The sequence below is a fragment of the Nicotiana sylvestris genome, chromosome 1 (assembly GCF_000393655.2).
Source record: "Nicotiana sylvestris chromosome 1, ASM39365v2, whole genome shotgun sequence".
NCBI lineage: Eukaryota > Viridiplantae > Streptophyta > Magnoliopsida > Solanales > Solanaceae > Nicotiana > Nicotiana sylvestris.
Window position 1 is genome coordinate 1,260,065 of NC_091057.1, and position 72,089 is coordinate 1,332,153.

Sequence of the window (72,089 nt, forward strand, 5' to 3'; positions counted from 1 at the left end):
TTTCCTCCGCCAGAAATAAAATATCAGATCTCTGAATCGTGCACTGAGTAGACTTCCTTTCAAATTATTCACCGCCCCAGAACATAGGCAAGTATCCTACCATCAAGTCAATATTGTGCGATAACCAATCATGAGGAATCATAGCGATCTGTGCATAGTCTCAAAGCTCTCAGGAATACTGTTATTGAGCTAAAATGACAAGATATCCTCCTGCAAGGCAATGACAATAGCCCAATCAACAATACCGGGAGAAATATCCCGCGCCACATCTGTAGTGCCATTACAATCGTTCAATTCTCGATTTATAACCAGCGGTCCGCGTCGTGTAATATTGAGTAGGAAGGAAACAAGGGCATAAGCCTCAAGGAAACAAATTGCACGATGAGGAATCAAGAAGGGAAGTACTCCTAACAGCCCTGTAGCCTCCCGAAGATAAGTATAGACGTCTCCGTACCGATCCGCGAGACTCTACTTGACTTGCTCATGACTCATGAGACCTAAGGGAACCTAGTGCTCTGATACCATGTTGTCAAGACCCAAAATCCACTAAGGGTCGTGATGGCGCCGGACACCGCTGTCAGGCAAGCCAACCAAAATACTTAATTAACTTCTCATGTAAATATTTCCGCAAACACTTCTTTTATACGTTTAAAACATTACATAGTAAATTCCTCTGAATAAATAATGAAATATTTAACAACCTTTAAAATTTCTGAATAAACCCAAAGATATCCCCGAACCCGGTGTCACAAGTACATGAGCAATTTCTAAGAAATAATGCAATACAACAACAGTCCGGAATACAATATTGGACAGGAAATAAATACATTGATCTAAAAGAGACTTGCTGGCTGCGTGTCGTCTCGGGAAATGCAGCTCACCTAAGTCTCCATATCAACCATGCTACTACGCTCACTAGGCCACTAGAGATGCATGTGCCTATGCAACAAAAATGCACAGAAGTGTAGTATGATTACGAAAGACAACGTGTACCCAATGAGTATCCCGTCTAATCTCGAAGAAGTAGATATGAGAGGTCGACTTTGACACTTACTAGTGGTCCAATAATGTTATATCAATAATAAATTAGATCGTGAATTTTTATAAACATGATTATAATCCGATAGGTTGAAGCAAGTAAACAATTCTCTCTTTTATAGGAAATTCCAAATTTCTTTTCATCGTTTATACATATATTCTTAAGCCAGGAAGAGGCAACAACAACTTCAATAAGTTTCAAGGCAAGCAATACAAGCATGCGCAAATCATGCTGAGGTCGTACGGTCCGATCGAATAGAAATGTAAAATGTTCACTGCCGAGGGTCGAACGACGCGAACCATAGTTGCATCTATTACCCCGCTCGCGAACCATACATGCGACGCAGTCAAATTTAAATAAACAATCACCCTGCTTGCGAATCATACACACGACATAGGTACACATAGAAATACATGCTCAAACAGCCAATTAAGAATTTGTCGGGGAACATTTATCCAAATAAAAGCCAATTCTCTTTTAACAATTTTAGAAAAATGAAGTTTAATCCCTTTAGAAATTCATTTACCAATTCGATAGGATTTAAGCAATTTAACTATCAATAAGATTACAGATATTCCAAGTATAACATGTTTTTTGGGTCCTAGACTACCCAGAATTACACATATTAGTAGCTACGCACGGATTCTCGTCACCTTGTGTGTACGTAGCCCCCACAAATAGGAGCACATAACCAATTATTTCACCCATGGGGACAATTCCCTCTTACGAGGTTAGAAAGGAGACTCACCTCGCTCTGAAGATCCATAACCGGCATTCCATGCCCTTCCGAAGACTCGAATCGATGCTAAATGCTCCAAAACTAGCCAATAATTATGCAAATCCATTAATATACTCTCAATTACTCATTACGATCATATTTATAATAATTCCTAACTCCGATCAAGAAGTTGACAAAAATGCCCTCGGGCCCACGTGCCCGAATTTCAAATATATGATTTTCTCTTAATTCCATACCCACAATCGTTGTCAAATTTCAAGAATATCAATTTTCTAGGTTTTCCCTCAAACCCCAAGTATTATAAAAATTTCCATCTCCAAATTCATATATAATCATGTATTTAACTAAAAACTAGCATAAATTACTTACCTCATGCTTGGTGGTGAAAATGGCACCTAAAAGCTGCTCCAAAATCGGCTCCAATGGAAGAAATGGGGTTGCAATGAACCCAACCCCCGATTTAAAAGAACCTCACTGCCTCCAGCATTTTCGCACCTGCGGTCCCTTGACCGCTTCTACGGCTCCGGAGGTGCGAGCCACTCTACCGCTTCTGCGGTTTCCTCTAGGTTCCCCTTTTCCGCTTCTGTGCCTCGTCCACCGCAGGTGCGGTCCCGCTTCTGCGGCTCCATGACCGCATATGGGGTCTCTTCACTTCTGGCCAAAACAACATCTGCGGCTCTTTTGGCCGCTTATGCGGCTCCGCATCTGCAGCCCAAATTTCGCAGGTGCGGTTATATCAGCAACCAGCAACTTCAGCCCTTTCAAAAATCTCATTTTCGATCCGTTAACCACCCGGAATCCACCTGAGGCCCTCGGGACCCCAACCAATCATACCAACCAGTCCCAAAACACATTACGGACTTGCTCAAGGCCTCAAATCATAGAAAACAACGCTTAAAACCACGAATCGAACTCCAATCCAAGCTTTATGAACTTTACAACTTCAAACTTCTACTCTCGATGTTTAAACCTATCAAATCACGTCCGATTGACCCCAAATTTTGCACAAAAGTCACATTTGATGTTACAGACCTACTCAAACTTCCGGAATCGGATTCCGGTCCCGATATCAAAAAGTCCACTTCCGGTCAAACTTCTATCTTTAGCCAAATGACTCCAAAATGACACACGGACCTCTAAATTCACTTCTGATCGCGCTCCTAACACCAGAATCACTATATGGAGCTACTCCCCGACTCGGAATCCCAAACGGACATCAATAACACTAAAATGCACTTCAACCCAAACTTATGAAATTTCTTCCAAAATGCTAACTTCCACAATAGGCGCCAAAACGCTCCCGGGTCATCCAAAACCCGATCCAGGCATACGCCCAGGTCCGAAATCATCATACGAACATGTTGGAACCTTCAAATCCCGATTCTGATATCGTTTACTCAAAACCCAACCTTAGCCAATTCTTTGAACTTACAGCTTCCGAAATGAGAACTCCCTTTCCAAATCAACTCCGAATCCCCTGTAATTCAATTTCGACCATGCGTACAAGTCATAATACCTGAGGTGAAGCTGCTCATGGCCCCAAACTGCTGAACGACGCGCTAGAACTCAAAACGACCGATCAGGTCATTACAAAGTAAGAAATAAAAGGAAGCAAATAATATATTAACAAAAAGAAAAGAAAACATAAAGGCCAATTGGCCCAAACCTAAATCCCCAAAACGGCAAAACCTAATAAAAACCCTTTAAACTCATTTTTTGCGTCCTTCCCAGCCGCCTCCCCATGCGTTCCCTTCCCAACCGCCTCCCCTTTTCATCCCTTTTCCCATTTCCTTCTTCAACATCACTTTCTCTCTTCACATGTACGGAGCAAACCAATGGAATCATTGGCTAGATAGCCTGGCGTCTTCTGTCTTTCCAATTATATTGATGTATTTATATTTTAGAATTTCTTAATCCCATACACTTACTTGATTTGAATTTTTGGATTTATATTCTAACAATTTGATATATATTATGCAGTATTGTGATAGGTATTGAGTGGAACCTTTAAGATTATAATGTAATGTTGGGAAGACCCACAGTTCGTCGAAAAGACATTACAAAAAAATCTTTTCAAAAGTTTTTAGAAAAGTATACAGGTTTGTTTTCTTATCTTGTTGCATTGAATTTTTCCCATTTGTTATATGCTAAAATTTTTTGTAAAAGAATTATTTATACATAATTTTTTTCTCTTTGAACTTCTATTTATATTTTTACAAATCAACCTTGCATATTTGTATTAATGGTTCGCTCATTCTTGTGTGCTAATTTTTGTTTCTTTTGAATTTATAGGGTACATTTTAATCTATTGAATGCAAGAAGATCAAGGATTAGTCTTGATGCAAAGAGTGAAATTACTTTATCCGTGACGGCAAAAGATCATTTGGTGGCAACATCTTCAATCCGAGATTAAATACTTAAAACTTAGTTTTGTTTTGATGTGGAACCCTTCAGAATTTTATATATTATAGTTGAGTAACCGAGTTTACTTTAGATAGATAATTGTATATTTTAAAATTAATTTTTCAAATTTTTGGATGTAAATTTGTATAATAAAGTGATATTCAAAGTTTATTATTGTGTTAATGATTTGATCAAAGATGTAAGGATATGGAATATTTGAAAAATTTAAAAATATTTAGTGAGGTAAAAAAGGAAAATAGTGACTATAGGACAGAAATATTTATTATCTCTAATAAATTAATTTTTTATAAAAATAAAATGTAATCAAAATCTAGTCACCAAATAAAACATAATAAAAAATCTAATCATGGATATTTTAACGATTTATAGCTATGAAATTATGGGTTGGTAGCTAAATATAAATACTATAATACAAATCTAATATGTGAGCATAGCTACATATTTAAATTTTGTGGCTAAATAAATAATATTTTTTGCCGCGGAATATCCCTTTGTGGCTAAAGTATAGAAAATAGCTACCAAATTGATTTATCATGGCAAAAGAATAAAATCATTAGCTATAAATATATATTTTTCATTGCAAAATATTTTATTAATATAGCTACATAACAAAAATTCTTGTAGCAATAAGTACTAATCCTTGGCCACGAAATATTAAAGTTTGTAGCTAACTTTTAGTTACACTACTTCTAGCTACGGATGCTACGAAAAAAATTACTGTGGCTAAAGTGTTTAGCCACAAAATTTTTCATGTTTAGCTACAACATAGTTCGTAGCTGTATATGTATAATCTTGTAGTGATAAAAGTGGGTATAAATAGGGTATCGGGGCTAAAATACTCAAAACAACCGGCCGCGTCGCTACAGGTGGTTAGACCAGCAATGTTATATGAGGCGGAGTGTTGGCGAGTCAAGAATTCCCATTTCTAGAAGATAAAAGTTAGCAGATATGAGAATGCTGAGATGGATATGTGGGACACTATGCTTAGGATGGATAAGATTAGGAATGAAGATATTCGGGAGAATGTAGGCGTGGCTCCTATAGATGATAAGATGCGGGGAGCGAGACTTAGATTGTTCGGGCATATGAGGAGAAGCCAAGATGTCCCGGTTAGGATGTGTGAGCGGTTGTCTTTGGCGAGTATGAGAAGAGGTAGATGACGGCCTAAGAAGTATTGGGGTGAGGTGATCAAGTAGATTTCCGAGAACATGGCTCTTGATAGGAAAGTATGGAGGTCGAGCATTAGGGTTAAAAGTTGGAGGGAATCAAGCATTTTTCTCCTTCGTTCCGGGGGTGGGACTAGTCTGCTAGGGTATTGTCTTGGTCTATTAGTGGTGTATGTTGTGTCCACACTATTTTTCCATTTTTTTCATAGTATTGTGTAGTGTTATTACTGATTGTTGTTATTGATTTTCTATCTATTTTCTGTTTCCTACAACGCTTATATTATTTTTCTCATTTTTCTTTCACAAATTCTATTGTCTATTTTCATCTTCTTGAACTAAGGGTCTCTCTATCCCTTGGGATAGGGGTAAGGTCTGCGTACACTCTACCCTCCCCAGACCCTATTTGTGGGAGTTTAATGGATTGTTGGTGTTGTAACTATTTACACACGACAATAACTATTTTCCTTTGTTAAGCATATGACAATAATTCCTAAATATTTGTACTACCCAGAGATATCCGAAGACTCACTTTTCTTTGCCTTTATTACCATGTTCTTATGTTGCTTGTAAAATCACAATACTGATACAAAAAATGTATAGGACTCGTCTACAAGCCTCTAGGGATAATTGAACCGTGTCATGGTCGAGACAGGGCCTCGACCTACCCATCAAACTTGTATATATAAAATGAACTCCAAGGTGTAGACCTGGTAACTCCGAGAAAATGGAGCTTACGAACCAAGCTAATGTTTGACTTTGTCTACAATGAAGGTCTATCTAGTTGTCTATCAGAACCCGCAGGCATGAAATGCAGCGTCCCCAGCAAAAGGTAGTAGATAGTTGTAAGTTGAAATATACCAACAAGTCCCATAACATAACACGGACCTAATTGAGGCCCTAATTAACGCATAACAACATCTAAACAACAAATCACACCTCAAATCAAATATAAATGAACTTTGAACTTCAACTTCCAAAACTCACACTGAAACATATCAAATCAACTCGGAATGAACTTAACTTTCAACTTTCGCCAATTAGCGCTGATACCTTCTAGAAATATCCAAATGCAAATCCGAGCATACGCCGGAGTCCAAAATCACCATTCGGACCTAACGGAACCATGTTCTTATGTGGCAAGAATGCAGATGCTACGCATCAAAATGCACTCTCAAGGACAACCATATTTAGCCGTTGGTTGAAAGACTAGAACTAGCATCATTTGGTGTTGTGAACTTGTCAACAGGAAAGATGATGAGAAGGCCATAAACAAGGCTGTGACAATCTCATCCTTAGAATTGAATGAACTGTTCCTAAATCGTCATATATATCTTTTATTTCTTGCTTGACGTTAAGTTATTTTTGTCGTCGTGCGTTATTCTTCTCTATTTTTATTTTTGGTATTGATTTAAAACACTTAAGGTTTTGCTCACCTCACTACTTCAAAAATGGCTTCATATTCGAATTGTCAGACATGTACGTGTGTCAAATGCTTCTAGTTTTTCTTATGATTCATTGGTTTAAGCCTATAAAGTGGAGGAACTAGAAGTGCGGCTTATGTTAGATCCCCTTATTATAATGTAAAAGAAAGTGTATTTGATAGTTTCAATCTTAATAATAATTTTCAACATGCATGGATCGAGGTGTTATTTGTCTGCTTAGTTTCTTTCTACTTTGGTTTTCGTTTACTTTGTCTAGATCAAATTAAGTTTCGTCATAGAAGATTAATAATGGATTTTGCATATACTACCATTCAGCACAAGAAAGCATACCAAGAATTTAATTTCTATCAGAAGTAAACAACCAACACCTCAATATTGGCTAGTGAAGGTGGCGTGACAGATTTGCCAGGTATACTATACAGTCAAAATTGCACAATTACAGTTGGGCTGCTATCCAAGAATTTTGAAGAGATGTCCAGGTGGTCAACATTGGCAAAGAAATAGGCGATACCACTTGCAACAAAAGCAAAAGGCAATATATATAATATTTGTAAAATATCACTATAAAGGAAGATGTTGCCTACATATTAAAAAATCATAAATTTCATATACCTTTACTACTCTTGAAATTTTCAAATAATGTATCATCTTCTTTCTCCCATAGAAGCCATTGTAGGACTTGTAACCTTTGCATTTCTACTCTACTTCCTATGGACCAAAAAAACAATCAAAAATCTTAAACCCACTGCCTCCAAAAATCCCAGGTGGATGGCCAGTAATCGGCCATCTCTTTTATTTCAAGAACAATGGCGATGATGACCGCCATTTTTCTCAAAAACTCGGAGACTTAGCTGACAAATATGGTCCCGTCTTCACATTCCGGTTAGGGTTTCGTCGTTTCTTGGCGGTGAGTAGTTATGAAGCTATGAAAGAATGCTTCTCTACCAATGATATCCATTTCGCCGATCGGCCAGCTTTACTTTACGGAGAATACCTTTGCTATAACAATGCCATGCTTGCTGTTGCCAAATATGGCCCTTACTGGAAAAAAAATCGAAAGCTAGTCAATCAAGAACTTCTCTCCGTTAGTCGGCTCGAAAAATTCAAACATGTTAGATTTTCTATAGTTCAGAAAAATATTAAAGAACTATATGATGGTGATTCACCAATGGTGAAGATAAACCTTAGTGATTGGATAGATAAATTGACTTTCGACATCATTTTGAAAATGGTTGTTGGGAAGACCTATAATAATGGACATGGAGAAATACTGAAAGCAGCTTTTCAGAAGTTCATGGTTCAAGCTATGGAGATTGAGCTCTATGATGTTTTTCACATTCCATTTTTCAAGTGGTTGGATCTTACAGGGAATATTAAGGCTATGAAACAAACTTTCAAAGACATTGATAATATTATCCAAGGTTGGTTAGATGAGCACATTAAGAAGAGAGAAACAAAGGATGTTGGAGGTGAAAATGAACAAGATTTTATTGATGTGGTGCTTTCTAAGAGGAGCAACGAACATCTTGGCGATGGTTACTCTCATGACACCACCATCAAAGCAACCGTATTCGTAAGTAAATTAATCTCTGCTTGCATTTTAACATGTTGTAGGAGGCAATTTATCTTATATTTTAGGTTACTATATTCGTATATATATAATATCACTTTAATTTTTATAGACTGATTTTTTAAGTGGCTTAGTGGTGTATAGATTCTTCTACACTTTCAGTATTTCGAAGTCAAACTTTAATTTATGGATTCAGTTGATAAACTCTATCACCGTAGGTAATGAATTTTTATATTTTTGGTATATTTTAACCTATTGTAGCAATGGATTTCAATTAAAGAAAAAAAGAGGCTTTTGTACCTTTATAACATATCTTCAATTTGACTGGAGTATTTTCATTTTTTTCTTAACCAACTCATGCATACTAGGATATGAACAATCATGCATCTTCATCTCTTTAGTTTCTTCTTTGTAAGTCATCTTTTTAACTGTTCTTTGTCCATATGTATAGACTTTGGTCTTGGATGCAACAGACACACTTGCACTTCATATAAAGTGGGTAATGGCGTTAATGATAAACAATAAGAATGTCATGAAGAAAGCACAAGAAGAGATGGACACCATTGTTGGTAGAGATAGATGGGTAGAAGAGAGTGATATCAAGAATTTGGTGTATCTTCAAGCAATTGTTAAAGAAGTATTACGATTACATCCACCTGCACCTTTGTCAGTACAACACCTATCTGTAAAAGATTGTGTTGTCAATGGATACCATATTCCTAAGGGGACTGCACTACTTACAAATATTATGAAACTGCAACGAGATCCTCAAATATGGGCAGATCCTGATAAATTCGATCCAGAGAGATTCTTGACAACTCATGCTGCAATTGACTATCGAGGGCAGCACTATGAGTTGATACCGTTTGGTACGGGGAGACGAGCTTGTCCCGCAATGAATTACTCATTGCAAGTGGAACACCTTTCAATTGCTCATATGATCCAAGGTTTCAATTTTGCAACTACGACAAACGAGCCTTTGGATATGAAACAAGGTGTGGGTCTAACTTTACCTAAGAAGACAGATGTTGAAGTGCTAATTACACCTCGCCTGCCTCCTACGCTCTATCAATATTAATATGTTTTGTTGTCGCGATTCGTTCTGATTTGTCCCTCAATGTTTAAAAAAAAAAAAAAGATGTTTTATTTTTGTTAAGATTGTTTCACAGATTGTTATTCATCTATTTTACTAATAAGTTATTGTAAACCATAAATAATAAGAAGTTTTTGTCTCCGATAAGCACTTCTCGGGCAGAAGCTTAAGAATGAGCTCAGACCTCTATGGCCTAGCCTCTTCATGTTCTTGTTCAAGTTTAATTTCAATTCTTTTCCCTAGAAGTTTAACTTATATGCACAAATTAGGCAATAAGAAACCACTAGAACAAAAGAACGACACAAGACTAACCTAGAGTAAATGGTAAATAACCCGCTATAACAGGTTGAATTACATTGTTGCCGATGTAAAAGTTTCACTACAATGTAATGTCCGTGTATAGAGATAAAATCTAAAAAATATATCCTTTACATCCAAGGATTCTGATGGAAATCAAAACCTAAGTTGCTCGGTCTTGGGTGTGGGTATCTGACAGGGGTGCGTATCCAGAGGTCGGATCCATTGAGATGTAAATTCTAAGATTCGGGAATAAGGATCCTAGTACGGATACGGGTGCGAGGATCCAACTAATTAAAATAAATAAAAATATAAAAATATCACTAAATTAAGAGAAAATTTGTGGAATACTTACGTATAGCTTGTAAAGTGTTAATTTTTTTTATTCTCAAGTTGTACATATGTAAAGGATTGATTTTCTACGTAAAGTATGCTATTTTCGTTATGGTGAGCATAAGTTCATTATGCCATGAGTTTGCTTTACTTGGTAGAATGAGAAACAAAATGGGACTATTGTAAACTAACATTAATCCAATCATTGTTTAATGCGCCAAGTTATTACTAATAGGACTTTTGTAAATACCTGCTACTTTTTGTGTTACTTGTTGGATTTTTTTGACATTTCTCTTTCTAAATATGCTTCTAAGATTAGTGATGCCCGTAAAGTGTTCGGTATACAGGCTATTAGGAAAACCTCTAAATCTGCACTATTCTGATTTTTGTGAGTTTATCAGAGACGGTGAAAGTCTTATCTTAATAGATCGTAATGAAGAAATAGTGTATCCTTCTTTATGTTATCTCTATTATTCTTGGTTCTACCTTGATAGTTCTTTTTCATTTTTCTGAATTCAGAGGGGTCCATCTGAAATATTGATAGCAATAATATAATAAAATTCCGGTTATGTTGTATTATGGTTATGTGTTTTCCCGCGAGTAGTTGGTTTCGGTTTTGTGTGAGTTCCGGAGTGAAATGGGACACTAAATCCCTAAGTTGGAGTTTTAAGTTGAAAGAGTTGATAGTAGTTTTACTTTTATGTAGACGACTCCGGGATGGAGTTTTAATAGTTCCAATATCTCCGTATGATGATTTTGGATCTAGAGAGCTCGGTTTGTCGCAATTGTTCGAGCGTTTTCAAGAAAATCATCGGGGGTAAGAAATTCTAACTCGGTTTTCACTATATTACGAGAATCTATTGTTGTTTTCATCATTTAATTAGTATTTTAGTTGGAAATTTGGGAAAAAATTTTTGAAACTTTTTAGGCTAAATTTTGGAGGTTTAAAAGGCGATTTGAGGTCGGATTTGATAAAAAGTTCTAATTTATACTAAGTTAAAAATATCTGACAAATATTTTCCTAGGGAGGTTGTGCGGTCGCACAATTATGTGTGCGGTCCGCACAATTATGTGTGCAGTCTGCACAATGAGACTTGGCTTGACATGTTCTAGTTCTGCGGCCACACAATTATGGATTTCGGTCATACTCCTTCAACTTCTGCGGACCATACATTTATAAATGTGGTTGCACTCTTGCTTCTACGACCATATAATTATAGTGTGGTCTGGACTCCTTGATCTTGGGCTTTAGCTATGTGAGACTTATGCGGACCGCATAAAAATGAGTGCGGCCACACAAAAATGGTGTGGTTCGTATTTCTTCTTGAACTTAAAATCCCATCTCTCTGATCTTTGCCTTCTGCGGCCGCACCAGAATTGTACGGTCCGCATTTTGCATATCATTTCTTGTATGAGGTCTTCTTCATGATCTGCGGCCGCACTCAATATTGTGCGGTCCGCACTGTGCCCTTTTTGCCTTGTCTTTGTCCTTATCCAAAATTACTCCTTCTTGAGTTGATTTTTATCTCTTTATATCGTATTTTAACACTCCTGTAAGCAAGCACATTTCATTAGTTTTCGGAAATACCTTTAAGCAATTTTGAGCTAAAACGAAAGTAAATGAGTGCAAATAAGTAGTCAAAATTCCTACTTATCATGGATCAAGGTAACTGAAGTACATTTGATTGCCATACACATAGTTGCTGAATATAAAAATTTCAAGTTTGCATTTGTAATATTATCTCCTACTACTGGCCATGCCCTCTTAAAAAAGAGTGCATTGAAACCATCTGCTCCAGGCGCTTTGGCATCGTCAATGTCCTTTAGAGCATTATGGACTTCATCTCTGCTAGCTGGAGCAATTAGTCCTAGTTGTTGATTTCTGTTAAGTTTATGTCCGTATCTCAGCACTCTAGGATCACTACCAGGGTGATTAGAAGCAGCAGTTCCCAAAAGGTTTTGATAAAAGCATGTGATCTCATTTTCTATAGCACTTTCCGAAGATAGCATGGCCCCTGCTATATTGATCAGATTTCTAATTTGATTTTGAGTCTGCCTGTGCTTCATACTTGCATAGAAAAATATAGTTTTTGAATCACCAACATTTAACTAATTAATCCTTGACTTCTGTTTTGCTATGCCCTCTTCTATAAGTATCCACTTTTCTAGTTGCAGCTTCAGTCCCCTTTCCTACTCGAATAACACAGGAATATGATTGGTATTTCTCATTTGTACCTATATATCTTCCAATTTTTCTCTAATAGTGTTGATTCTAACTTCAACCCCATTGAACTCCTTTCTGTTAAGTTTTTTCAGGACCTGCTTCACATTCTTTAGTTTTGCCCTATAACGACCCGATCGGTCGTATTGAGTATTTGCACTTCGCTCGCCAGTTATCGGGCATGACTAGCCCCGTATGATGTATTATGACTTATGTGAATCGTCGTTTTTTGTTTCCAGGTTATCCGGAATTTGATTTGGGAGAAAGATTCTCAGCTTGAAGCTTTAAATTTGAAAGTTTTGACCTTTTAGTATTCAATTTCGGATTTGAATTTTTATGAGTTGGTTAGCTCTATTGGGTGATTTGGACCTGTAAGAATGTTCAAAATGTGATTTGGAGGTCCGTGGTAGGATTAGGCTTGAATTGGCCAAATTGAAAATTTGATGATCCCCGGACGGCAGTGGAAAATTGATATTTGAGTCGGAATGGAATTTAGAGAGTTGGAGTAGGTTCGTAGTGTCATTTGTGACGTGTGTACAAAATTTGATGTCATTCAGATGAGGTTTGATAGGTTTCGGCATCGGTTGTGAAAGTTTGAGGTTTCAAGTCCATTAAGCTTGAATTGGTATGCGATCCATGTTTTTGTTATTTTTTGAGGTGATTCGAGAGCTCGATTGAGTTGGTATGATATTTTATGACTTGATGGTGCATTTGGTTGAGGTTCCGAAGGCCACGGATGTGTTTCAAGTGAGTTTTGAGTGAGTCCGGGCATTACCAGAACTAAGGCATGGTTCTGATGCTTAATTTTCGCTGAGGGCGAAGGAATTTTTGCAGAGGGTGGAATAATTTCGTTGAGGGCGGAATTTGGGTCGCAGTGGCGCTCAGGGAAGATGTGCAAATTCGCTAGTTCGACTTCGGAAGCTTATAGCTTTTGATCTACAAGTAAGTTTGATATGATTCAAAAACGAAAGTTGTAGTCCTTCGTGTTTAGCTTTCAGAAAGGTAAGGAAATTATCATTTGGACATCTATAAAGAAAGTTATGTCCAAAATACTAAGTCTTGTCTGTGCAGCCCCCAGACGCGCAGACCGCTACGTTTTCGTGACCGCGGAGGGGTGAGCACTGGGGCGGTGATTTTTGTCTGTCAGCGGAAATGGGAATCCGAGAGATGCACTATAAATACGAGATTTAGGGTTTTATTTCATATTGTGACCTAGAGAGCTCGGATCTTGTCAATTTTTCGAAAGATTTTCAAGAAATTCATCGGGGTAAGTGATTCTAACTTAGATTTGGTTAACATACATGAATATGTCATTGATTTCATCATTTGATTAGTACTTTGAGGTGAAATTTTTTTGAAAATTTCATAAAATGAATTTTTGAGATTTGATTGTCAATTTGGAGTCAGATTTGAGTGAAACTAGTATGGTTAGTCTAGTAATTGAATGGATTTATATGGCTAGCATGCTGCTCCTTGACCCTATGTTCAATCACAGCTATCATGCCAACCTTAATTTTATTTAAAAGCTCTTTTAACTCCTTTTGATTGTATACTTTATTCATACCTCTCACATTCCAAGTTATGACTTTTATTGTGGAACCAAATGAGGTATAGTACAAAAGCCTTCACCCCCAACTACGTTGACCACTTTCATAGATGTTGTTAGTAGGTTCAGCTCTTCCTTCTTCAAGCAAGCTAAAACCATTGTTCATAGAGAGATTTTAATATTTAAAAGAGTTTAAGTAGACTTTGTGCTTTTACCACGTAGGAATGTGTTATTGAAGAAATAAAGTGGTGAGATCTGAGTAGTGTTAAAAAAATAAAGTGACAAGATGAAATTTATGTTCTCGGAGCATTGTATGATATGCTTTAGAAAGAGGTTACAGTTCTATGCAAAGATTGACATGAGGGAAATCATAGCGTCAAAGGTCTCATTCTCTGTTTCTCTGAACCCCAACACATCTAAGAGTTGAGATATGATCAATGCTGAAAAAATAAAGTTGGAAACGAGGAGCATTATATGGTATAAAACTAACACAGGTTGTAATTCTATAGAAAGCTTGCAATGAGGAAAATCATTACCTCAAAGACAAAGATTATGTTGTTGAGGTCCAAGCTCTGTCTCTCTGAAATGTGACTTTGCACATGCAAATTTCAATCCCACACAACACATCATATCTATCATGCCATCATATGAAAAGTACGATAATTTCATAATCAACTCTGAGTCACAAGTAGAATACATACTCGGTTAATCGGAAACCTTACATTTGAACTCAGCCAGGAGAAAATCCCAATACGAAACACGTTCCTCATGCCAGTAGGAAATACCCATCTCGAACCGTGGTAGAAATCATCGAGAACACTTTGAAATCCATTTGCACATAACAGAAGCTATCAGAAGCGAATCCCTCTAACTCAATCAAGCCACGCAAGTTGCCAAAACCTAAGAGCATTGCAACAAAATACCTGTAAAAACTCACCACATCATAAGTACCCAAAGAACCGATCGTATCTATTATCGTGTTGATCCAACCTACTATCAAGCTGTTATATTTATCCGAGTTCTTCCGAATTAACCTCAAGTTGACACTTATCCTTGCTAGAATACCACGATCCTTACCCAAAGCTCACCACAAGGGATCCTAGCAAAAAACCACACTGCCCTAAGGCCCATAAGCAATTGTATTCCCTCTTAAGCACCCTAAAAGTACCACAACCGAGACACTTACTTTGAAGAGACCTTCTGTGAATCTAAAGTTGTTTCCTTTACCTTCCTGATATTGAAATGTAGAATCCATAATTATATAGAAATACTGCGAATATCAACACTATCCAATGCAAATCTTAGATAACTAATAATACCTATACACAATTACTGACATGATCCTGCACCGAAATTCAACTCAATCCTTCATAAACTCATGTAACACAAACCATCTAATACTTTAAATCATCTGCAAATCTCGCATTCATCCTCGTGACAGTCACGTCAACTATTACAACCGATCCAAACTCAAATTACACAAATATAACCCACTGGTAGAAAAGAAAGACTTCACACAACATCATACGGATCAGACATCCGTAGATTACCCCGCAGGTTATAACCCACCTACTTAGCCTCAAACTAACATCTCTCTATACCCTTTCACCGCCACAACTACTGCATAGTCACTTAATCTTCCTAAGTCGGAACTCATCAACAATTCAAGAGAATCTAATTCGTTCCACATTTAAACAACATGATAGATCCTTCAATACACTAATAACTCAAGACAATACGTCACATTCAAAACAAAGTCAAACACCCAATATTCCTTTTCACAACCCAAGCAAACTCTTCCCGTCACATTCAAACCATCTGAACACATCTTGCAGTCATATCATACTCATCATATGGCCATCCAGCCACTCATAGAGCCACAAATTCCACTTATAGGGACACTACAGGACATATAAGTCCAAAAGACCTTGCTCACATAACTAAAATCCCTGTGCTCAAGCTACAGTCAAAACCCAACCTCATGTCCTCCAGACTGGACCATCATCAGCACACCGAAATCACATCTCACACCTCATATATGGAATCACAAACCATTAATTCACAGCTGATCAGTGTTGGTTTTGCCTACGAGTTCGGGGTGTTTCTCTATTTATTGTGATGTGTCGCTTGTTGGCCTTGGTGCGGTGTTGATGCAAGATGATAGGGTGATTGCCTACGTGTCTAGATAACTGATGGTGCATGAGAAGCAATATCCTGTCCACGACCTTAAAGATTTGGCAGCACTATTTGTATGGTGTTCCTTGTGAGGTTTATACCGACCACCGGAGTGTGCAACATTTGTTCAAATAGAAGGATCTTAACTTTCATCAGTGGAGATGGTTAGAGTTGCTTAAGGACTATGATATCACCATTCTATATCATTTTGGGAAGGCCAATGTGGTAGCCGATGCCTTGAGTCATAAGGCATAAAGCTTGGATAGTTTAGCATATCTACCGCCATCGGAAAAGCCATTAGCATTGGATGTTTAGGCTTTGGTAAACCGGTTTGTTAGATTGGATGTTTTGAGCTGAGTCAAGTTTTGTCTTGTGTGGTTTCTCGCTATTCTCTTTATGATCGTAGTAGAGAGCGTCAGTATGACTTACCCCGTTTGCTTGTCCTCAAGGACACAGTTTAGCACGACGATGTCAAAAAGGTCTCTATTGGTGATGACAGTGTGTTACGGATGCAGGGTCGGCTATGTGTGCCCAATGTAGATGGTTTGCACGAATTGATTCTTCAGGATGCCTACAGTTCATGGTACTCCATTCATTCGGGTGCTGCTACGATGTATCTGGACTTGAGGTAGCACTATTGGCGGAGGCGGATGAAGAGAGACATAGAGGAGTATGTAGCTCGGTGCCTAAATTGTTAGCAGGTGAACTATGAGCATCAGCGGCCATGTGGATTTCTTCAGAGGCTATAGATTTCAAAGTTGAAATGGGAGGGGGTTACTATGGATTTTGTTGTTGGGCTCCTACAGACTCAGAAGAAGTTCGATGTAGTATGGGTGATAATGGATATGTTTACCAAGCCATCATTTTAGTAATGACTACTTATTCTTCAGAGCAGTTGGCTCAGGTCTATATTCGCGAGTTGGGTACTCAGGTTGAGTTGAGCATAGCTTTTCAACCTTAGACGGACGGGCAGTTCGAGCGCACTATTCAGATATTAGAGGACATGTTGCGTGCGTGTGTCATTGATTTTTGATGGTAATGGGATCAGTTTCTACCGCACACAAAGTTTGCTTATAACAACAACTATCAGTCGAGTATTCATATGGCTCCATATGAGGCTTTGTATGGGAGATGGTGTAGATCTACGATCAGTTGGTTTGAGCCCAGTAAGGCTAGGCTATTGGGTACAGACTTGGTTCAGGATGCTTTAGACAAGGTGAAGGTGATTCAGGAGAGGCTTCGTACAGCATGGTCGAGACAAAAGAGTTATGCTGACAGGAAGGTTCGGTATGTGTCTTACATGGTCGGTGAGAAGGTTCTATTGAAGGTTCCACCCATGAAGGGTGTTTTTAGATTTGGGAAGAAGGGTAAATTGAGTCCTCGGTTCATTGGTCCATTTGAGGTACTTCGTAGGATTGGGGAGGTGGCTTTTGAGCTTGATTTACCACCCAACTTATCGAGTGTGCATCCTGTATTTCATGTTTCTATGCTTCGGAAGTATATTGGCGATCTGTCTCATATTTTGGATTTTAGAATGGTTTAGTTGGATGATGATTTGACATACGATGTGGAGCCAGTGGCTTCTTGGACCATCAGGTTCGAAAGTTAAGGTCAAAGGATATAGCTTCAGTGAAAGTGCAGTGGAGCGGTCGGCCCGTGGAGGAGGCTACCTAGGAGACCAAGCGGGAGATACAGAGCACATATCCTCACCTATTTGAGGTCTCAAGTATGTTTCTTGACTCGTTCGAGGATAAACATTTGTTTAAAAGGGGGGGGGGATGTAACGACCCGACCGATCATTTTATGAGTTACCGCCCCGTTTTCCCCATTTATGATTCTTATTGCCTTGTTCAGCTATATTTTGTGTTATTGGGTTGCTTGGTTCGGGTTCGAAGAGGTTTTGGCAAGGTTTGAGACACTTAGTCTCTTTTGAGTAGGCTTAAGTTGGAAAAGTCAACAGGATGTTGACTTATGTGAAAAAGGCCTCGGATGTGAATTTCGATGGTTCAGATAGCTTCAGGAGGTGATTTGGGACTTATGAGCATGATCGGAATGTGTTTTGGAGGTCTAGTGTAGATTTAGGCTTGAATTGGCGAAATTGGAATTTTGGCATTTTTCGGTTGATAGGTGAGATTTTGATATAGGGGTCGGAATGGAATTCCAAAAGTTGGAGTAGGTCTGTTGTGTCATTTGTGACGTGTGTGTAAAATTTCAGGTCATTCGGATGAGGTTTGATAAACTTTTTTATCTAAAGCGGAATTTGGAAGTTTTTGGAATTCTTAGGCTTGAATCCTATGTGATTTTGGTGTTTTGATGTTGTTTTGAGCGTTCTGAAGGTTGGAAAAAGTTTGAATGAGTTTATGGGATATGTTGGCATGTTTGGTTGAGGTCCCGAAGGTGTCGGATGAGTTTCGGGTGGTTAAACGAATAAAAATGCATAGTTGAGAAGTTGCAGATTTTGCTTCAGATCTATTACAGGTATTCTTTCATCGCGATCTCGTAAAGAGACTCGCGATCACGTAGAGGATTTGTACGGGCCCATCCAGGTTGTTATTCGCATTCGCGTAGCTGGAGCTGCAATCGCGTTGGTGTTAGCTGCTATGTATCGCGATCGTGTGGGTATATTAGCGATCGCGTAGGGTAAATTATAGGCCAGCGGATTTTGTGCTTCGCGATCGCAATGGTATTCCCGAGATCGCGATTAAGTAAATTTAATAGCTGGGCATAATGTTTAAAAAGCCATTTTTGCGATTTTTGGCCTAAGTTCACCATTGTTTACTCGGTTTTGGAGTTTCTTGAGGGATATTAAAGAGGGAGTAAAGAGAACTTCTTGGAGGTAAGAATTTTGGACTTAATACTCGATCCTATTGTGATTTCTACCTAATTAAACATGAAATATAGAGGATTTGAAGCCTAAAATTGGGGAGTTAGGCTTGGAATCTTGAAACCTTAATTTAGGGATTTGAGAGGCCATTTGTGGTCGGATTTTAGTATTCTTTGTATGTATGAACTCGTGGGAGGATAAGGACTGTATTGATGTAAATTTTATAGGATTCCGAGATGTGGGACCGGGGCTGGGCTTGGTCAATTTTGGGGCCTTGTGCCGACCTGTTGAAACCCTTAGGTGCATTTTTACTATTTTTCCCCACTCTATTTGTTTGAAAGAATATTGGGTTGTATTTAGAAGCTCTTGACTTGTGACACCGTATTGTTGGGATATGTTGGTATATTTTGTCCTATTTTTCGCACATTTCAGTGATTTATATATTTCTTATGAAAATTCGAGACTTAATCAGTTTTAGAAAAATGGTTTTATAAAAAGAAATCACTGTGGTTACTTGTTGGGTTGGCTTGCCTAGTATTGTGTAGCGCCATCAGGACTGGGGTATTTGGGGTCGTGACAAGTCTCCCCTTGAAAAATAGCTAGCTATATCCTGAATAGAGTTCCTCCAAAATCTATCTTGAAAAACTCCCTTTGAACTATGGACAACCAGAAAACCTAGATTGAATCATTTTTACATTTTGGGATGTCCATCTGAAGTTCATATTTATTCACCCAAAGAAAAAAAATTAATCCTAAAACTACCAATTGTTTCTTTATAGGCTATCTTGATCACTCTTAATCTTTTAGGTTTTCTGTCATGGGCGTGGCACTAGAATCGTTGAGTCTTTTAATGCAAAATTTCTTGAGCATGATGTTTGTGATTGTGATTGTTCATGTGGGATGGAAATTGTGTTGAAAGACAAGGAAGTCATTGTCCCTATACCTGTTGTACATGAAAAGATGGTAACCAACCTATTCATATAGGGGAGAATCAAGGGAACAATGACGCAGATCCTATGGTCCCTGAGCAAAATGAACTCAATGAACCACTCCGTAGGTCACAAAGAGAAAGAAGATCTACCATCTCTGATGATTTATCGTATATGTGACTGAAAATCTTAGTGATACTGGAGAGTTGATTGATCCTTTATCATATGCTCAAGCTATTTTATCTCCATATGTTGATACATAGCGTGATGCAATGAAACATTAAATGCTCTACATGGAACACAATAGAGTGTGGGAGTTAGTTGAATTGCATGTAGGTTTTAGACCTACTGGTTGCAAATGAGTGTTTAAAACTAAAAGAGACTCTAAGGGAAATATAGACCGTTATAAATCAAGGTTGGTTGCTAAGGATTACACTCAGAAAGAAGGTATTGATTATAAAAATACATTTTCTCTTGTTTCATCTAAGGATGAATTTAGAGTTGTGATGGCTCTTGTGGCTCATTTTGATTTAGAGTTGCACTAGATGGATGCTAAAACCGTTTTCCTGAATGGGAGTCTTCTTGAAGAAGTTTAAATGGTTCAAATAAAGATGTTGGTGAAGAAAATCTAATATGCAAGCTTAACAAATTTATATATGGGCTTAAACAAGCCTCCGGGCAGTGGTACTTGAAATTCCACGAAATTATTACGAAATTTGGAATTGTGGAAAATAATCTTGATGAATGTGCTTATCTCAAAATAGTTAATGGCAGTTTTATTATTATGGTTCTCTATGTTGATGACATTCTACTGGCCATAAATGATTTGGGCTTGATAATGAGATCAAACAATTTTTATATAGGTCTTTTGATACAAAAGATCTTGGTGACGCCTCTTTTGTTCTTAGGATAAAAATTAAAAAGATAGGTCTCGTGGTGTTTTGGGTTTATCACAACGTGCCTATAATGAGAGTTTTCTTAAAACAATTAATATGCAAAATTGCAAATCTGGTGTTGCACCTGTGGTAAAAAGGAGACAAACTTAGCAATCATTAATGTTGAAATGAAAACTATGAGAGATGTGCCATATGCAAGTGTTTTTGGCTATTTGATGTACATACAGGTTTGTACAAGGACTGATATATCATTTGTTGTTAATATGTGGGGAAGATTTTCTTCTAATCCTCGGTGGGAACATTGGGTTGCTGCAAACAAAGCGATGAGATATCTACAACGTTCCAAAGAATTCATGCTTGTGTACAAAAAGGTTGATAATCTTGACCTATTTCACGACCCAAACCTCCCTCCGTGAGATGTCGTGATGACACCTAGTCTTTACGACTAGATAAGCCTAACATTTTCGGAAAAACCAAAATTTGAAAGCAAAACTTTAAAAACCAACAACAATAGATATTTAAATAACTGATAGAGATGTCGCTCGACATATACAATAACCAACTCTCGAACTATACATGAAAATTTTTCAAAGACCCGGAACACCGTAAGTCACAAGCTTCTAAGAACTTCTAATTGTTCTATACATCAGTGTCTAAAGAAGTAAGGAAAGAATCAACATAATGGGATATAAGGGGACTCCAAGGTCTGCGGACGCTCACAGATATACCTTGAAGTCTACGAAACAGTAGCAACTGGGCAACTAAAAGCGACACTAGTAGGAGGTACCTGGATCTGCACATAAAAACATTTGCAGAAGAATAGCATAAGTACACAACAACGGTATCCAGTAAGTTCCAAGCCTAATCTCGATCGAGTAGTGATGAGGTCAAGTCAGGGCCCTACTGGTATAAAAATATAAAATAAGGTAGAACAAAATATCGCAGTATAATAAAAGACCGAAGGCCTAGGGATGAATCCGGAAGGTTGTTGGAAAGATTGGACTTGAATTGGAGCAGCTGAAGTTGATGCTTCTACCATATCCGCACATGCGGATTGGGGACCGCAGGTGCGAGAGAAAGGCCGCAGATGCGGAAGGTTTGGAACTCAGGCAAGGTCGTAGATGCTCACTAAATACCACACCTGCGGGACCGTAGATGCGTGTATGGACCGCAGAAGTGGAATTCTCAGGGTAAAGTGAAAACCGCACCTGTGATGGTTTTTCCGCAGGTGCGGCATCGTAGAAGCAACTTGGAGACCGCAGGTAAGGAAATCCCTGGGAAGAAACTATATAAGCATCACTTCGCAAATTTCAGTCATTTATTCACCATTTTTGGACGAGTTGGAGCTTGGGGACCTCAATTTCAATGGAGAATTTAAGTGTTTTTAGTGAGGTACGTTACTTGGACTTTGTATCTTTTGTTTATGGTGATTATTTCATTTTTTAATCATGAAATTAGTGGGAAAATTAGAGAAGAAATTGGGAGATAAGGGCTTGAAATTGGAGAGTTTAAATTGGGGATTTGAGGGGCCATTTGAGATCTGATTTTGATGATCTTGGTATGTATAGACTCGTGGGAGGATAAGGATCCTAGTGATTTGATTTTTATCAAATTCCGAGACATAGGCCCAACCAATTTCGGGATTTTTGAGTTAATTTGATAGTTTACGCATGGGCTTTGTTCCTTTGGCATGTATTGATATTATGATTCCGATTTTGGATAGATTCGGGACGATTTGAGGCCCAGTCGAGAAGCAAGGTCATTGCGGAGTAGATTTTTGTCCGGTTTGAGGTAAGTAACGATTGTAAATCTAGACCTGAGGGTATGAAACCCCAAAATTCCGTACTGTTTTGATAATGAGGTGACTTAGATGCTAGGTGACAGGCGTGTAGGCGTGCACTGGTAAGGATTGTGACTTGGTCCATCCCGTGGAAACTGAAGAGTTGCATATTTTGATAAACTCTATATAAAATTTATGTGTTTAGAAATAATCTTGTTAACTTGGGCTAAATGCCATATTTGGGGCCTTGTGCCCTGATTGGACCCTCATGGGTATTTTACTACTTTCCTCACACTGTTTAGATTCGAAAGCATATCCTCATTCATGATTTTTACCTGTTTATTTTGATTCAGTTTCATTACTCTATTTTAAATATATTAAAGTTGTTTGGGTTGAGTTCCCTGATTTTCACTAAGATGCCGAGTGGCTGCGAGGTTGATGACTGAGAGAGGTCGAGGGCCTAATGGTGAGGGTTTATATTTATGGATCGGGCTGCACGACGTAGCAATATATATATATATATATATCGGGCTGCACGCCGCAACGATATAGTGCTTGGGCTGTAGGAGCCTGCACACCTCTAGTGAGTGCAGTCGACTATATATATTTACGGATCGGGCTGCACGCCGCAACAGTTATTATTATGAGATATTTGTTGAGCGGGAGTGTTGATTGATGAGAATTGAGTCACGAGTGATTGAGAGGCTTGACCGAGGGGCTATATATATATGAGTGATGCTTTGCCCGAGGGGCTTGTCTATGAAAAAATTGTTTTCACTCTTCTTTTATACTGAGCCTCTATTGAAAAAAGTTGAACAAATGTTTTAAATAACCTTCATTGTAACTAGAGTTTTTATGAGATGTTAGAAAATTAAACTACGGATTTGACTATGTTATTTCTATTGAGATTCAGTGTTAGATTATGTATAAGATTTAAATTCTCGTCATTGCACTCAACCTTTATTTACTTTTATTACTTACTGAGTTGGCATACTCACGTTACTCCCTGCACCTTGTGTGCAGATCCAGGTTCCAGAGCACCCGAGTGAGAGCATCCAACAGCTTCTGAGTATTTTTCCAGAGATAGCAAGGTAGTTGCACGGCGTACGCAGGTCTGCCTTGCTCCTTCCTATCCTTAGTATTATATATTTTAGTCTTATCTTGTATTGAGTAGACAATATTGGACTGTATTTTAGTGGCTCATGACTAGTGACACCAGGATCAGGTAGTGTTTGATGTATTTGCGCATTTGTTTTCCCCTTATTTTGACATATTAAAAGGAAAGATTTGTGATCATATTTGATTAGAAAATGAATTTACAAAAGACCTTATATTTTTAGTGTTGAATCAGCTGGTCTAGTACTGTGATAGGTACCATTACGATCGGGGTGGTTGGGGTCGTGACACCCTACTTGTGGGATTTTAATGGATTGTTGGTGTTGTTAGTGTTGTAACTATTTACCCACGACAATAACTATTTTCCTTTATTAAGCATATGACAATAATTCCTAAATATTTGTACTACCCTGAGATATCCGAAGACTCATTTTTCTTTGCCTTTATTACCATGTTCTTATGTTTCTTGTAAAGTCACAATACTAATATAAAAAATATATAGGACTCGTCTACAAACCTCTAGGGATAATTGAACTGTGTCATGGTCAGGACAGGGCCTCGACCTACCCATCAAACTTGTCTATATAAAATGAACTCCAAGGTATAGACCTGGTAACTCCGAGAAAATGGAGCTTACGAACCAAGCTAATGTTTGACTTTGTCTACAATGAAGGTCTATCTAGTTGTCTATCAGAACCCGCAGGCATGAAATACAGCGTCCCCAGCAAAAGGTAGTAGATAGTTGTAAGTTGAAATATACCAACAAGTCCCATAACATAACGCAAACCTAATTGAGGAATAACGCATAACAACATCTAAACAACGAATCACACCTCAAATCAAATATAAATGAACTTTGAACTTCAACTTCCAAAACTCACACTGAAACATATCAAATCAACTCGGAATGAACTCAACCTTCAACTTTTACCAATTAGCGTTGATACCTTCTAGAAATATCCAAATGCAAATCCGGGCATACGCCGGAGTCCAAAATCACCATCCGGACCTAACGGAACCATGTTCTTATGTGGCAAGAATGCAGATGCTACGCATCAAAATGCACTCTCAAGGACAACCATATTTAGCCGTTGGTTGAAAGACTAGAACTAGCATCATTTGGTGTTGTGAACTTGTCAACAGGAAAGATGATGAGAAGGCCATAAACAAGACTTTGACAATCTCATCCTTAGAATTGAATGAACTGTTCCTAAATCGTCATATATATCTTTTATTTCTTGCTTGACGTTAAGTTATTTTTGTCGTCGTGCATTATTCTTCTCTATTTTTATTTTGGTATTGATTTAAAACACTTAAGGTTTTGCTCACCTCACTACTTCAAAATGGCTTCATATTTGAATTGTTAGACATGTACGTGTGTCAAATGCTTCTAGTTTTTCTTATGATTCATTGGTTTAAGCCTATAAAGTGGAAGAACTAGAAGTGCGGCTTATGTTAGATCCCCTTATTATAATGTAAAAGAAAGTGTATTTGATAGTTTCAATCTTAATAATAATTTTTAACATGCATGGATCGAGGTGTTATTTATCTACTTAGTTTCTTTCTACTTTGGTTTTCGTTTACTTTGTCTAGATCAAATTAAGTTCCGTCATAGAAGATTAATAATGGATTTTGCATATACTACCATTCAGCACAAGAAAGCATACCAAGAATTTAATTTCTATCAGAAGTAAACAACCAACACCTCAATATTGGCTAGTGAAGGTGGCGTGACAGATTTGCCAGGTATACTATACAGTCAAAATTGCACAATTACAGTTGGGCTGCTATCCAAGAATTTTGAAGAGATGTCCAGGTGGTCAACATTGGCAAAGAAATAGGCGATACCACTTGCAACAAAAGCAAAAGGCAATATATATAATATTTGTAAAATATCACTATAAAGGAAGATGTTGCCTACATATTAAAAAATCATAAATTTCATATACCTTTACTACTCTTGAAATTTTCAAATAATGTATCATCTTATTTCTCCCATAGAAGCCATTGTAGGACTTGTAACCTTTGCATTTCTACTCTACTTCCTATGGACAAAAAAACAATCAAAAATCCTAAACCCACTGCCTCCAAAAATCCCAGGTGGATGGCCAGTAATCGGCCATCTCTTTTATTTCAAGAACAATGGCGATGATGACCGCCATTTTTCTCAAAAACTCGGAGACTTAGCTGACAAATATGGTCCCGTCTTCACATTCCGGTTAGGGTTTCGTCGTTTCTTGGCGGTGAGTAGTTATGAAGCTATGAAAGAATGCTTCTCTACCAATGATATCCATTTCGCCGATCGGCCAGCTTTACTTTACGGAGAATACCTTTGCTATAACAATGCCATGCTTGCTGTTGCCAAATATGGCCCTTACTGGAAAAAAAATCGAAAGCTAGTCAATCAAGAACTTCTCTCCGTTAGTCGGCTCGAAAAATTCAAACATGTTAGATTTTCTATAGTTCAGAAAAATATTAAAGAACTATATGATGGTGATTCACCAATGGTGAAGATAAACCTTAGTGATTGGATAGATAAATTGACTTTCGACATCATTTTGAAAATGGTTGTTGGGAAGACCTATAATAATGGACATGGAGAAATACTGAAAGCAGCTTTTCAGAAGTTCATGGTTCAAGCTATGGAGATTGAGCTCTATGATGTTTTTCACATTCCATTTTTCAAGTGGTTGGATCTTACAGGGAATATTAAGGCTATGAAACAAACTTTCAAAGACATTGATAATATTATCCAAGGTTGGTTAGATGAGCACATTAAGAAGAGAGAAACAAAGGATGTTGGAGGTGAAAATGAACAAGATTTTATTGATGTGGTGCTTTCTAAGAGGAGCAACGAACATCTTGGCGATGGTTACTCTCATGACACCACCATCAAAGCAACCGTATTCGTAAGTAAATTAATCTCTGCTTGCATTTTAACATGTTGTCGGAGGCAATTTATCTTATATTTTAGGTTACTATATTCGTATATATATAATATCACTTTAATTTTTATAGACTGATTTTTTAAGTGGCTTAGTGGTGTATAGATTCTTCTACACTTTCAGTATTTCGAAGTCAAACTTTAATTTATGGATTCAGTTGATAAACTCTATCACCGTAGGTAATGAATTTTTATATTTTTGGTATATTTTAACCTATTGTAGCAATGGATTTCAATTAAAGAAAAAAAGAGGCTTTTGTACCTTTATAACATATCTTCAATTTGACTGGAGTATTTTCATTTTTTTCTTAACCAACTCATGCATACTAGGATATGAACAATCATGCATCTTCATCTCTTTAGTTTCTTCTTTGTAAGTCATCTTTTTAACTGTTCTTTGTCCATATGTATAGACTTTGGTCTTGGATGCAACAGACACATTTGCACTTCATATAAAGTGGGTAATGGCGTTAATGATAAACAATAAGAATGTCATGAAGAAAGCACAAGAAGAGATGGACACCATTGTTGGTAGAGATAGATGGGTAGAAGAGAGTGATATCAAGAATTTGGTGTATCTTCAAGCAATTGTTAAAGAAGTATTACGATTACATCCACCTGCACCTTTGTCAGTACAACACCTATCTGTAAAAGATTGTGTTGTCAATGGATACCATATTCCTAAGGGGACTGCACTACTTACAAATATTATGAAACTGCAACGAGATCCTCAAATATGGGCAGATCCTGATAAATTCGATCCAGAGAGATTCTTGACAACTCATGCTGCAATTGACTATCGAGGGCAGCACTATGAGTTGATACCGTTTGGTACGGGGAGACGAGCTTGTCCCGCAATGAATTACTCATTGCAAGTGGAACACCTTTCAATTGCTCATATGATCCAAGGTTTCAATTTTGCAACTACGACAAACGAGCCTTTGGATATGAAACAAGGTGTGGGTCTAACTTTACCTAAGAAGACAGATGTTGAAGTGCTAATTACACCTCGCCTGCCTCCTACGCTCTATCAATATTAATATGTTTTGTTGTCGCGATTCGTTCTGATTTGTCCCTCAATGTTTAAAAAAAAAAAAAAGATGTTTTATTTTTGTTAAGATTGTTTCACAGATTGTTATTCATCTATTTTACTAATAAGTTATTGTAAACCATAAATAATAAGAAGTTTTTGTCTCCGATAAGCACTTCTCGGGCAGAAGCTTAAGAATGAGCTCAGACCTCTATGGCCTAGCCTCTTCATGTTCTTGTTCAAGTTTAATTTCAATTCTTTTCCCTAGAAGTTTAACTTATATGCACAAATTAGGCAATAAGAAACCACTAGAACAAAAGAACGACACAAGACTAACCTAGAGTAAATGGTAAATAACCCGCTATAACAGGTTGAATTACATTGTTGCCGATGTAAAAGTTTCACTACAATGTAATGTCCGTGTATAGAGATAAAATCTAAAAAATATATCCTTTACATCCAAGGATTCTGATGGAAATCAAAACCTAAGTTGCTCGGTCTTGGGTGTGGGTATCTGACAGGGGTGCGTATCCAGAGGTCGGATCCATTGAGATGTAAATTCTAAGATTCGGGAATAAGGATCCTAGTACGGATACGGGTGCGAGGATCCAACTAATTAAAATAAATAAAAATATAAAAATATCACTAAATTAAGAGAAAATTTGTGGAATACTTACGTATAGCTTGTAAAGTGTTAATTTTTTTTATTCTCAAGTTGTACATATGTAAAGGATTGATTTTCTACGTAAAGTATGCTATTTTCGTTATGGTGAGCATAAGTTCATTATGCCATGAGTTTGCTTTACTTGGTAGAATGAGAAACAAAATGGGACTATTGTAAACTAACATTAATCCAATCATTGTTTAATGCGCCAAGTTATTACTAATAGGACTTTTGTAAATACCTGCTACTTTTTGTGTTACTTGTTGGATTTTTTTGACATTTCTCTTTCTAAATATGCTTCTAAGATTAGTGATGCCCGTAAAGTGTTCGGTATACAGGCTATTAGGAAAACCTCTAAATCTGCACTATTCTGATTTTTGTGAGTTTATCAGAGACGGTGAAAGTCTTATCTTAATAGATCGTAATGAAGAAATAGTGTATCCTTCTTTATGTTATCTCTATTATTCTTGGTTCTACCTTGATAGTTCTTTTTCATTTTTCTGAATTCAGAGGGGTCCATCTGAAATATTGATAGCAATAATATAATAAAATTCCGGTTATGTTGTATTATGGTTATGTGTTTTCCCGCGAGTAGTTGGTTTCGGTTTTGTGTGAGTTCCGGAGTGAAATGGGACACTAAATCCCTAAGTTGGAGTTTTAAGTTGAAAGAGTTGATAGTAGTTTTACTTTTATGTAGACGACTCCGGGATGGAGTTTTAATAGTTCCAATATCTCCGTATGATGATTTTGGATCTAGAGAGCTCGGTTTGTCGCAATTGTTCGAGCGTTTTCAAGAAAATCATCGGGGGTAAGAAATTCTAACTCGGTTTTCACTATATTACGAGAATCTATTGTTGTTTTCATCATTTAATTAGTATTTTAGTTGGAAATTTGGGAAAAAATTTTGAAACTTTTTAGGCTAAATTTTGGAGGTTTAAAAGGCGATTTGAGGTCGGATTTGATAAAAAGTTCTATTTATACTAAGTTAAAAATATCTGACAAATATTTTCCTAGGGAGGTTGTGCGGTCGCACAATTATGTGTGCGGTCCGCACAATTATGTGTGCAGTCTGCACAATGAGACTTGGCTTGACATGTTCTAGTTCTGCGGCCACACAATTATGGATTTCGGTCATACTCCTTCAACTTCTGCGGACCATACATTTATAAATGTGGTTGCACTCTTGCTTCTACGACCATATAATTATAGTGTGGTCTGGACTCCTTGATCTTGGGCTTTAGCTATGTGAGACTTATGCGGACCGCATAAAAATGAGTGCGGCCACACAAAAATGGTGTGGTTCGTATTTCTTCTTGAACTTAAAATCCCATCTCTCTGATCTTTGCCTTCTGCGGCCGCACCAGAATTGTACGGTCCGCATTTTGCATATCATTTCTTGTATGAGGTCTTCTTCATGATCTGCGGCCGCACTCAATATTGTGCGGTCCGCACTGTGCCCTTTTTGCCTTGTCTTTGTCCTTATCCAAAATTACTCCTTCTTGAGTTGATTTTTATCTCTTTATATCGTATTTTAACACTCCTGTAAGCAAGCACATTTCATTAGTTTTCGGAAATACCTTTAAGCAATTTTGAGCTAAAACGAAAGTAAATGAGTGCAAATAAGTAGTCAAAATTCCTACTTATCATGGATCAAGGTAACTGAAGTACATTTGATTGCCATACACATAGTTGCTGAATATAAAAATTTCAAGTTTGCATTTGTAATATTATCTCCTACTACTGGCCATGCCCTCTTAAAAAAGAGTGCATTGAAACCATCTGCTCCAGGCGCTTTGGCATCGTCAATGTCCTTTAGAGCATTATGGACTTCATCTCTGCTAGCTGGAGCAATTAGTCCTAGTTGTTGATTTCTGTTAAGTTTATGTCCGTATCTCAGCACTCTAGGATCACTACCAGGGTGATTAGAAGCAGCAGTTCCCAAAAGGTTTTGATAAAAGCATGTGATCTCATTTTCTATAGCACTTTCCGAAGATAGCATGGCCCCTGCTATATTGATCAGATTTCTAATTTGATTTTGAGTCTGCCTGTGCTTCATACTTGCATAGAAAAATATAGTTTTTGAATCACCAACATTTAACTAATTAATCCTTGACTTCTGTTTTGCTATGCCCTCTTCTATAAGTATCCACTTTTCTAGTTGCAGCTTCAGTCCCCTTTCCTACTCGAATAACACAGGAATATGATTGGTATTTCTCATTTGTACCTATATATCTTCCAATTTTTCTCTAATAGTGTTGATTCTAACTTCAACCCCATTGAACTCCTTTCTGTTAAGTTTTTTCAGGACCTGCTTCACATTCTTTAGTTTTGCCCTATAACGACCCGATCGGTCGTATTGAGTATTTGCACTTCGCTCGCCAGTTATCGGGCATGACTAGCCCCGTATGATGTATTATGACTTATGTGAATCGTCGTTTTTTGTTTCCAGGTTATCCGGAATTTGATTTGGGAGAAAGATTCTCAGCTTGAAGCTTTAAATTTGAAAGTTTTGACCTTTTAGTATTCAATTTCGGATTTGAATTTTTATGAGTTGGTTAGCTCTATTGGGTGATTTGGACCTGTAAGAATGTTCAAAATGTGATTTGGAGGTCCGTGGTAGGATTAGGCTTGAATTGGCCAAATTGAAAATTTGATGATCCCCGGACGGCAGTGGAAAATTGATATTTGAGTCGGAATGGAATTTAGAGAGTTGGAGTAGGTTCGTAGTGTCATTTGTGACGTGTGTACAAAATTTGATGTCATTCAGATGAGGTTTGATAGGTTTCGGCATCGGTTGTGAAAGTTTGAGGTTTCAAGTCCATTAAGCTTGAATTGGTATGCGATCCATGTTTTTGTTATTTTTTGAGGTGATTCGAGAGCTCGATTGAGTTGGTATGATATTTTATGACTTGATGGTGCATTTGGTTGAGGTTCCGAAGGCCACGGATGTGTTTCAAGTGAGTTTTGAGTGAGTCCGGGCATTACCAGAACTAAGGCATGGTTCTGATGCTTAATTTTCGCTGAGGGCGAAGGAATTTTTGCAGAGGGTGGAATAATTTCGTTGAGGGCGGAATTTGGGTCGCAGTGGCGCTCAGGGAAGATGTGCAAATTCGCTAGTTCGACTTCGGAAGCTTATAGCTTTTGATCTACAAGTAAGTTTGATATGATTCAAAAATGAAAGTTGTAGTCCTTCGTGTTTAGCTTTCAGAAAGGTAAGGAAATTATCATTTGGACATCTATAAAGAAAGTTATGTCCAAAATACTAAGTCTTGTCTGTGCAGCCCCCAGACGCGCAGACCGCTACGTTTTCGTGACCGCGGAGGGGTGAGCACTGGGGCGGTGATTTTTGTCTGTCAGCGGAAATGGGAATCCGAGAGATGCACTATAAATACGAGATTTAGGGTTTTATTTCATATTGTGACCTAGAGAGCTCGGATCTTGTCAATTTTTCGAAAGGTTTTCAAGAAATTCATCGGGGTAAGTGATTCTAACTTAGATTTGGTTAACATACATGAATATGTCATTGATTTCATCATTTGATTAGTAATTTGAGGTGAAATTTTTTTGAAAATTTCATAAAATGAATTTTTGAGATTTGATTGTCGATTTGGAGTCAGATTTGAGTGAAACTAGTATGGTTAGTCTAGTAATTGAATGGATTTATATGGCTAGCATGCTGCTCCTTGACCCTATGTTCAATCACAGCTATCATGCCAACCTTAATTTTATTTAAAAGCTCTTTTAACTCCTTTTGATTGTATACTTTATTCATACCTCTCACATTCCAAGTTATGACTTTTATTGTGGAACCAAATGAGGTATAGTACAAAAGCCTTCACCCCCAACTACGTTGACCACTTTCATAGATGTTGTTAGTAGGTTCAGCTCTTCCTTCTTCAAGCAAGCTAAAACCATTGTTCATAGAGAGATTTTAATATTTAAAAGAGTTTAAGTAGACTTTGTGCTTTTACCACGTAGGAATGTGTTATTGAAGAAATAAAGTGGTGAGATCTGAGTAGTGTTAAAAAAATAAAGTGACAAGATGAAATTTATGTTCTCGGAGCATTGTATGATATGCTTTAGAAAGAGGTTACAGTTCTATGCAAAGATTGACATGAGGGAAATCATAGCGTCAAAGGTCTCATTCTCTGTTTCTCTGAACCCCAACACATCTAAGAGTTGAGATATGATCAATGCTGAAAAAATAAAGTTGGAAACGAGGAGCATTATATGGTATAAAACTAACACAGGTTGTAATTCTATAGAAAGCTTGCAATGAGGAAAATCATTACCTCAAAGACAAAGATTATGTTGTTGAGGTCCAAGCTCTGTCTCTCTGAAATGTGACTTTGCACATGCAAATTTCAATCCCACACAACACATCATATCTATCATGCCATCATATGAAAAGTACGATAATTTCATAATCAACTCTGAGTCACAAGTAGAATACATACTCGGTTAATCGGAAACCTTACATTTGAACTCAGCCAGGAGAAAATCCCAATACGAAACACGTTCCTCATGCCAGTAGGAAATACCCATCTCGAACCGTGGTAGAAATCATCGAGAACACTTTGAAATCCATTTGCACATAACAGAAGCTATCAGAAGCGAATCCCTCTAACTCAATCAAGCCACGCAAGTTGCCAAAACCTAAGAGCATTGCAACAAAATACCTGTAAAAACTCACCACATCATAAGTATCCAAAGAACCGATCGTATCTATTATCGTGTTGATCCAACCTACTATCAAGCTGTTATATTTATCCGAGTTCTTCCGAATTAACCTCAAGTTGACACTTATCCTTGCTAGAATACCACGATCCTTACCCAAAGCTCACCACAAGGGATCCTAGCAAAAAACCACACTGCCCTAAGGCCCATAAGCAATTGTATTCCCTCTTAAGCACCCTAAAAGTACCACAACCGAGACACTTACTTTGAAGAGACCTTCTGTGAATCTAAAGTTGTTTCCTTTACCTTCCTGATATTGAAATGTAGAATCCATAATGATATAGAAATACTGCGAATATCAACACTATCCAATGCAAATCTTAGATAACTAATAATACCTATACACAATTACTGACATGATCCTGCACCGAAATTCAACTCAATCCTTCATAAACTCATGTAACACAAACCATCTAATACTTTAAATCATCTGCAAATCTCGCATTCATCCTCGTGACAGTCACGTCAACTATTACAACCGATCCAAACTCAAATTACACAAATATAACCCACTGGTAGAAAAGAAAGACTTCACACAACATCATACGGATCAGACATCCGTAGATTACCCCGCAGGTTATAACCCACCTACTTAGCCTCAAACTAACATCTCTCTATACCCTTTCACCGCCACAACTACTGCATAGTCACTTAATCTTCCTAAGTCGGAACTCATCAACAATTCAAGAGAATCTAATTCGTTCCACATTTAAACAACATGATAGATCCTTCAATACACTAATAACTCAAGACAATACGTCACATTCAAAACAAAGTCAAACACCCAATATTCCTTTTCACAACCCAAGCAAACTCTTCCCGTCACATTCAAACCATCTGAACACATCTTGCAGTCATATCATACTCATCATATGGCCATCCAGCCACTCATAGAGCCACAAATTCCACTTATAGGGACACTACAGGACATATAAGTCCAAAAGACCTTGCTCACATAACTAAAATCCCTGTGCTCAAGCTACAGTCAAAACCCAACCTCATGTCCTCCAGACTGGACCATCATCAGCACACCGAAATCACATCTCACACCTCATATATGGAATCACAAACCATTAATTCACAGCTGATTAGTGTTGGTTTTGCCTACGAGTTCGGGGTGTTTCTCTATTTATTGTGATGTGTCGCTTGTTGGCCTTGGTGCGGTGTTGATGCAAGATGATAGGGTGATTGCCTACGTGTCTAGATAACTGATGGTGCATGAGAAGCAATATCCTGTCCACGACCTTAAAGATTTGGCAGCACTATTTGTATGGTGTTCCTTGTGAGGTTTATACCGACCACCGGAGTGTGCAACATTTGTTCAAATAGAAGGATCTTAACTTTCATCAGTGGAGATGGTTAGAGTTGCTTAAGGACTATGATATCACCATTCTATATCATTTTGGGAAGGCCAATGTGGTAGCCGATGCCTTGAGTCATAAGGCATAAAGCTTGGATAGTTTAGCATATCTACCGCCATCGGAAAAGCCATTAGCATTGGATGTTTAGGCTTTGGTAAACCGGTTTGTTAGATTGGATGTTTTGAGCTGAGTCAAGTTTTGTCTTGTGTGGTTTCTCGCTATTCTCTTTATGATCGTAGTAGAGAGCGTCAGTATGACTTACCCCGTTTGCTTGTCCTCAAGGACACAGTTTAGCACGACGATGTCAAAAAGGTCTCTATTGGTGATGACAGTGTGTTACGGATGCAGGGTCGGCTATGTGTGCCCAATGTAGATGGTTTGCACGAATTGATTCTTCAGGATGCCTACAGTTCATGGTACTCCATTCATTCGGGTGCTGCTACGATGTATCTGGACTTGAGGTAGCACTATTGGCGGAGGCGGATGAAGAGAGACATAGAGGAGTATGTAGCTCGGTGCCTAAATTGTTAGCAGGTGAACTATGAGCATCAGCGGCCATGTGGATTTCTTCAGAGGCTATAGATTTCAAAGTTGAAATGGGAGCGGGTTACTATGGATTTTGTTGTTGGGCTCCTAGAGACTCAGAAGAAGTTCGATGTAGTATGGGTGATAATGGATATGTTTACCAAGCCATCATTTTAGTAATGACTACTTATTCTTCAGAGCAGTTGGCTCAGGTCTATATTCGCGAGTTGGGTACTCAGGTTGAGTTGAGCATAGCTTTTCAACCTTAGACGGACGGGCAGTTCGAGCGCACTATTCAGATATTAGAGGACATGTTGCGTGCGTGTGTCATTGATTTTTGATGGTAATGGGATCAGTTTCTACCGCACACAAAGTTTGCTTATAACAACAACTATCAGTCGAGTATTCATATGGCTCCATATGAGGCTTTGTATGGGAGATGGTGTAGATCTACGATCAGTTGGTTTGAGCCCAGTAAGGCTAGGCTATTGGGTACAGACTTGGTTCAGGATGCTTTAGACAAGGTGAAGGTGATTCAGGAGAGGCTTCGTACAGCATGGTCGAGACAAAAGAGTTATGCTGACAGGAAGGTTCGGTATGTGTCTTACATGGTCGGTGAGAAGGTTCTATTGAAGGTTCCACCCATGAAGGGTGTTTTTAGATTTGGGAAGAAGGGTAAATTGAGTCCTCGGTTCATTGGTCCATTTGAGGTACTTCGTAGGATTGGGGAGGTGTCTTTTGAGCTTGATTTACCACCCAACTTATCGAGTGTGCATCCTGTATTTCATGTTTCTATGCTTCGGAAGTATATTGGCGATCTGTCTCATATTTTGGATTTTAGAATGGTTTAGTTGGATGATGATTTGACATACGATGTGGAGCCAGTGGCTTCTTGGACCATCAGGTTCGAAAGTTAAGGTCAAAGGATATAGCTTCAGTGAAAGTGCAGTGGAGCGGTCGGCCCGTGGAGGAGGCTACCTAGGAGACCAAGCGGGAGATACAGAGCACATATCCTCACCTATTTGAGGTCTCAAGTATGTTTCTTGACTCGTTCGAGGATAAACATTTGTTTAAAAGGGGGGGGGGATGTAACGACCCGACCGATCATTTTATGAGTTACCGCCCCGTTTTCCCCATTTATGATTCTTATTGCCTTGTTCAGCTATATTTTGTGTTATTGGGTTGCTTGGTTCGGGTTCGAAGAGGTTTTGGCAAGGTTTGAGACACTTAGTCTCTTTTGAGTAGGCTTAAGTTGGAAAAGTCAACAGGATGTTGACTTATGTGAAAAAGGCCTCGGATGTGAATTTCGATGGTTCAGATAGCTTCAGGAGGTGATTTGGGACTTATGAGCATGATCGGAATGTGTTTTGGAGGTCTAGTGTAGATTTAGGCTTGAATTGGCGAAATTGGAATTTTGGCATTTTTCGGTTGATAGGTGAGATTTTGATATAGGGGTCGGAATGGAATTCCAAAAGTTGGAGTAGGTCTGTTGTGTCATTTGTGACGTGTGTGTAAAATTTCAGGTCATTCGGATGAGGTTTGATAAACTTTTTTATCTAAAGCGGAATTTGGAAGTTTTTGGAATTCTTAGGCTTGAATCCTATGTGATTTTGGTGTTTTGATGTTGTTTTGAGCGTTCTGAAGGTTGGAAAAAGTTTGAATGAGTTTATGGGATATGTTGGCATGTTTGGTTGAGGTCCCGAAGGTGTCGGATGAGTTTCGGGTGGTTAAACGAATAAAAATGCATAGTTGAGAAGTTGCAGATTTTGCTTCAGATCTATTACAGGTATTCTTTCATCGCGATCTCGTAAAGAGACTCGCGATCACGTAGAGGATTTGTACGGGCCCATCCAGGTTGTTATTCGCATTCGCATAGCTGGAGCTGCAATCGCGTTGGTGTTAGCTGCTATGTATCGCGATCGTGTGGGTATATTAGCGATCGCGTAGGGTAAATTATAGGCCAGCGGATTTTGTGCTTCGCGATCGCAATGGTATTCCCGAGATCGCGATTAAGTAAATTTAATAGCTGGGCATAATGTTTAAAAAGCCATTTTTGCGATTTTTGGCCTAAGTTCACCATTGTTTACTCGGTTTTGGAGTTTCTTGAGGGATATTAAAGAGGGAGTAAAGAGAACTTCTTGGAGGTAAGAATTTTGGACTTAATACTCGATCCTATTGTGATTTCTACCTAATTAAACATGAAATATAGAGGATTTGAAGCCTAAAATTGGGGAGTTAGGCTTGGAATCTTGAAACCTTAATTTAGGGATTTGAGAGGCCATTTGTGGTCGGATTTTAGTATTCTTTGTATGTATGAACTCGTGGGAGGATAAGGACTGTATTGATGTAAATTTTATAGGATTCCGAGATGTGGGACCGGGGCTGGGCTTGGTCAATTTTGGGGCCTTGTGCCGACCTGTTGAAACCCTTAGGTGCATTTTTACTATTTTTCCCCACTCTATTTGTTTGAAAGAATATTGGGTTGTATTTAGAAGCTCTTGACTTGTGACACCGTATTGTTGGGATATGTTGGTATATTTTGTCCTATTTTTCGCACATTTCAGTGATTTATATATTTCTTATGAAAATTCGAGACTTAATCAGTTTTAGAAAAATGGTTTTATAAAAAGAAATCACTGTGGTTACTTGTTGGGTTGGCTTGCCTAGTATTGTGTAGCGCCATCAGGACTGGGGTATTTGGGGTCGTGACAAGTCTCCCCTTGAAAAATAGCTAGCTATATCCTGAATAGAGTTCCTCCAAAATCTATCTTGAAAAACTCCCTTTGAACTATGGACAACCAGAAAACCTAGATTGAATCATTTTTACATTTTGGGATGTCCATCTGAAGTTCATATTTATTCACCCAAAGAAAAAAAATTAATCCTAAAACTACCAATTGTTTCTTTATAGGCTATCTTGATCACTCTTAATCTTTTAGGTTTTCTGTCATGGGCGTGGCACTAGAATCGTTGAGTCTTTTAATGCAAAATTTCTTGAGCATGATGTTTGTGATTGTGATTGTTCATGTGGGATGGAAATTGTGTTGAAAGACAAGGAAGTCATTGTCCCTATACCTGTTGTACATGAAAAGATGGTAACCAACCTATTCATATAGGGGAGAATCAAGAGAACAATGACGCAGATCCTATGGTCCCTGAGCAAAATGAACTCAATGAACCACTCCGTAGGTCACAAAGAGAAAGAAGATCTACCATCTCTGATGATTTATCGTATATGTGACTGAAAATCTTAGTGATACTGGAGAGTTGATTGATCCTTTATCATATGCTCAAGCTATTTTATCTCCATATGTTGATACATAGCGTGATGCAATGAAACATTAAATGCTCTACATGGAACACAATAGAGTGTGGGAGTTAGTTGAATTGCATGTAGGTTTTAGACCTACTGGTTGCAAATGAGTGTTTAAAACTAAAAGAGACTCTAAGGGAAATATAGACCGTTATAAATCAAGGTTGGTTGCTAAGGATTACACTCAGAAAGAAGGTATTGATTATAAAAATACATTTTCTCTTGTTTCATCTAAGGATGAATTTAGAGTTGTGATGGCTCTTGTGGCTCATTTTGATTTAGAGTTGCACTAGATGGATGCTAAAACCGTTTTCCTGAATGGGAGTCTTCTTGAAGAAGTTTAAATGGTTCAAATAAAGATGTTGGTGAAGAAAATCTAATATGCAAGCTTAACAAATTTATATATGGGCTTAAACAAGCCTCCGGGCAGTGGTACTTGAAATTCCACGAAATTATTACGAAATTTGGAATTGTGGAAAATAATCTTGATGAATGTGCTTATCTCAAAATAGTTAATGGCAGTTTTATTATTATGGTTCTCTATGTTGATGACATTCTACTGGCCATAAATGATTTGGGCTTGATAATGAGATCAAACAATTTTTATATAGGTCTTTTGATACAAAAGATCTTGGTGACGCCTCTTTTGTTCTTAGGATAAAAATTAAAAAGATAGGTCTCGTGGTGTTTTGGGTTTATCACAACGTGCCTATAATGAGAGTTTTCTTAAAACAATTAATATGCAAAATTGCAAATCTGGTGTTGCACCTGTGGTAAAAAGGAGACAAACTTAGCAATCATTAATGTTGAAATGAAAACTATGAGAGATGTGCCATATGCAAGTGTTTTTGGCTATTTGATGTACATACAGGTTTGTACAAGGACTGATATATCATTTGTTGTTAATATGTGGGGAAGATTTTCTTCTAATCCTCGGTGGGAACATTGGGTTGCTGCAAACAAAGCGATGAGATATCTACAACGTTCCAAAGAATTCATGCTTGTGTACAAAAAGGTTGATAATCTTGACCTATTTCACGACCCAAACCTCCCTCCGTGAGATGTCGTGATGACACCTAGTCTTTACGACTAGATAAGCCTAACATTTTCGGAAAAACCAAAATTTGAAAGCAAAACTTTAAAAACCAACAACAATAGATATTTAAATAACTGATAGAGATGTCGCTCGACATATACAATAACCAACTCTCGAACTATACATGAAAATTTTTCAAAGACCCGGAACACCGTAAGTCACAAGCTTCTAAGAACTTCTAATTGTTCTATACATCAGTGTCTAAAGAAGTAAGGAAAGAATCAACATAATGGGATATAAGGGGACTCCAAGGTCTGCGGACGCTCACAGATATACCTTGAAGTCTACGAAACAGTAGCAACTGGGCAACTAAAAGCGACACTAGTAGGAGGTACCTGGATCTGCACATAAAAACATTTGCAGAAGAATAGCATAAGTACACAACAACGGTATCCAGTAAGTGCCAAGCCTAATCTCGATCGAGTAGTGATGAAGTCAAGTCAGGGCCCTACTGGTATAAAAATATAAAATAAGGTAGAACAAAATATCGCAGTATAATAAAAGACCGAAGGCCTAGGGATGAATCCGGAAGGTTGTTGGAAAGATTGGACTTGAATTGGAGCAGCTGAAGTTGATGCTTCTACCATATCCGCACATGCGGATTGGGGACCGCAGGTGCGAGAGAAAGGCCGCAGATGCGGAAGGTTTGGAACTCAGGCAAGGTCGTAGATGCTCACTAAATACCACACCTGCGGGACCGTAGATGCGTGTATGGACCGCAGAAGTGGAATTCTCAGGGTAAAGTGAAAACCGCACCTGTGATGGTTTTTCCGCAGGTGCGGCATCGTAGAAGCAACTTGGAGACCGCAGGTAAGGAAATCCCTGGGAAGAAACTATATAAGCATCACTTCGCAAATTTCAGTCATTTATTCACCATTTTTGGACGAGTTGGAGCTTGGGGACCTCAATTTCAATGGAGAATTTAAGTGTTTTTAGTGAGGTACGTTACTTGGACTTTGTATCTTTTGTTTATGGTGATTATTTCATTTTTTAATCATGAAATTAGTGGGAAAATTAGAGAAGAAATTGGGAGATAAGGGCTTGAAATTGGAGAGTTTAAATTGGGGATTTGAGGGGCCATTTGAGATCTGATTTTGATGATCTTGGTATGTATAGACTCGTGGGAGGATAAGGATCCTAGTGATTTGATTTTTATCAAATTCCGAGACATAGGCCCAACCAATTTCGGGATTTTTGAGTTAATTTGATAGTTTACGCATGGGCTTTGTTCCTTTGGCATGTATTGATATTATGATTCCGATTTTGGATAGATTCGGGACGATTTGAGGCCCAGTCGAGAAGCAAGGTCATTGCGGAGTAGATTTTTGTCCGGTTTGAGGTAAGTAACGATTGTAAATCTAGACCTGAGGGTATGAAACCCCAAAATTCCGTACTGTTTTGATAATGAGGTGACTTAGATGCTAGGTGACAGGCGTGTAGGCGTGCACTGGTAAGGATTGTGACTTGGTCCATCCCGTGGAAACTGAAGAGTTGCATATTTTGATAAACTCTATATAAAATTTATGTGTTTAGAAATAATCTTGTTAACTTGGGCTAAATGCCATATTTGGGGCCTTGTGCCCTGATTGGACCCTCATGGGTATTTTACTACTTTCCTCACACTGTTTAGATTCGAAAGCATATCCTCATTCATGATTTTTACCTGTTTATTTTGATTCAGTTTCATTACTCTATTTTAAATATATTAAAGTTGTTTGGGTTGAGTTCCCTGATTTTCACTAAGATGCCGAGTGGCTGCGAGGTTGATGACTGAGAGAGGTCGAGGGCCTAATGGTGAGGGTTTATATTTATGGATCGGGCTGCACGACGTAGCAATATATATATATATATATCGGGCTGCACGCCGCAACGATATAGTGCTTGGGCTGTAGGAGCCTGCACACCTCTAGTGAGTGCAGTCGACTATATATATTTACGGATCGGGCTGCACGCCGCAACAGTTATTATTATGAGATATTTGTTGAGCGGGAGTGTTGATTGATGAGAATTGAGTCACGAGTGATTGAGAGGCTTGACCGAGGGGCTATATATATATGAGTGATGCTTTGCCCGAGGGGCTTGTCTATGAAAAAATTGTTTTCACTCTTCTTTTATACTGAGCCTCTATTGAAAAAAGTTGAACAAATGTTTTAAATAACCTTCATTGTAACTAGAGTTTTTATGAGATGTTATAAAATTAAACTACGGATTTGACTATGTTATTTCTATTGAGATTCAGTGTTAGATTATGTATAAGATTTAAATTCTCGTCATTGCACTCAACCTTTATTTACTTTTATTACTTACTGAGTTGGCATACTCACGTTACTCCCTGCACCTTGTGTGCAGATCCAGGTTCCAGAGCACCCGAGTGAGAGCATCCAACAGCTTCTGAGTATTTTTCCAGAGATAGCAAGGTAGTTGCACGGCGTACGCAGGTCTGCCTTGCTCCTTCCTATCCTTAGTATTATATATTTTAGTCTTATCTTGTATTGAGTAGACAATATTGGACTGTATTTTAGTGGCTCATGACTAGTGACACCAGGATCAGGTAGTGTTTGATGTATTTGCGCATTTGTTTTCCCCTTATTTTGACATATTAAAAGGAAAGATTTGTGATCATATTTGATTAGAAAATGAATTTACAAAAGACCTTATATTTTTAGTGTTGAATCAGCTGGTCTAGTACTGTGATAGGTACCATTACGATCGGGGTGGTTGGGGTCGTGACACCCTACTTGTGGGATTTTAATGGATTGTTGGTGTTGTTAGTGTTGTAACTATTTACCCACGACAATAACTATTTTCCTTTATTAAGCATATGACAATAATTCCTAAATATTTGTACTACCCTGAGATATCCGAAGACTCATTTTTCTTTGCCTTTATTACCATGTTCTTATGTTTCTTGTAAAGTCACAATACTAATATAAAAAATATATAGGACTCGTCTACAAACCTCTAGGGATAATTGAACTGTGTCATGGTCAGGACAGGGCCTCGACCTACCCATCAAACTTGTCTATATAAAATGAACTCCAAGGTATAGACCTGGTAACTCCGAGAAAATGGAGCTTACGAACCAAGCTAATGTTTGACTTTGTCTACAATGAAGGTCTATCTAGTTGTCTATCAGAACCCGCAGGCATGAAATACAGCGTCCCCAGCAAAAGGTAGTAGATAGTTGTAAGTTGAAATATACCAACAAGTCCCATAACATAACGCAAACCTAATTGAGGAATAACGCATAACAACATCTAAACAACGAATCACACCTCAAATCAAATATAAATGAACTTTGAACTTCAACTTCCAAAACTCACACTGAAACATATCAAATCAACTCGGAATGAACTCAACCTTCAACTTTTACCAATTAGCGTTGATACCTTCTAGAAATATCCAAATGCAAATCCGGGCATACGCCGGAGTCCAAAATCACCATCCGGACCTAACGGAACCATGTTCTTATGTGGCAAGAATGCAGATGCTACGCATCAAAATGCACTCTCAAGGACAACCATATTTAGCCGTTGGTTGAAAGACTAGAACTAGCATCATTTGGTGTTGTGAACTTGTCAACAGGAAAGATGATGAGAAGGCCATAAACAAGACTTTGACAATCTCATCCTTAGAATTGAATGAACTGTTCCTAAATCGTCATATATATCTTTTATTTCTTGCTTGACGTTAAGTTATTTTTGTCGTCGTGCATTATTCTTCTCTATTTTTATTTTGGTATTGATTTAAAACACTTAAGGTTTTGCTCACCTCACTACTTCAAAATGGCTTCATATTTGAATTGTTAGACATGTACGTGTGTCAAATGCTTCTAGTTTTTCTTATGATTCATTGGTTTAAGCCTATAAAGTGGAAGAACTAGAAGTGCGGCTTATGTTAGATCCCCTTATTATAATGTAAAAGAAAGTGTATTTGATAGTTTCAATCTTAATAATAATTTTTAACATGCATGGATCGAGGTGTTATTTATCTACTTAGTTTCTTTCTACTTTGGTTTTCGTTTACTTTGTCTAGATCAAATTAAGTTCCGTCATAGAAGATTAATAATGGATTTTGCATATACTACCATTCAGCACAAGAAAGCATACCAAGAATTTAATTTCTATCAGAAGTAAACAACCAACACCTCAATATTGGCTAGTGAAGGTGGCGTGACAGATTTGCCAGGTATACTATACAGTCAAAATTGCACAATTACAGTTGGGCTGCTATCCAAGAATTTTGAAGAGATGTCCAGGTGGTCAACATTGGCAAAGAAATAGGCGATACCACTTGCAACAAAAGCAAAAGGCAATATATATAATATTTGTAAAATATCACTATAAAGGAAGATGTTGCCTACATATTAAAAAATCATAAATTTCATATACCTTTACTACTCTTGAAATTTTCAAATAATGTATCATCTTATTTCTCCCATAGAAGCCATTGTAGGACTTGTAACCTTTGCATTTCTACTCTACTTCCTATGGACAAAAAAACAATCAAAAATCCTAAACCCACTGCCTCCAAAAATCCCAGGTGGATGGCCAGTAATCGGCCATCTCTTTTATTTCAAGAACAATGGCGATGATGACCGCCATTTTTCTCAAAAACTCGGAGACTTAGCTGACAAATATGGTCCCGTCTTCACATTCCGGTTAGGGTTTCGTCGTTTCTTGGCGGTGAGTAGTTATGAAGCTATGAAAGAATGCTTCTCTACCAATGATATCCATTTCGCCGATCGGCCAGCTTTACTTTACGGAGAATACCTTTGCTATAACAATGCCATGCTTGCTGTTGCCAAATATGGCCCTTACTGGAAAAAAAATCGAAAGCTAGTCAATCAAGAACTTCTCTCCGTTAGTCGGCTCGAAAAATTCAAACATGTTAGATTTTCTATAGTTCAGAAAAATATTAAAGAACTATATGATGGTGATTCACCAATGGTGAAGATAAACCTTAGTGATTGGATAGATAAATTGACTTTCGACATCATTTTGAAAATGATTGTTGGGAAGACCTATAATAATGGACATGGAGAAATACTGAAAGCAGCTTTTCAGAAGTTCATGGTTCAAGCTATGGAGATTGAGCTCTATGATGTTTTTCACATTCCATTTTTCAAGTGGTTGGATCTTACAGGGAATATTAAGGCTATGAAACAAACTTTCAAAGACATTGATAATATTATCCAAGGTTGGTTAGATGAGCACATTAAGAAGAGAGAAACAAAGGATGTTGGAGGTGAAAATGAACAAGATTTTATTGATGTGGTGCTTTCTAAGAGGAGCAACGAACATCTTGGCGATGGTTACTCTCATGACACCACCATCAAAGCAACCGTATTCGTAAGTAAATTAATCTCTGCTTGCATTTTAACATGTTGTCGGAGGCAATTTATCTTATATTTTAGGTTACTATATTCGTATATATATAATATCACTTTAATTTTTATAGACTGATTTTTTAAGTGGCTTAGTGGTGTATAGATTCTTCTACACTTTCAGTATTTCGAAGTCAAACTTTAATTTATGGATTCAGTTGATAAACTCTATCACCGTAGGTAATGAATTTTTATATTTTTGGTATATTTTAACCTATTGTAGCAATGGATTTCAATTAAAGAAAAAAAGAGGCTTTTGTACCTTTATAACATATCTTCAATTTGACTGGAGTATTTTCATTTTTTTCTTAACCAACTCATGCATACTAGGATATGAACAATCATGCATCTTCATCTCTTTAGTTTCTTCTTTGTAAGTCATCTTTTTAACTGTTCTTTGTCCATATGTATAGACTTTGGTCTTGGATGCAACAGACACATTTGCACTTCATATAAAGTGGGTAATGGCGTTAATGATAAACAATAAGAATGTCATGAAGAAAGCACAAGAAGAGATGGACACCATTGTTGGTAGAGATAGATGGGTAGAAGAGAGTGATATCAAGAATTTGGTGTATCTTCAAGCAATTGTTAAAGAAGTATTACGATTACATCCACCTGCACCTTTGTCAGTACAACACCTATCTGTAAAAGATTGTGTTGTCAATGGATACCATATTCCTAAGGGGACTGCACTACTTACAAATATTATGAAACTGCAACGAGATCCTCAAATATGGGCAGATCCTGATAAATTCGATCCAGAGAGATTCTTGACAACTCATGCTGCAATTGACTATCGAGGGCAGCACTATGAGTTGATACCGTTTGGTACGGGGAGACGAGCTTGTCCCGCAATGAATTACTCATTGCAAGTGGAACACCTTTCAATTGCTCATATGATCCAAGGTTTCAATTTTGCAACTACGACAAACGAGCCTTTGGATATGAAACAAGGTGTGGGTCTAACTTTACCTAAGAAGACAGATGTTGAAGTGCTAATTACACCTCGCCTGCCTCCTACGCTCTATCAATATTAATATGTTTTGTTGTCGCGATTCGTTCTGATTTGTCCCTCAATGTTTAAAAAAAAAAAAAAGATGTTTTATTTTTGTTAAGATTGTTTCACAGATTGTTATTCATCTATTTTACTAATAAGTTATTGTAAACCATAAATAATAAGAAGTTTTTGTCTCCGATAAGCACTTCTCGGGCAGAAGCTTAAGAATGAGCTCAGACCTCTATGGCCTAGCCTCTTCATGTTCTTGTTCAAGTTTAATTTCAATTCTTTTCCCTAGAAGTTTAACTTATATGCACAAATTAGGCAATAAGAAACCACTAGAACAAAAGAACGACACAAGACTAACCTAGAGTAAATGGTAAATAACCCGCTATAACAGGTTGAATTACATTGTTGCCGATGTAAAAGTTTCACTACAATGTAATGTCCGTGTATAGAGATAAAATCTAAAAAATATATCCTTTACATCCAAGGATTCTGATGGAAATCAAAACCTAAGTTGCTCGGTCTTGGGTGTGGGTATCTGACAGGGGTGCGTATCCAGAGGTCGGATCCATTGAGATGTAAATTCTAAGATTCGGGAATAAGGATCCTAGTACGGATACGGGTGCGAGGATCCAACTAATTAAAATAAATAAAAATATAAAAATATCACTAAATTAAGAGAAAATTTGTGGAATACTTACGTATAGCTTGTAAAGTGTTAATTTTTTTTATTCTCAAGTTGTACATATGTAAAGGATTGATTTTCTACGTAAAGTATGCTATTTTCGTTATGGTGAGCATAAGTTCATTATGCCATGAGTTTGCTTTACTTGGTAGAATGAGAAACAAAATGGGACTATTGTAAACTAACATTAATCCAATCATTGTTTAATGCGCCAAGTTATTACTAATAGGACTTTTGTAAATACCTGCTACTTTTTGTGTTACTTGTTGGATTTTTTTGACATTTCTCTTTCTAAATATGCTTCTAAGATTAGTGATGCCCGTAAAGTGTTCGGTATACAGGCTATTAGGAAAACCTCTAAATCTGCACTATTCTGATTTTTGTGAGTTTATCAGAGACGGTGAAAGTCTTATCTTAATAGATCGTAATGAAGAAATAGTGTATCCTTCTTTATGTTATCTCTATTATTCTTGGTTCTACCTTGATAGTTCTTTTTCATTTTTCTGAATTCAGAGGGGTCCATCTGAAATATTGATAGCAATAATATAATAAAATTCCGGTTATGTTGTATTATGGTTATGTGTTTTCCCGCGAGTAGTTGGTTTCGGTTTTGTGTGAGTTCCGGAGTGAAATGGGACACTAAATCCCTAAGTTGGAGTTTTAAGTTGAAAGAGTTGATAGTAGTTTTACTTTTATGTAGACGACTCCGGGATGGAGTTTTAATAGTTCCAATATCTCCGTATGATGATTTTGGATCTAGAGAGCTCGGTTTGTCGCAATTGTTCGAGCGTTTTCAAGAAAATCATCGGGGGTAAGAAATTCTAACTCGGTTTTCACTATATTACGAGAATCTATTGTTGTTTTCATCATTTAATTAGTATTTTAGTTGGAAATTTGGGAAAAAATTTTTGAAACTTTTTAGGCTAAATTTTGGAGGTTTAAAAGGCGATTTGAGGTCGGATTTGATAAAAAGTTCTATTTATACTAAGTTAAAAATATCTGACAAATATTTTCCTAGGGAGGTTGTGCGGTCGCACAATTATGTGTGCGGTCCGCACAATTATGTGTGCAGTCTGCACAATGAGACTTGGCTTGACATGTTCTAGTTCTGCGGCCACACAATTATGGATTTCGGTCATACTCCTTCAACTTCTGCGGACCGTACATTTATAAATGTGGTTGCACTCTTGCTTCTACGACCATATAATTATAGTGTGGTCTGGACTCCTTGATCTTGGGCTTTAGCTATGTGAGACTTATGCGGACCGCATAAAAATGAGTGCGGCCACACAAAAATGGTGTGGTTCGTATTTCTTCTTGAACTTAAAATCCCATCTCTCTGATCTTTGCCTTCTGCGGCCGCACCAGAATTGTACGGTCCGCATTTTGCATATCATTTCTTGTATGAGGTCTTCTTCATGATCTGCGGCCGCACTCAATATTGTGCGGTCCGCACTGTGCCCTTTTTGCCTTGTCTTTGTCCTTATCCAAAATTACTCCTTCTTGAGTTGATTTTTATCTCTTTATATCGTATTTTAACACTCCTGTAAGCAAGCACATTTCATTAGTTTTCGGAAATACCTTTAAGCAATTTTGAGCTAAAACGAAAGTAAATGAGTGCAAATAAGTAGTCAAAATTCCTACTTATCATGGATCAAGGTAACTGAAGTACATTTGATTGCCATACACATAGTTGCTGAATATAAAAATTTCAAGTTTGCATTTGTAATATTATCTCCTACTACTGGCCATGCCCTCTTAAAAAAGAGTGCATTGAAACCATCTGCTCCAGGCGCTTTGGCATCGTCAATGTCCTTTAGAGCATTATGGACTTCATCTCTGCTAGCTGGAGCAATTAGTCCTAGTTGTTGATTTCTGTTAAGTTTATGTCCGTATCTCAGCACTCTAGGATCACTACCAGGGTGATTAGAAGCAGCAGTTCCCAAAAGGTTTTGATAAAAGCATGTGATCTCATTTTCTATAGCACTTTCCGAAGATAGCATGGCCCCTGCTATATTGATCAGATTTCTAATTTGATTTTGAGTCTGCCTGTGCTTCATACTTGCATAGAAAAATATAGTTTTTGAATCACCAACATTTAACTAATTAATCCTTGACTTCTGTTTTGCTATGCCCTCTTCTATAAGTATCCACTTTTCTAGTTGCAGCTTCAGTCCCCTTTCCTACTCGAATAACACAGGAATATGATTGGTATTTCTCATTTGTACCTATATATCTTCCAATTTTTCTCTAATAGTGTTGATTCTAACTTCAACCCCATTGAACTCCTTTCTGTTAAGTTTTTTCAGGACCTGCTTCACATTCTTTAGTTTTGCCCTATAACGACCCGATCGGTCGTATTGAGTATTTGCACTTCGCTCGCCAGTTATCGGGCATGACTAGCCCCGTATGATGTATTATGACTTATGTGAATCGTCGTTTTTTGTTTCCAGGTTATCCGGAATTTGATTTGGGAGAAAGATTCTCAGCTTGAAGCTTTAAATTTGAAAGTTTTGACCTTTTAGTATTCAATTTCGGATTTGAATTTTTATGAGTTGGTTAGCTCTATTGGGTGATTTGGACCTGTAAGAATGTTCAAAATGTGATTTGGAGGTCCGTGGTAGGATTAGGCTTGAATTGGCCAAATTGAAAATTTGATGATCCCCGGACGGCAGTGGAAAATTGATATTTGAGTCGGAATGGAATTTAGAGAGTTGGAGTAGGTTCGTAGTGTCATTTGTGACGTGTGTACAAAATTTGATGTCATTCAGATGAGGTTTGATAGGTTTCGGCATCGGTTGTGAAAGTTTGAGGTTTCAAGTCCATTAAGCTTGAATTGGTATGCGATCCATGTTTTTGTTATTTTTTGAGGTGATTCGAGAGCTCGATTGAGTTGGTATGATATTTTATGACTTGATGGTGCATTTGGTTGAGGTTCCGAAGGCCACGGATGTGTTTCAAGTGAGTTTTGAGTGAGTCCGGGCATTACCAGAACTAAGGCATGGTTCTGATGCTTAATTTTCGCTGAGGGCGAAGGAATTTTTGCAGAGGGTGGAATAATTTCGTTGAGGGCGGAATTTGGGTCGCAGTGGCGCTCAGGGAAGATGTGCAAATTCGCTAGTTCGACTTCGGAAGCTTATAGCTTTTGATCTACAAGTAAGTTTGATATGATTCAAAAACGAAAGTTGTAGTCCTTCGTGTTTAGCTTTCAGAAAGGTAAGGAAATTATCATTTGGACATCTATAAAGAAAGTTATGTCCAAAATACTAAGTCTTGTCTGTGCAGCCCCCAGACGCGCAGACCGCTACGTTTTCGTGACCGCGGAGGGGTGAGCACTGGGGCGGTGATTTTTGTCTGTCAGCGGAAATGGGAATCCGAGAGATGCACTATAAATACGAGATTTAGGGTTTTATTTCATATTGTGACCTAGAGAGCTCGGATCTTGTCAATTTTTCGAAAGATTTTCAAGAAATTCATCGGGGTAAGTGATTCTAACTTAGATTTGGTTAACATACATGAATATGTCATTGATTTCATCATTTGATTAGTACTTTGAGGTGAAATTTTTTTGAAAATTTCATAAAATGAATTTTTGAGATTTGATTGTCGATTTGGAGTCAGATTTGAGTGAAACTAGTATGGTTAGTCTAGTAATTGAATGGATTTATATGGCTAGCATGCTGCTCCTTGACCCTATGTTCAATCACAGCTATCATGCCAACCTTAATTTTATTTAAAAGCTCTTTTAACTCCTTTTGATTGTATACTTTATTCATACCTCTCACATTCCAAGTTATGACTTTTATTGTGGAACCAAATGAGGTATAGTACAAAAGCCTTCACCCCCAACTACGTTGACCACTTTCATAGATGTTGTTAGTAGGTTCAGCTCTTCCTTCTTCAAGCAAGCTAAAACCATTGTTCATAGAGAGATTTTAATATTTAAAAGAGTTTAAGTAGACTTTGTGCTTTTACCACGTAGGAATGTGTTATTGAAGAAATAAAGTGGTGAGATCTGAGTAGTGTTAAAAAAATAAAGTGACAAGATGAAATTTATGTTCTCGGAGCATTGTATGATATGCTTTAGAAAGAGGTTACAGTTCTATGCAAAGATTGACATGAGGGAAATCATAGCGTCAAAGGTCTCATTCTCTGTTTCTCTGAACCCCAACACATCTAAGAGTTGAGATATGATCAATGCTGAAAAAATAAAGTTGGAAACGAGGAGCATTATATGGTATAAAACTAACACAGGTTGTAATTCTATAGAAAGCTTGCAATGAGGAAAATCATTACCTCAAAGACAAAGATTATGTTGTTGAGGTCCAAGCTCTGTCTCTCTGAAATGTGACTTTGCACATGCAAATTTCAATCCCACACAACACATCATATCTATCATGCCATCATATGAAAAGTACGATAATTTCATAATCAACTCTGAGTCACAAGTAGAATACATACTCGGTTAATCGGAAACCTTACATTTGAACTCAGCCAGGAGAAAATCCCAATACGAAACACGTTCCTCATGCCAGTAGGAAATACCCATCTCGAACCGTGGTAGAAATCATCGAGAACACTTTGAAATCCATTTGCACATAACAGAAGCTATCAGAAGCGAATCCCTCTAACTCAATCAAGCCACGCAAGTTGCCAAAACCTAAGAGCATTGCAACAAAATACCTGTAAAAACTCACCACATCATAAGTACCCAAAGAACCGATCGTATCTATTATCGTGTTGATCCAACCTACTATCAAGCTGTTATATTTATCCGAGTTCTTCCGAATTAACCTCAAGTTGACACTTATCCTTGCTAGAATACCACGATCCTTACCCAAAGCTCACCACAAGGGATCCTAGCAAAAAACCACACTGCCCTAAGGCCCATAAGCAATTGTATTCCCTCTTAAGCACCCTAAAAGTACCACAACCGAGACACTTACTTTGAAGAGACCTTCTGTGAATCTAAAGTTGTTTCCTTTACCTTCCTGATATTGAAATGTAGAATCCATAATGATATAGAAATACTGCGAATATCAACACTATCCAATGCAAATCTTAGATAACTAATAATACCTATACACAATTACTGACATGATCCTGCACCGAAATTCAACTCAATCCTTCATAAACTCATGTAACACAAACCATCTAATACTTTAAATCATCTGCAAATCTCGCATTCATCCTCGTGACAGTCACGTCAACTATTACAACCGATCCAAACTCAAATTACACAAATATAACCCACTGGTAGAAAAGAAAGACTTCACACAACATCATACGGATCAGACATCCGTAGATTACCCCGCAGGTTATAACCCACCTACTTAGCCTCAAACTAACATCTCTCTATACCCTTTCACCGCCACAACTACTGCATAGTCACTTAATCTTCCTAAGTCGGAACTCATCAACAATTCAAGAGAATCTAATTCGTTCCACATTTAAACAACATGATAGATCCTTCAATACACTAATAACTCAAGACAATACGTCACATTCAAAACAAAGTCAAACACCCAATATTCCTTTTCACAACCCAAGCAAACTCTTCCCGTCACATTCAAACCATCTGAACACATCTTGCAGTCATATCATACTCATCATATGGCCATCCAGCCACTCATAGAGCCACAAATTCCACTTATAGGGACACTACAGGACATATAAGTCCAAAAGACCTTGCTCACATAACTAAAATCCCTGTGCTCAAGCTACAGTCAAAACCCAACCTCATGTCCTCCAGACTGGACCATCATCAGCACACCGAAATCACATCTCACACCTCATATATGGAATCACAAACCATTAATTCACAGCTGATCAGTGTTGGTTTTGCCTACGAGTTCGGGGTGTTTCTCTATTTATTGTGATGTGTCGCTTGTTGGCCTTGGTGCGGTGTTGATGCAAGATGATAGGGTGATTGCCTACGTGTCTAGATAACTGATGGTGCATGAGAAGCAATATCCTGTCCACGACCTTAAAGATTTGGCAGCACTATTTGTATGGTGTTCCTTGTGAGGTTTATACCGACCACCGGAGTGTGCAACATTTGTTCAAATAGAAGGATCTTAACTTTCATCAGTGGAGATGGTTAGAGTTGCTTAAGGACTATGATATCACCATTCTATATCATTTTGGGAAGGCCAATGTGGTAGCCGATGCCTTGAGTCATAAGGCATAAAGCTTGGATAGTTTAGCATATCTACCGCCATCGGAAAAGCCATTAGCATTGGATGTTTAGGCTTTGGTAAACCGGTTTGTTAGATTGGATGTTTTGAGCTGAGTCAAGTTTTGTCTTGTGTGGTTTCTCGCTATTCTCTTTATGATCGTAGTAGAGAGCGTCAGTATGACTTACCCCGTTTGCTTGTCCTCAAGGACACAGTTTAGCACGACGATGTCAAAAAGGTCTCTATTGGTGATGACAGTGTGTTACGGATGCAGGGTCGGCTATGTGTGCCCAATGTAGATGGTTTGCACGAATTGATTCTTCAGGATGCCTACAGTTCATGGTACTCCATTCATTCGGGTGCTGCTACGATGTATCTGGACTTGAGGTAGCACTATTGGCGGAGGCGGATGAAGAGAGACATAGAGGAGTATGTAGCTCGGTGCCTAAATTGTTAGCAGGTGAACTATGAGCATCAGCGGCCATGTGGATTTCTTCAGAGGCTATAGATTTCAAAGTTGAAATGGGAGCGGGTTACTATGGATTTTGTTGTTGGGCTCCTAGAGACTCAGAAGAAGTTCGATGTAGTATGGGTGATAATGGATATGTTTACCAAGCCATCATTTTAGTAATGACTACTTATTCTTCAGAGCAGTTGGCTCAGGTCTATATTCGCGAGTTGGGTACTCAGGTTGAGTTGAGCATAGCTTTTCAACCTTAGACGGACGGGCAGTTCGAGCGCACTATTCAGATATTAGAGGACATGTTGCGTGCGTGTGTCATTGATTTTTGATGGTAATGGGATCAGTTTCTACCGCACACAAAGTTTGCTTATAACAACAACTATCAGTCGAGTATTCATATGGCTCCATATGAGGCTTTGTATGGGAGATGGTGTAGATCTACGATCAGTTGGTTTGAGCCCAGTAAGGCTAGGCTATTGGGTACAGACTTGGTTCAGGATGCTTTAGACAAGGTGAAGGTGATTCAGGAGAGGCTTCGTACAGCATGGTCGAGACAAAAGAGTTATGCTGACAGGAAGGTTCGGTATGTGTCTTACATGGTCGGTGAGAAGGTTCTATTGAAGGTTCCACCCATGAAGGGTGTTTTTAGATTTGGGAAGAAGGGTAAATTGAGTCCTCGGTTCATTGGTCCATTTGAGGTACTTCGTAGGATTGGGGAGGTGGCTTTTGAGCTTGATTTACCACCCAACTTATCGAGTGTGCATCCTGTATTTCATGTTTCTATGCTTCGGAAGTATATTGGCGATCTGTCTCATATTTTGGATTTTAGAATGGTTTAGTTGGATGATGATTTGACATACGATGTGGAGCCAGTGGCTTCTTGGACCATCAGGTTCGAAAGTTAAGGTCAAAGGATATAGCTTCAGTGAAAGTGCAGTGGAGCGGTCGGCCCGTGGAGGAGGCTACCTAGGAGACCAAGCGGGAGATACAGAGCACATATCCTCACCTATTTGAGGTCTCAAGTATGTTTCTTGACTCGTTCGAGGATAAACATTTGTTTAAAAGGGGGGGGGGATGTAACGACCCGACCGATCATTTTATGAGTTACCGCCCCGTTTTCCCCATTTATGATTCTTATTGCCTTGTTCAGCTATATTTTGTGTTATTGGGTTGCTTGGTTCGGGTTCGAAGAGGTTTTGGCAAGGTTTGAGACACTTAGTCTCTTTTGAGTAGGCTTAAGTTGGAAAAGTCAACAGGATGTTGACTTATGTGAAAAAGGCCTCGGATGTGAATTTCGATGGTTCAGATAGCTTCAGGAGGTGATTTGGGACTTATGAGCATGATCGGAATGTGTTTTGGAGGTCTAGTGTAGATTTAGGCTTGAATTGGCGAAATTGGAATTTTGGCATTTTTCGGTTGATAGGTGAGATTTTGATATAGGGGTCGGAATGGAATTCCAAAAGTTGGAGTAGGTCTGTTGTGTCATTTGTGACGTGTGTGTAAAATTTCAGGTCATTCGGATGAGGTTTGATAAACTTTTTTATCTAAAGCGGAATTTGGAAGTTTTTGGAATTCTTAGGCTTGAATCCTATGTGATTTTGGTGTTTTGATGTTGTTTTGAGCGTTCTGAAGGTTGGAAAAAGTTTGAATGAGTTTATGGGATATGTTGGCATGTTTGGTTGAGGTCCCGAAGGTGTCGGATGAGTTTCGGGTGGTTAAACGAATAAAAATGCATAGTTGAGAAGTTGCAGATTTTGCTTCAGATCTATTACAGGTATTCTTTCATCGCGATCTCGTAAAGAGACTCGCGATCACGTAGAGGATTTGTACGGGCCCATCCAGGTTGTTATTCGCATTCGCGTAGCTGGAGCTGCAATCGCGTTGGTGTTAGCTGCTGTGTATCGCGATCGTGTGGGTATATTAGCGATCGCGTAGGGTAAATTATAGGCCAGCGGATTTTGTGCTTCGCGATCGCAATGGTATTCCCGAGATCGCGATTAAGTAAATTTAATAGCTGGGCATAATGTTTAAAAAGCCATTTTTGCGATTTTTGGCCTAAGTTCACCATTGTTTACTCGGTTTTGGAGTTTCTTGAGGGATATTAAAGAGGGAGTAAAGAGAACTTCTTGGAGGTAAGAATTTTGGACTTAATACTCGATCCTATTGTGATTTCTACCTAATTAAACATGAAATATAGAGGATTTGAAGCCTAAAATTGGGGAGTTAGGCTTGGAATCTTGAAACCTTAATTTAGGGATTTGAGAGGCCATTTGTGGTCGGATTTTAGTATTCTTTGTATGTATGAACTCGTGGGAGGATAAGGACTGTATTGATGTAAATTTTATAGGATTCCGAGATGTGGGACCGGGGCTGGGCTTGGTCAATTTTGGGGCCTTGTGCCGACCTGTTGAAACCCTTAGGTGCATTTTTACTATTTTTCCCCACTCTATTTGTTTGAAAGAATATTGGGTTGTATTTAGAAGCTCTTGACTTGTGACACCGTATTGTTGGGATATGTTGGTATATTTTGTCCTATTTTTCGCACATTTCAGTGATTTATATATTTCTTATGAAAATTCGAGACTTAATCAGTTTTAGAAAAATGGTTTTATAAAAAGAAATCACTGTGGTTACTTGTTGGGTTGGCTTGCCTAGTATTGTGTAGCGCCATCAGGACTGGGGTATTTGGGGTCGTGACAAGTCTCCCCTTGAAAAATAGCTAGCTATATCCTGAATAGAGTTCCTCCAAAATCTATCTTGAAAAACTCCCTTTGAACTATGGACAACCAGAAAACCTAGATTGAATCATTTTTACATTTTGGGATGTCCATCTGAAGTTCATATTTATTCACCCAAAGAAAAAAAATTAATCCTAAAACTACCAATTGTTTCTTTATAGGCTATCTTGATCACTCTTAATCTTTTAGGTTTTCTGTCATGGGCGTGGCACTAGAATCGTTGAGTCTTTTAATGCAAAATTTCTTGAGCATGATGTTTGTGATTGTGATTGTTCATGTGGGATGGAAATTGTGTTGAAAGACAAGGAAGTCATTGTCCCTATACCTGTTGTACATGAAAAGATGGTAACCAACCTATTCATATAGGGGAGAATCAAGGGAACAATGACGCAGATCCTATGGTCCCTGAGCAAAATGAACTCAATGAACCACTCCGTAGGTCACAAAGAGAAAGAAGATCTACCATCTCTGATGATTTATCGTATATGTGACTGAAAATCTTAGTGATACTGGAGAGTTGATTGATCCTTTATCATATGCTCAAGCTATTTTATCTCCATATGTTGATACATAGCGTGATGCAATGAAACATTAAATGCTCTACATGGAACACAATAGAGTGTGGGAGTTAGTTGAATTGCATGTAGGTTTTAGACCTACTGGTTGCAAATGAGTGTTTAAAACTAAAAGAGACTCTAAGGGAAATATAGACCGTTATAAATCAAGGTTGGTTGCTAAGGATTACACTCAGAAAGAAGGTATTGATTATAAAAATACATTTTCTCTTGTTTCATCTAAGGATGAATTTAGAGTTGTGATGGCTCTTGTGGCTCATTTTGATTTAGAGTTGCACTAGATGGATGCTAAAACCGTTTTCCTGAATGGGAGTCTTCTTGAAGAAGTTTAAATGGTTCAAATAAAGATGTTGGTGAAGAAAATCTAATATGCAAGCTTAACAAATTTATATATGGGCTTAAACAAGCCTCCGGGCAGTGGTACTTGAAATTCCACGAAATTATTACGAAATTTGGAATTGTGGAAAATAATCTTGATGAATGTGCTTATCTCAAAATAGTTAATGGCAGTTTTATTATTATGGTTCTCTATGTTGATGACATTCTACTGGCCATAAATGATTTGGGCTTGATAATGAGATCAAACAATTTTTATATAGGTCTTTTGATACAAAAGATCTTGGTGACGCCTCTTTTGTTCTTAGGATAAAAATTAAAAAGATAGGTCTCGTGGTGTTTTGGGTTTATCACAACGTGCCTATAATGAGAGTTTTCTTAAAACAATTAATATGCAAAATTGCAAATCTGGTGTTGCACCTGTGGTAAAAAGGAGACAAACTTAGCAATCATTAATGTTGAAATGAAAACTATGAGAGATGTGCCATATGCAAGTGTTTTTGGCTATTTGATGTACATACAGGTTTGTACAAGGACTGATATATCATTTGTTGTTAATATGTGGGGAAGATTTTCTTCTAATCCTCGGTGGGAACATTGGGTTGCTGCAAACAAAGCGATGAGATATCTACAACGTTCCAAAGAATTCATGCTTGTGTACAAAAAGGTTGATAATCTTGACCTATTTCACGACCCAAACCTCCCTCCGTGAGATGTCGTGATGACACCTAGTCTTTACGACTAGATAAGCCTAACATTTTCGGAAAAACCAAAATTTGAAAGCAAAACTTTAAAAACCAACAACAATAGATATTTAAATAACTGATAGAGATGTCGCTCGACATATACAATAACCAACTCTCGAACTATACATGAAAATTTTTCAAAGACCCGGAACACCGTAAGTCACAAGCTTCTAAGAACTTCTAATTGTTCTATACATCAGTGTCTAAAGAAGTAAGGAAAGAATCAACATAATGGGATATAAGGGGACTCCAAGGTCTGCGGACGCTCACAGATATACCTTGAAGTCTACGAAACAGTAGCAACTGGGCAACTAAAAGCGACACTAGTAGGAGGTACCTGGATCTGCACATAAAAACATTTGCAGAAGAATAGCATAAGTACACAACAACGGTATCCAGTAAGTGCCAAGCCTAATCTCGATCGAGTAGTGATGAGGTCAAGTCAGGGCCCTACTGGTATAAAAATATAAAATAAGGTAGAACAAAATATCGCAGTATAATAAAAGACCGAAGGCCTAGGGATGAATCCGGAAGGTTGTTGGAAAGATTGGACTTGAATTGGAGCAGCTGAAGTTGATGCTTCTACCATATCCGCACATGCGGATTGGGGACCGCAGGTGCGAGAGAAAGGCCGCAGATGCGGAAGGTTTGGAACTCAGGCAAGGTCGTAGATGCTCACTAAATACCACACCTGCGGGACCGTAGATGCGTGTATGGACCGCAGAAGTGGAATTCTCAGGGTAAAGTGAAAACCGCACCTGTGATGGTTTTTCCGCAGGTGCGGCATCGTAGAAGCAACTTGGAGACCGCAGGTAAGGAAATCCCTGGGAAGAAACTATATAAGCATCACTTCGCAAATTTCAGTCATTTATTCACCATTTTTGGACGAGTTGGAGCTTGGGGACCTCAATTTCAATGGAGAATTTAAGTGTTTTTAGTGAGGTACGTTACTTGGACTTTGTATCTTTTGTTTATGGTGATTATTTCATTTTTTAATCATGAAATTAGTGGGAAAATTAGAGAAGAAATTGGGAGATAAGGGCTTGAAATTGGAGAGTTTAAATTGGGGATTTGAGGGGCCATTTGAGATCTGATTTTGATGATCTTGGTATGTATAGACTCGTGGGAGGATAAGGATCCTAGTGATTTGATTTTTATCAAATTCCGAGACATAGGCCCAACCAATTTCGGGATTTTTGAGTTAATTTGATAGTTTACGCATGGGCTTTGTTCCTTTGGCATGTATTGATATTATGATTCCGATTTTGGATAGATTCGGGACGATTTGAGGCCCAGTCGAGAAGCAAGGTCATTGCGGAGTAGATTTTTGTCCGGTTTGAGGTAAGTAACGATTGTAAATCTAGACCTGAGGGTATGAAACCCCAAAATTCCGTACTGTTTTGATAATGAGGTGACTTAGATGCTAGGTGACAGGCGTGTAGGCGTGCACTGGTAAGGATTGTGACTTGGTCCATCCCGTGGAAACTGAAGAGTTGCATATTTTGATAAACTCTATATAAAATTTATGTGTTTAGAAATAATCTTGTTAACTTGGGCTAAATGCCATATTTGGGGCCTTGTGCCCTGATTGGACCCTCATGGGTATTTTACTACTTTCCTCACACTGTTTAGATTCGAAAGCATATCCTCATTCATGATTTTTACCTGTTTATTTTGATTCAGTTTCATTACTCTATTTTAAATATATTAAAGTTGTTTGGGTTGAGTTCCCTGATTTTCACTAAGATGCCGAGTGGCTGCGAGGTTGATGACTGAGAGAGGTCGAGGGCCTAATGGTGAGGGTTTATATTTATGGATCGGGCTGCACGACGTAGCAATATATATATATATATATATCGGGCTGCACGCCGCAGCGATATAGTGCTTGGGCTGTAGGAGCCTGCACACCTCTAGTGAGTGCAGTCGACTATATATATTTACGGATCGGGCTGCACGCCGCAACAGTTATTATTATGAGATATTTGTTGAGCGGGAGTGTTGATTGATGAGAATTGAGTCACGAGTGATTGAGAGGCTTGACCGAGGGGCTATATATATATGAGTGATGCTTTGCCCGAGGGGCTTGTCTATGAAAAAATTGTTTTCACTCTTCTTTTATACTGAGCCTCTATTGAAAAAAGTTGAACAAATGTTTTAAATAACCTTCATTGTAACTAGAGTTTTTATGAGATGTTAGAAAATTAAACTACGGATTTGACTATGTTATTTCTATTGAGATTCAGTGTTAGATTATGTATAAGATTTAAATTCTCGTCATTGCACTCAACCTTTATTTACTTTTATTACTTACTGAGTTGGCATACTCACGTTACTCCCTGCACCTTGTGTGCAGATCCAGGTTCCAGAGCACCCGAGTGAGAGCATCCAACAGCTTCTGAGTATTTTTCCAGAGATAGCAAGGTAGTTGCACGGCGTACGCAGGTCTGCCTTGCTCCTTCCTATCCTTAGTATTATATATTTTAGTCTTATCTTGTATTGAGTAGACAATATTGGACTGTATTTTAGTGGCTCATGACTAGTGACACCAGGATCAGGTAGTGTTTGATGTATTTGCGCATTTGTTTTCCCCTTATTTTGACATATTAAAAGGAAAGATTTGTGATCATATTTGATTAGAAAATGAATTTACAAAAGACCTTATATTTTTAGTGTTGAATCAGCTGGTCTAGTACTGTGATAGGTACCATTACGATCGGGGTGGTTGGGGTCGTGACACCCTACTTGTGGGATTTTAATGGATTGTTGGTGTTGTTAGTGTTGTAACTATTTACCCACGACAATAACTATTTTCCTTTATTAAGCATATGACAATAATTCCTAAATATTTGTACTACCCTGAGATATCCGAAGACTCATTTTTCTTTGCCTTTATTACCATGTTCTTATGTTTCTTGTAAAGTCACAATACTAATATAAAAAATATATAGGACTCGTCTACAAACCTCTAGGGATAATTGAACTGTGTCATGGTCAGGACAGGGCCTCGACCTACCCATCAAACTTGTCTATATAAAATGAACTCCAAGGTATAGACCTGGTAACTCCGAGAAAATGGAGCTTACGAACCAAGCTAATGTTTGACTTTGTCTACAATGAAGGTCTATCTAGTTGTCTATCAGAACCCGCAGGCATGAAATACAGCGTCCCCAGCAAAAGGTAGTAGATAGTTGTAAGTTGAAATATACCAACAAGTCCCATAACATAACGCAAACCTAATTGAGGAATAACGCATAACAACATCTAAACAACGAATCACACCTCAAATCAAATATAAATGAACTTTGAACTTCAACTTCCAAAACTCACACTGAAACATATCAAATCAACTCGGAATGAACTCAACCTTCAACTTTTACCAATTAGCGTTGATACCTTCTAGAAATATCCAAATGCAAATCCGGGCATACGCCGGAGTCCAAAATCACCATCCGGACCTAACGGAACCATGTTCTTATGTGGCAAGAATGCAGATGCTACGCATCAAAATGCACTCTCAAGGACAACCATATTTAGCCGTTGGTTGAAAGACTAGAACTAGCATCATTTGGTGTTGTGAACTTGTCAACAGGAAAGATGATGAGAAGGCCATAAACAAGACTTTGACAATCTCATCCTTAGAATTGAATGAACTGTTCCTAAATCGTCATATATATCTTTTATTTCTTGCTTGACGTTAAGTTATTTTTGTCGTCGTGCATTATTCTTCTCTATTTTTATTTTGGTATTGATTTAAAACACTTAAGGTTTTGCTCACCTCACTACTTCAAAATGGCTTCATATTTGAATTGTTAGACATGTACGTGTGTCAAATGCTTCTAGTTTTTCTTATGATTCATTGGTTTAAGCCTATAAAGTGGAAGAACTAGAAGTGCGGCTTATGTTAGATCCCCTTATTATAATGTAAAAGAAAGTGTATTTGATAGTTTCAATCTTAATAATAATTTTTAACATGCATGGATCGAGGTGTTATTTATCTACTTAGTTTCTTTCTACTTTGGTTTTCGTTTACTTTGTCTAGATCAAATTAAGTTCCGTCATAGAAGATTAATAATGGATTTTGCATATACTACCATTCAGCACAAGAAAGCATACCAAGAATTTAATTTCTATCAGAAGTAAACAACCAACACCTCAATATTGGCTAGTGAAGGTGGCGTGACAGATTTGCCAGGTATACTATACAGTCAAAATTGCACAATTACAGTTGGGCTGCTATCCAAGAATTTTGAAGAGATGTCCAGGTGGTCAACATTGGCAAAGAAATAGGCGATACCACTTGCAACAAAAGCAAAAGGCAATATATATAATATTTGTAAAATATCACTATAAAGGAAGATGTTGCCTACATATTAAAAAATCATAAATTTCATATACCTTTACTACTCTTGAAATTTTCAAATAATGTATCATCTTATTTCTCCCATAGAAGCCATTGTAGGACTTGTAACCTTTGCATTTCTACTCTACTTCCTATGGACAAAAAAACAATCAAAAATCCTAAACCCACTGCCTCCAAAAATCCCAGGTGGATGGCCAGTAATCGGCCATCTCTTTTATTTCAAGAACAATGGCGATGATGACCGCCATTTTTCTCAAAAACTCGGAGACTTAGCTGACAAATATGGTCCCGTCTTCACATTCCGGTTAGGGTTTCGTCGTTTCTTGGCGGTGAGTAGTTATGAAGCTATGAAAGAATGCTTCTCTACCAATGATATCCATTTCGCCGATCGGCCAGCTTTACTTTACGGAGAATACCTTTGCTATAACAATGCCATGCTTGCTGTTGCCAAATATGGCCCTTACTGGAAAAAAAATCGAAAGCTAGTCAATCAAGAACTTCTCTCCGTTAGTCGGCTCGAAAAATTCAAACATGTTAGATTTTCTATAGTTCAGAAAAATATTAAAGAACTATATGATGGTGATTCACCAATGGTGAAGATAAACCTTAGTGATTGGATAGATAAATTGACTTTCGACATCATTTTGAAAATGGTTGTTGGGAAGACCTATAATAATGGACATGGAGAAATACTGAAAGCAGCTTTTCAGAAGTTCATGGTTCAAGCTATGGAGATTGAGCTCTATGATGTTTTTCACATTCCATTTTTCAAGTGGTTGGATCTTACAGGGAATATTAAGGCTATGAAACAAACTTTCAAAGACATTGATAATATTATCCAAGGTTGGTTAGATGAGCACATTAAGAAGAGAGAAACAAAGGATGTTGGAGGTGAAAATGAACAAGATTTTATTGATGTGGTGCTTTCTAAGAGGAGCAACGAACATCTTGGCGATGGTTACTCTCATGACACCACCATCAAAGCAACCGTATTCGTAAGTAAATTAATCTCTGCTTGCATTTTAACATGTTGTCGGAGGCAATTTATCTTATATTTTAGGTTACTATATTCGTATATATATAATATCACTTTAATTTTTATAGACTGATTTTTTAAGTGGCTTAGTGGTGTATAGATTCTTCTACACTTTCAGTATTTCGAAGTCAAACTTTAATTTATGGATTCAGTTGATAAACTCTATCACCGTAGGTAATGAATTTTTATATTTTTGGTATATTTTAACCTATTGTAGCAATGGATTTCAATTAAAGAAAAAAAGAGGCTTTTGTACCTTTATAACATATCTTCAATTTGACTGGAGTATTTTCATTTTTTTCTTAACCAACTCATGCATACTAGGATATGAACAATCATGCATCTTCATCTCTTTAGTTTCTTCTTTGTAAGTCATCTTTTTAACTGTTCTTTGTCCATATGTATAGACTTTGGTCTTGGATGCAACAGACACATTTGCACTTCATATAAAGTGGGTAATGGCGTTAATGATAAACAATAAGAATGTCATGAAGAAAGCACAAGAAGAGATGGACACCATTGTTGGTAGAGATAGATGGGTAGAAGAGAGTGATATCAAGAATTTGGTGTATCTTCAAGCAATTGTTAAAGAAGTATTACGATTACATCCACCTGCACCTTTGTCAGTACAACACCTATCTGTAAAAGATTGTGTTGTCAATGGATACCATATTCCTAAGGGGACTGCACTACTTACAAATATTATGAAACTGCAACGAGATCCTCAAATATGGGCAGATCCTGATAAATTCGATCCAGAGAGATTCTTGACAACTCATGCTGCAATTGACTATCGAGGGCAGCACTATGAGTTGATACCGTTTGGTACGGGGAGACGAGCTTGTCCCGCAATGAATTACTCATTGCAAGTGGAACACCTTTCAATTGCTCATATGATCCAAGGTTTCAATTTTGCAACTACGACAAACGAGCCTTTGGATATGAAACAAGGTGTGGGTCTAACTTTACCTAAGAAGACAGATGTTGAAGTGCTAATTACACCTCGCCTGCCTCCTACGCTCTATCAATATTAATATGTTTTGTTGTCGCGATTCGTTCTGATTTGTCCCTCAATGTTTAAAAAAAAAAAAAAGATGTTTTATTTTTGTTAAGATTGTTTCACAGATTGTTATTCATCTATTTTACTAATAAGTTATTGTAAACCATAAATAATAAGAAGTTTTTGTCTCCGATAAGCACTTCTCGGGCAGAAGCTTAAGAATGAGCTCAGACCTCTATGGCCTAGCCTCTTCATGTTCTTGTTCAAGTTTAATTTCAATTCTTTTCCCTAGAAGTTTAACTTATATGCACAAATTAGGCAATAAGAAACCACTAGAACAAAAGAACGACACAAGACTAACCTAGAGTAAATGGTAAATAACCCGCTATAACAGGTTGAATTACATTGTTGCCGATGTAAAAGTTTCACTACAATGTAATGTCCGTGTATAGAGATAAAATCTAAAAAATATATCCTTTACATCCAAGGATTCTGATGGAAATCAAAACCTAAGTTGCTCGGTCTTGGGTGTGGGTATCTGACAGGGGTGCGTATCCAGAGGTCGGATCCATTGAGATGTAAATTCTAAGATTCGGGAATAAGGATCCTAGTACGGATACGGGTGCGAGGATCCAACTAATTAAAATAAATAAAAATATAAAAATATCACTAAATTAAGAGAAAATTTGTGGAATACTTACGTATAGCTTGTAAAGTGTTAATTTTTTTTATTCTCAAGTTGTACATATGTAAAGGATTGATTTTCTACGTAAAGTATGCTATTTTCGTTATGGTGAGCATAAGTTCATTATGCCATGAGTTTGCTTTACTTGGTAGAATGAGAAACAAAATGGGACTATTGTAAACTAACATTAATCCAATCATTGTTTAATGCGCCAAGTTATTACTAATAGGACTTTTGTAAATACCTGCTACTTTTTGTGTTACTTGTTGGATTTTTTTGACATTTCTCTTTCTAAATATGCTTCTAAGATTAGTGATGCCCGTAAAGTGTTCGGTATACAGGCTATTAGGAAAACCTCTAAATCTGCACTATTCTGATTTTTGTGAGTTTATCAGAGACGGTGAAAGTCTTATCTTAATAGATCGTAATGAAGAAATAGTGTATCCTTCTTTATGTTATCTCTATTATTCTTGGTTCTACCTTGATAGTTCTTTTTCATTTTTCTGAATTCAGAGGGGTCCATCTGAAATATTGATAGCAATAATATAATAAAATTCCGGTTATGTTGTATTATGGTTATGTGTTTTCCCGCGAGTAGTTGGTTTCGGTTTTGTGTGAGTTCCGGAGTGAAATGGGACACTAAATCCCTAAGTTGGAGTTTTAAGTTGAAAGAGTTGATAGTAGTTTTACTTTTATGTAGACGACTCCGGGATGGAGTTTTAATAGTTCCAATATCTCCGTATGATGATTTTGGATCTAGAGAGCTCGGTTTGTCGCAATTGTTCGAGCGTTTTCAAGAAAATCATCGGGGGTAAGAAATTCTAACTCGGTTTTCACTATATTACGAGAATCTATTGTTGTTTTCATCATTTAATTAGTATTTTAGTTGGAAATTTGGGAAAAAATTTTTGAAACTTTTTAGGCTAAATTTTGGAGGTTTAAAAGGCGATTTGAGGTCGGATTTGATAAAAAGTTCTATTTATACTAAGTTAAAAATATCTGACAAATATTTTCCTAGGGAGGTTGTGCGGTCGCACAATTATGTGTGCGGTCCGCACAATTATGTGTGCAGTCTGCACAATGAGACTTGGCTTGACATGTTCTAGTTCTGCGGCCACACAATTATGGATTTCGGTCATACTCCTTCAACTTCTGCGGACCGTACATTTATAAATGTGGTTGCACTCTTGCTTCTACGACCATATAATTATAGTGTGGTCTGGACTCCTTGATCTTGGGCTTTAGCTATGTGAGACTTATGCGGACCGCATAAAAATGAGTGCGGCCACACAAAAATGGTGTGGTTCGTATTTCTTCTTGAACTTAAAATCCCATCTCTCTGATCTTTGCCTTCTGCGGCCGCACCAGAATTGTACGGTCCGCATTTTGCATATCATTTCTTGTATGAGGTCTTCTTCATGATCTGCGGCCGCACTCAATATTGTGCGGTCCGCACTGTGCCCTTTTTGCCTTGTCTTTGTCCTTATCCAAAATTACTCCTTCTTGAGTTGATTTTTATCTCTTTATATCGTATTTTAACACTCCTGTAAGCAAGCACATTTCATTAGTTTTCGGAAATACCTTTAAGCAATTTTGAGCTAAAACGAAAGTAAATGAGTGCAAATAAGTAGTCAAAATTCCTACTTATCATGGATCAAGGTAACTGAAGTACATTTGATTGCCATACACATAGTTGCTGAATATAAAAATTTCAAGTTTGCATTTGTAATATTATCTCCTACTACTGGCCATGCCCTCTTAAAAAAGAGTGCATTGAAACCATCTGCTCCAGGCGCTTTGGCATCGTCAATGTCCTTTAGAGCATTATGGACTTCATCTCTGCTAGCTGGAGCAATTAGTCCTAGTTGTTGATTTCTGTTAAGTTTATGTCCGTATCTCAGCACTCTAGGATCACTACCAGGGTGATTAGAAGCAGCAGTTCCCAAAAGGTTTTGATAAAAGCATGTGATCTCATTTTCTATAGCACTTTCCGAAGATAGCATGGCCCCTGCTATATTGATCAGATTTCTAATTTGATTTTGAGTCTGCCTGTGCTTCATACTTGCATAGAAAAATATAGTTTTTGAATCACCAACATTTAACTAATTAATCCTTGACTTCTGTTTTGCTATGCCCTCTTCTATAAGTATCCACTTTTCTAGTTGCAGCTTCAGTCCCCTTTCCTACTCGAATAACACAGGAATATGATTGGTATTTCTCATTTGTACCTATATATCTTCCAATTTTTCTCTAATAGTGTTGATTCTAACTTCAACCCCATTGAACTCCTTTCTGTTAAGTTTTTTCAGGACCTGCTTCACATTCTTTAGTTTTGCCCTATAACGACCCGATCGGTCGTATTGAGTATTTGCACTTCGCTCGCCAGTTATCGGGCATGACTAGCCCCGTATGATGTATTATGACTTATGTGAATCGTCGTTTTTTGTTTCCAGGTTATCCGGAATTTGATTTGGGAGAAAGATTCTCAGCTTGAAGCTTTAAATTTGAAAGTTTTGACCTTTTAGTATTCAATTTCGGATTTGAATTTTTATGAGTTGGTTAGCTCTATTGGGTGATTTGGACCTGTAAGAATGTTCAAAATGTGATTTGGAGGTCCGTGGTAGGATTAGGCTTGAATTGGCCAAATTGAAAATTTGATGATCCCCGGACGGCAGTGGAAAATTGATATTTGAGTCGGAATGGAATTTAGAGAGTTGGAGTAGGTTCGTAGTGTCATTTGTGACGTGTGTACAAAATTTGATGTCATTCAGATGAGGTTTGATAGGTTTCGGCATCGGTTGTGAAAGTTTGAGGTTTCAAGTCCATTAAGCTTGAATTGGTATGCGATCCATGTTTTTGTTATTTTTTGAGGTGATTCGAGAGCTCGATTGAGTTGGTATGATATTTTATGACTTGATGGTGCATTTGGTTGAGGTTCCGAAGGCCACGGATGTGTTTCAAGTGAGTTTTGAGTGAGTCCGGGCATTACCAGAACTAAGGCATGGTTCTGATGCTTAATTTTCGCTGAGGGCGAAGGAATTTTTGCAGAGGGTGGAATAATTTCGTTGAGGGCGGAATTTGGGTCGCAGTGGCGCTCAGGGAAGATGTGCAAATTCGCTAGTTCGACTTCGGAAGCTTATAGCTTTTGATCTACAAGTAAGTTTGATATGATTCAAAAACGAAAGTTGTAGTCCTTCGTGTTTAGCTTTCAGAAAGGTAAGGAAATTATCATTTGGACATCTATAAAGAAAGTTATGTCCAAAATACTAAGTCTTGTCTGTGCAGCCCCCAGACGCGCAGACCGCTACGTTTTCGTGACCGCGGAGGGGTGAGCACTGGGGCGGTGATTTTTGTCTGTCAGCGGAAATGGGAATCCGAGAGATGCACTATAAATACGAGATTTAGGGTTTTATTTCATATTGTGACCTAGAGAGCTCGGATCTTGTCAATTTTTCGAAAGATTTTCAAGAAATTCATCGGGGTAAGTGATTCTAACTTAGATTTGGTTAACATACATGAATATGTCATTGATTTCATCATTTGATTAGTACTTTGAGGTGAAATTTTTTTGAAAATTTCATAAAATGAATTTTTGAGATTTGATTGTCGATTTGGAGTCAGATTTGAGTGAAACTAGTATGGTTAGTCTAGTAATTGAATGGATTTATATGGCTAGCATGCTGCTCCTTGACCCTATGTTCAATCACAGCTATCATGCCAACCTTAATTTTATTTAAAAGCTCTTTTAACTCCTTTTGATTGTATACTTTATTCATACCTCTCACATTCCAAGTTATGACTTTTATTGTGGAACCAAATGAGGTATAGTACAAAAGCCTTCACCCCCAACTACGTTGACCACTTTCATAGATGTTGTTAGTAGGTTCAGCTCTTCCTTCTTCAAGCAAGCTAAAACCATTGTTCATAGAGAGATTTTAATATTTAAAAGAGTTTAAGTAGACTTTGTGCTTTTACCACGTAGGAATGTGTTATTGAAGAAATAAAGTGGTGAGATCTGAGTAGTGTTAAAAAAATAAAGTGACAAGATGAAATTTATGTTCTCGGAGCATTGTATGATATGCTTTAGAAAGAGGTTACAGTTCTATGCAAAGATTGACATGAGGGAAATCATAGCGTCAAAGGTCTCATTCTCTGTTTCTCTGAACCCCAACACATCTAAGAGTTGAGATATGATCAATGCTGAAAAAATAAAGTTGGAAACGAGGAGCATTATATGGTATAAAACTAACACAGGTTGTAATTCTATAGAAAGCTTGCAATGAGGAAAATCATTACCTCAAAGACAAAGATTATGTTGTTGAGGTCCAAGCTCTGTCTCTCTGAAATGTGACTTTGCACATGCAAATTTCAATCCCACACAACACATCATATCTATCATGCCATCATATGAAAAGTACGATAATTTCATAATCAACTCTGAGTCACAAGTAGAATACATACTCGGTTAATCGGAAACCTTACATTTGAACTCAGCCAGGAGAAAATCCCAATACGAAACACGTTCCTCATGCCAGTAGGAAATACCCATCTCGAACCGTGGTAGAAATCATCGAGAACACTTTGAAATCCATTTGCACATAACAGAAGCTATCAGAAGCGAATCCCTCTAACTCAATCAAGCCACGCAAGTTGCCAAAACCTAAGAGCATTGCAACAAAATACCTGTAAAAACTCACCACATCATAAGTACCCAAAGAACCGATCGTATCTATTATCGTGTTGATCCAACCTACTATCAAGCTGTTATATTTATCCGAGTTCTTCCGAATTAACCTCAAGTTGACACTTATCCTTGCTAGAATACCACGATCCTTACCCAAAGCTCACCACAAGGGATCCTAGCAAAAAACCACACTGCCCTAAGGCCCATAAGCAATTGTATTCCCTCTTAAGCACCCTAAAAGTACCACAACCGAGACACTTACTTTGAAGAGACCTTCTGTGAATCTAAAGTTGTTTCCTTTACCTTCCTGATATTGAAATGTAGAATCCATAATGATATAGAAATACTGCGAATATCAACACTATCCAATGCAAATCTTAGATAACTAATAATACCTATACACAATTACTGACATGATCCTGCACCGAAATTCAACTCAATCCTTCATAAACTCATGTAACACAAACCATCTAATACTTTAAATCATCTGCAAATCTCGCATTCATCCTCGTGACAGTCACGTCAACTATTACAACCGATCCAAACTCAAATTACACAAATATAACCCACTGGTAGAAAAGAAAGACTTCACACAACATCATACGGATCAGACATCCGTAGATTACCCCGCAGGTTATAACCCACCTACTTAGCCTCAAACTAACATCTCTCTATACCCTTTCACCGCCACAACTACTGCATAGTCACTTAATCTTCCTAAGTCGGAACTCATCAACAATTCAAGAGAATCTAATTCGTTCCACATTTAAACAACATGATAGATCCTTCAATACACTAATAACTCAAGACAATACGTCACATTCAAAACAAAGTCAAACACCCAATATTCCTTTTCACAACCCAAGCAAACTCTTCCCGTCACATTCAAACCATCTGAACACATCTTGCAGTCATATCATACTCATCATATGGCCATCCAGCCACTCATAGAGCCACAAATTCCACTTATAGGGACACTACAGGACATATAAGTCCAAAAGACCTTGCTCACATAACTAAAATCCCTGTGCTCAAGCTACAGTCAAAACCCAACCTCATGTCCTCCAGACTGGACCATCATCAGCACACCGAAATCACATCTCACACCTCATATATGGAATCACAAACCATTAATTCACAGCTGATCAGTGTTGGTTTTGCCTACGAGTTCGGGGTGTTTCTCTATTTATTGTGATGTGTCGCTTGTTGGCCTTGGTGCGGTGTTGATGCAAGATGATAGGGTGATTGCCTACGTGTCTAGATAACTGATGGTGCATGAGAAGCAATATCCTGTCCACGACCTTAAAGATTTGGCAGCACTATTTGTATGGTGTTCCTTGTGAGGTTTATACCGACCACCGGAGTGTGCAACATTTGTTCAAATAGAAGGATCTTAACTTTCATCAGTGGAGATGGTTAGAGTTGCTTAAGGACTATGATATCACCATTCTATATCATTTTGGGAAGGCCAATGTGGTAGCCGATGCCTTGAGTCATAAGGCATAAAGCTTGGATAGTTTAGCATATCTACCGCCATCGGAAAAGCCATTAGCATTGGATGTTTAGGCTTTGGTAAACCGGTTTGTTAGATTGGATGTTTTGAGCTGAGTCAAGTTTTGTCTTGTGTGGTTTCTCGCTATTCTCTTTATGATCGTAGTAGAGAGCGTCAGTATGACTTACCCCGTTTGCTTGTCCTCAAGGACACAGTTTAGCACGACGATGTCAAAAAGGTCTCTATTGGTGATGACAGTGTGTTACGGATGCAGGGTCGGCTATGTGTGCCCAATGTAGATGGTTTGCACGAATTGATTCTTCAGGATGCCTACAGTTCATGGTACTCCATTCATTCGGGTGCTGCTACGATGTATCTGGACTTGAGGTAGCACTATTGGCGGAGGCGGATGAAGAGAGACATAGAGGAGTATGTAGCTCGGTGCCTAAATTGTTAGCAGGTGAACTATGAGCATCAGCGGCCATGTGGATTTCTTCAGAGGCTATAGATTTCAAAGTTGAAATGGGAGCGGGTTACTATGGATTTTGTTGTTGGGCTCCTAGAGACTCAGAAGAAGTTCGATGTAGTATGGGTGATAATGGATATGTTTACCAAGCCATCATTTTAGTAATGACTACTTATTCTTCAGAGCAGTTGGCTCAGGTCTATATTCGCGAGTTGGGTACTCAGGTTGAGTTGAGCATAGCTTTTCAACCTTAGACGGACGGGCAGTTCGAGCGCACTATTCAGATATTAGAGGACATGTTGCGTGCGTGTGTCATTGATTTTTGATGGTAATGGGATCAGTTTCTACCGCACACAAAGTTTGCTTATAACAACAACTATCAGTCGAGTATTCATATGGCTCCATATGAGGCTTTGTATGGGAGATGGTGTAGATCTACGATCAGTTGGTTTGAGCCCAGTAAGGCTAGGCTATTGGGTACAGACTTGGTTCAGGATGCTTTAGACAAGGTGAAGGTGATTCAGGAGAGGCTTCGTACAGCATGGTCGAGACAAAAGAGTTATGCTGACAGGAAGGTTCGGTATGTGTCTTACATGGTCGGTGAGAAGGTTCTATTGAAGGTTCCACCCATGAAGGGTGTTTTTAGATTTGGGAAGAAGGGTAAATTGAGTCCTCGGTTCATTGGTCCATTTGAGGTACTTCGTAGGATTGGGGAGGTGGCTTTTGAGCTTGATTTACCACCCAACTTATCGAGTGTGCATCCTGTATTTCATGTTTCTATGCTTCGGAAGTATATTGGCGATCTGTCTCATATTTTGGATTTTAGAATGGTTTAGTTGGATGATGATTTGACATACGATGTGGAGCCAGTGGCTTCTTGGACCATCAGGTTCGAAAGTTAAGGTCAAAGGATATAGCTTCAGTGAAAGTGCAGTGGAGCGGTCGGCCCGTGGAGGAGGCTACCTAGGAGACCAAGCGGGAGATACAGAGCACAT

General features: G+C 38.0%; 3 protein-coding genes and 1 pseudogene across 3 annotated transcripts; all 4 read left to right on the forward strand.

The window, feature by feature from the left end:
- Window positions 1-7,449: 7,449 nt before the first annotated feature.
- On the forward strand, window positions 7,450-9,614 carry LOC104221273 (nicotine N-demethylase CYP82E4-like; annotated as a pseudogene).
- A 15,931-nt stretch (window positions 9,615-25,545) lies between these two features.
- On the forward strand, window positions 25,546-27,730 carry LOC138878475 (nicotine N-demethylase CYP82E3-like). Its single transcript, XM_070158160.1, has 2 exons — window positions 25,546-26,499; window positions 26,948-27,730. The coding sequence occupies exons 1-2, from the start codon at window positions 25,567-25,569 to the stop codon at window positions 27,572-27,574; spliced, it is 1,560 nt and encodes a 519-aa protein (XP_070014261.1). The 5' UTR covers window positions 25,546-25,566; the 3' UTR covers window positions 27,575-27,730.
- A 15,927-nt stretch (window positions 27,731-43,657) lies between these two features.
- Window positions 43,658-45,842, forward strand: LOC138878482 (nicotine N-demethylase CYP82E3-like). The gene is made up of 2 exons (XM_070158165.1): window positions 43,658-44,611; window positions 45,060-45,842. The coding sequence occupies exons 1-2, from the start codon at window positions 43,679-43,681 to the stop codon at window positions 45,684-45,686; spliced, it is 1,560 nt and encodes a 519-aa protein (XP_070014266.1). The 5' UTR covers window positions 43,658-43,678; the 3' UTR covers window positions 45,687-45,842.
- Window positions 45,843-61,772: 15,930 nt separating this feature from the next.
- LOC138878486 (nicotine N-demethylase CYP82E3-like) lies at window positions 61,773-63,957 on the forward strand. The gene is made up of 2 exons (XM_070158170.1): window positions 61,773-62,726; window positions 63,175-63,957. Exons 1-2 carry the CDS (start codon window positions 61,794-61,796, stop codon window positions 63,799-63,801), a joined length of 1,560 nt encoding a protein of 519 aa, XP_070014271.1. The 5' UTR covers window positions 61,773-61,793; the 3' UTR covers window positions 63,802-63,957.
- Window positions 63,958-72,089: the final 8,132 nt, after the last annotated feature.

What these genes read in the sequence shown, in the direction of transcription:
- LOC138878475 (XM_070158160.1), top strand. Translation starts at nt 25,567, where the DNA reads ATGTATCATCTTATTTCTCCCATAGAAGCCATTGTAGGACTTGTAACC. An exon ending in CCATCAAAGCAACCGTATTC is followed by an intron (nt 26,500 to 26,947) that starts GTAAGTAAATTA and finishes CCATATGTATAG; the next exon opens with ACTTTGGTCTTGGATGCAAC.
- LOC138878482 (XM_070158165.1), top strand. Translation starts at nt 43,679, where the DNA reads ATGTATCATCTTATTTCTCCCATAGAAGCCATTGTAGGACTTGTAACC. An exon ending in CCATCAAAGCAACCGTATTC is followed by an intron (nt 44,612 to 45,059) that starts GTAAGTAAATTA and finishes CCATATGTATAG; the next exon opens with ACTTTGGTCTTGGATGCAAC.
- LOC138878486 (XM_070158170.1), top strand. Translation starts at nt 61,794, where the DNA reads ATGTATCATCTTATTTCTCCCATAGAAGCCATTGTAGGACTTGTAACC. An exon ending in CCATCAAAGCAACCGTATTC is followed by an intron (nt 62,727 to 63,174) that starts GTAAGTAAATTA and finishes CCATATGTATAG; the next exon opens with ACTTTGGTCTTGGATGCAAC.